Source organism: Coffea arabica, chromosome 10c, assembly GCF_036785885.1.
Source record: "Coffea arabica cultivar ET-39 chromosome 10c, Coffea Arabica ET-39 HiFi, whole genome shotgun sequence".
Classification (NCBI taxonomy): Eukaryota; Viridiplantae; Streptophyta; class Magnoliopsida; order Gentianales; family Rubiaceae; genus Coffea; species Coffea arabica.
In genome coordinates, this window is record NC_092329.1 from 21,427,413 (window position 1) to 21,499,501 (window position 72,089).

At 38.3% G+C, this 72,089-nt stretch overlaps 3 long non-coding RNA genes across 3 annotated transcripts in view; 2 read left to right on the plus strand and 1 right to left on the minus strand.

The window, feature by feature from the left end:
- LOC140016223 (uncharacterized) overlaps positions 1-2,194 on the plus strand; it is a 4,547-nt gene extending 2,353 nt beyond the window's left edge. Inside the window, exons 2-3 of the long non-coding RNA XR_011822565.1 lie at positions 156-236; positions 1,414-2,194. This is a non-coding gene — a long non-coding RNA (uncharacterized lncRNA). The remainder of the gene's footprint in view (positions 1-155; positions 237-1,413) is intronic.
- Positions 2,195-4,377: 2,183 nt separating this feature from the next.
- LOC140015580 (uncharacterized) lies at positions 4,378-8,385 on the plus strand. Its single transcript, XR_011822225.1, has 3 exons — positions 4,378-4,729; positions 6,892-6,972; positions 8,150-8,385. It is a non-coding gene; the product is annotated as an uncharacterized lncRNA (long non-coding RNA).
- A 36,037-nt stretch (positions 8,386-44,422) lies between these two features.
- On the minus strand, positions 44,423-46,962 carry LOC140016263 (uncharacterized). The gene is made up of 3 exons (XR_011822615.1): positions 46,775-46,962; positions 45,355-45,415; positions 44,423-44,630 (listed from the first exon to the last, which is right to left on the minus strand). It is a non-coding gene; the product is annotated as an uncharacterized lncRNA (long non-coding RNA).
- Positions 46,963-72,089: the final 25,127 nt, after the last annotated feature.

Genomic DNA, 72,089 nt, shown 5'->3' on the forward strand with positions numbered 1-72,089 from the left:
TCAGATTTGTCTTGTATTTTAAAACCCACTTTTGAACCTCGAGTTACACGAACTCTTAGACTCGTCTCTGCGTTAATTTCTTAGATTGTACTAGTGTACAATTTTCCTCGATAATTAGAATGATTTTGAGTGGTAGTTGATTATTGTTTGCTCAGGCACTCGAGGGAATCTCCCAGAGGAACTCGGAGCGGACACCTAAGACGCTTGTTTAAGAACTACTCGCTTGTTTTGACTAGGTGAGTGTTCCATATAGGAATACGTAATTGGAATAAGTCTATGACATGCTTAACCCATGGTCATTAAGTATTTACCACACTCATGCACATTTGAATAATGTATACTTGAATTACTCGACATGAAACACCTGAAGTAGGTATATTTGAACTATTCGATATGAAATGCTTAAAGAGCATACTTATGTGATTACTTGAAATACTAGATATGAAATGTTTGGAGAGCATATTTTCATGATGTGTTTAAATGATTAATTATGCTATGACAGCATAAGTCGGTTGGAGTAAATCTCCTCGACTCTTACGTGGTGAAAGTGAAAAACGGCCAATGGCGGCCTATTGAAATGACATATGTCTACCAATTAACCGTAATTACTACCGTTAACCGTTTACCGTTTACCGTTAACCGTGTTTACTTACCGTTTTCTAATCTATTTGGTTACTTGCTTACTTGGTTATCTGCTTACGTGATCACCAACTTACTTGGTTACTTGACCACCTGATTACTTCATTATCATGAATCACATGTTATATGAAGCTGTCCATCATTATTAGGCGAGTGTGTACTTTACCTCACTCGACCTACTCAAATGATGAATTTTACCTTTTGTCGAATTACTTGGTTACCTGTGCATGTTGTAAGCTCTAAGCTGAACTTGGGCCCTGCCCTTGGTTACTGACCTACTCGAGCCAGGACTGGGCTCGGTCGGGTAGGTTGGAACCCTGGGCCACCGTTTCGGTATACTCGAGTATTACCACTGGAGGGATAAGGCGATGGCCAGACCGTACCGTGGGGATCAGAAGTCATAAGGTGCAGATGACCGACAGAATTCCACTGGAACACCGTATCCTACCGTATATGTTTACCTTGTATCATGATAATTGTTTCATGCTAAAATGTCAACATGAAATCCTGAACTATGCCTGTGATACGCTCCATACCTGTTACCTGACCAATGTACTTATATCATGATACCTGTCTCATGATAAATGTCTCATACCATGATAAATGTCTCAAATTACTCGTACAATGATTATCACCTCATGATAACACGCCATTGTGTAACATTGAACCATGCATATGATATGCCCAACTTACTTGATTTATTTGAACTGTTAGAGTGTCTTGGAACCTCACTGGGCTGTGTAGCTCATCCCACGTTGTGGTTTTCTTTTACAGGGTTCGAGACCAAGGGTGCTCGTGAGTAGTACTAGATTGTTTTCTTTTGAAAACTTTAAGTTATATTATAACGGATGGCTATTGTACCCTTTTCCGTTGGGTTGTATTTAAGCTTGGAAGCTGCATAATTGTAAGTGTGAGATATTTGGAGTACTTTAATTATGTATTGAAGTTACTTAAAGTATTTCGAGCTTTTGAATGATGGATTGTAGTGAGTCCTGGCGAGAGCTGGGCAGGCGTCCCGCGGATACCCTTTGGTTCGCCTTAGGGAGAAGTGGGGGCGTTACAATTGGTATCAGAGCTTAGGCTTCAGATTTTGTAGTGTATCCTAGGCTTAAATGTTTAGGATGCCGGACTGTGGGACTATTCTGAAAGTTAAATGATTGCTTGTAGTGATGAAATTTAGAGCCACTTCACGTGGTCTCTACAAAGGAGCAAGATAGGGCCAAGTGGTGTTTGGTCCTTACTATGTGATTAAGTAAAGACTTAAGTGCCCTTCTAGAAATGTAAGTTGTGAATCATGAATGTTATAGGTTGTAAAACCTTTATCTTGATAATTGGAGGGAATTTGATATGTATGTTGGGTAGGAATCTCGAATGTGGTGATTTACTCTTGGGACCGGCCGGCTCGAGATGTGAATTATCCTATTTTGGATTCTTGAACCCGAGTACTTGGGAGTGGAAAGCAACCATAGGGACTTTATATCTCCATTTGTGGGGAATAAGAATGAATCGATATTTCATGTGAATGGTTACAGGAAACCAATAATTGTTTGGTTAAGATGGTACAATAATTAAGAGTGAAAGATGAAAAATATCGTAACCCAAAAGATCCTTGTGTTGGGATTGAAATCGAGCATGTTAGGGAACGAGAATCGTCTAGTTCCAATTAATCTAGTGAATCTCTACTGGTGATCTTTCATAGTGAGACGATGGGAGTAGAACTTAAGAGTTTGCGCCTTGGAGATGAATGTACTTGTGATAATCACTTGTTTATTTTTGTTATTGACTTTGACTTGGCATGAACTTTACTTGGCCATAATTTGTGTTATGATTTAATGAACTCTAGTTTGTGTTTACTTGCATAGTGATAATGTTATTTGTGAAAGTGTCTTCATCCTCTTTAAATGTTGCTACTGGTATATGAGTGTAGTTCAATTTTAACTAAGTGTGAGGGTTATGCATGTGCGTATAGATTAGTTGTGGACATGGAAACTAGAGGACAACGAAAGGGACGTCAACCTAGACAACCCCGAAATGAAAGAGTAGCTAATGGGTCCGATATTGATCAAAACGTTGAGCTAAGTGCTGGGAGAGGAAATGACCAGATAGGACAAGTTTTAACTCGCATGACGGATATCCTAGAGCTCTTGGTAGCTCAACAAGGTCAAGGTGTTGGACAAGGAAACCAACGTGGAAACCAAGAGATAGGGGAGGATCGAGCTTTAGAGCGGTTTCAGAAATTCTCTCCGCCCAAGTTTGCTGGAGGGCCTGATCCAGAGGTGGCTGAGAATTGGTTAGAAAATATAAGAAATATATTCGATGCCTTGGATTACACAGAGGAGAGACAAGTCATATTTGCTGTATTTCAACTTGAAGGAGCAGCCCGAGCATGGTGGAATGTTATAAGAAACAAGTGGGAAAGAGATCAAACTCCGAGAATTTGGATAAACTTCGTGCGTGAATTTAATGAGAAATTTCTTCCTCCACTTGTCCAAGAAAAGAGAGAAGATGATTTTATAAAGCTTCGTCAAGGAACTTTAAGCGTAGCTGAGTATGAAACACGCTTTACGAAGTTATCTACATATGCCCCAGAATTGGTGGCTACTGAACGGAAGAGAATAAGACGGTTTATCCAAGGATTAGATTTGGAAATCCAAGATGCCCTTGCCGCAGCACAGGTTGAAACATTTAGTGACGCTCTTGAAAAAGCGCAAAGGGTAGAAAGCACAAAATCTCAACTGAGAGCTTTTCAAAAAAGGAAAAGAGATACATCTGACAGTACACTAGGAAAAAATGGACCACCACCCAAAGTTAGAAAAGAAGTGGATGAAGTAGGACTGTTACTTCCTGCACCACTCATGATAAAGGAACCAAAAGGAACTATGTCACGAGGGACTTCAGTAGGACAAACACGATCAAAGAAAACCTCGCAAGCAAGTCAGGTCACAACACCTCGTCCGACTTGTGGATATTGTGGAAGGACGAATCACACTGAAGAAAACTGTTGGCTAAAGGGACGAAAGTGTATGGGATGTGGGAGTACCAATCATAAAGTTCATGACTGTCCAAGGAGGTATCCACGAGAAACTACTGCTCAACAAGGAAATGGAACTGTTCCTCGACAAGTCAATGGAAGGAGAAACCGACCAATGGCATCTGAAAGAACGCATGACATGAACACACCACACGGTTCAGAGTTGTCTGAGATTACAGAAGGTATGAATTTCGAGGACGAAATTCTTTTAAGGAGGGGAGGTTGTGAGGACTCACAAAATTTACTTATTTAATCTCCTATTTCTAGCTTATTTAATTATTTATTTGGTCTTTTACTCCGAATATTATTTTCTAAGCTCTTGAGACCTAATTACATGGAAATATAGTTTCATTATATTTTTAAAATGACTTGTTTCAAAAATTAATTTTCGGAAGCTCGTTTTGTAAAAATAGTGAACACGTCTTTGGAAATCTTGATCGATTGAGAGTACAATAGGTTTGAAATATTGGAGACATGTACAATGGACCTAAATTAGGCATTTTAATGTTTAAATACTCAAGTGATAGTTATTAGTACTATCGTTATAAGAATTTCTCGGAAGTTTCGCGTTATTGCGCTTAAATTGGAGATACGCGTTTTCACACGCGCAATTTAAATTGAGGAACTTTAGACCCTTATTTTGGGACAATTAAGAGTGAATAATATTTATATGAATATAAATGCATTAGAAGTTTAGTACACTAGTGAAACAAACGCGAGAGGAATCGAGCACAAAACGCGCGCGTGCGCGCACTTTTTGCGGTTGACTTTTGTGCACCCAATCCTTAGTCATTAAGCTTCCTTTGGAAGCCTCATTTCAGACCACAATTTCTCTCTCTTGCTCCCTCATCTGGCCGAACAACAAAGCAAGAAAAACAGCTCAAGAGTTCTTCCAATTCCTCCATCAAATCTTCACCAAACCTCTTCCAATTCACTCCAAATTCGAACTACACTTAGCTTAACACTTGAGGAGTATTTTGAGCTGCAAAAGGGAGCTGAAAAGCCACGGTTTTCTGGAGCAAAGAGTGACCAAAATTTCTGATCTAATCATCCAAGAAGGTAGCAAATCATCCAACCCATAGATCTTAGTTTTTGTAAGATTTATTGCACATATAAGGTTATATAATCATGTGGGTAGCCTTGTTTATGGTATAAAATGTGAAAGTGGGCTCTATGAACTCCCACTCTTGGGTTGTTGCTGATTTGATGTTGGATGATGAAATTAATGGTGGTTTAGTGCTTATATTAGTAGATTAATGTTGTATTGTTGGTAGAAAATCAAAGGAGGTGCTTGGAGCAAAAGTGACCGTTTTACCCCTGCCTTGTCCGACCATTTTCGTGCCAGATTTTGAGATTCTAATGAATTGATTATGTTGTTTATCTATTATTGTAAGTGTGTACAAAATTTCATTGAAAAATAACATGATTTGGTTGGTCAAATGAGTTGATTTCCAAAGTTAGCAAAACTGGAAAATGAATCCCGTATTGCCCAGGCAGTCATTTTGTAACGGCCATAACTCTTTGTTCCGATGTCGAAATCAAGTGCCGTTTGCGGCATTGGAAACTAGACATTCCTAGCTTTCTATCGGTACCAATTTCACATTCTGGTTCCACTTGAGTGAGCCACACCATTCGATTGAATATCACTGTCCTGTTTCGTTGCTCTCCAGGAGACAGGACAGAAATTGCTACTTGATGCTCAAAAACGAGCTATTTGTGAATGGAATTTGAAAATGGTTTCTTCTGAGAAAATTCAGCTTTAGAAGAGAGCTTTCCAACGCCATCAACCACGCCCAATTCCAAGTTGAATGGAGTGAGTTGTGGCCAAAGTTTGAAACTGCTACAGTGATAGAATTTTCCACTTGGACAGATTTGTAACTAACAATGATTTGGGACTTGTTGTTTTGGAAACTTTGATGTCCGACATCTACCAAACTTTAGATTAGATGTTCCTTGGACTTTGTTTCACAAATAAACCAGATTTGGGTTGGTTGCTTTGGACAAAATGTTTAAAAAGGAAAGAAGAGCTAGAAGACAGTTTTACCTTGGGAAATTTCCTGAACTTTGATGGTTTAGTTAACTACCTTCCCGTGTGAATTTTCAAATGAAATTTGATAGAAGAGTAATCCTCATATGGAGGTTTAATTGTACAAAATTTGGTAATATTCTAAGACCATTTTGATATGCAAATGATGTCACAAAATTCGCTCATCGAATCTGGAAAACTTTTCGTTTTCTCTTAGCCAAATGGTCAAATCTGATTTGGAGAGTTTTATTTCTAGAATTTGGATGTCAATGGTCTTTAAATTGCTCAGTGGATGTTTATGAACTCTTGGTTTCAATAATGGAGAGATTTGGAACTGATTTCATGGTACAAAAAGTTTGTAAACGAAAGAAAAGTGAGAAGGTAGTTTAGCCTTGAAACTCTTCATAAACTTTGGTTGTTTTAATGACTACCTTACCGTGAGAGTTTTTGTACGAAACTTAGTAGAAATGTTGTTCACACATGGAAGATTTAGTGTACCAAGTTTGATGTATTTCTAATGCCAACTTGATGACCAAATGATATTTCGAATCTAGTTTTAAACCTGGAAAATAGCCCAACAGTCTTAACTTTTTCAGCAACTTGGAGGTACTATATCTTGGTGCTCGAAACTCCATTTCTCGTTCCGCTTGTTTTGTTATACTCTTGGATTGCAACACTAATTGATTTCCAAATTTCAAAGGTTAGTTCAAAACAAGTGAATTTTGCCGAATTTCTAAAGTTGGCCAAAAACCAACTTAAATCTGTCTTGGTAATTCAAGTTACCAACTTTGAGCCAAAATTTGAGTGCCTTTCACTTACATTCGTGGAAAAGTGTCTTCTAAGAACTTTTAGTACTTTGAAAGAGGATTCCAACAGTACCAAGTTTTCCAATTTTGGACTTGTGGAGAGTGAAATATGATTTTTCAAATATTGCTTGTTAAATCTGGAATTTTCTAACTTAAAGGAAACTAAGGGTTTCAAACCCTCCATTTTCCTTCAATATCATTTGATCGTTTTACATTTGATTTCAAAGATGGAAATCAGATTTGTCTTGTATTTTAAAACCCACTTTTGAACCTCGAGTTACACGAACTCTTAGACTCGTCTCTGCGTTAATTTCTTAGATTGTACTAGTGTACAATTTTCCTCGATAATTAGAATGATTTTGAGTGGTAGTTGATTATTGTTTGCTCAGGCACTCGAGGGAATCTCCCAGAGGAACTCGGAGCGGACACCTAAGACGCTTGTTTAAGAACTACTCGCTTGTTTTGACTAGGTGAGTGTTCCATATAGGAATACGTAATTGGAATAAGTCTATGACATGCTTAACCCATGGTCATTAAGTATTTACCACACTCATGCACATTTGAATAATGTATACTTGAATTACTCGACATGAAACACCTGAAGTAGGTATATTTGAACTATTCGATATGAAATGCTTAAAGAGCATACTTATGTGATTACTTGAAATACTAGATATGAAATGTTTGGAGAGCATATTTTCATGATGTGTTTAAATGATTAATTATGCTATGACAGCATAAGTCGGTTGGAGTAAATCTCCTCGACTCTTACGTGGTGAAAGTGAAAAACGGCCAATGGCGGCCTATTGAAATGACATATGTCTACCAATTAACCGTAATTACTACCGTTAACCGTTTACCGTTTACCGTTAACCGTGTTTACTTACCATTTTCTAATCTATTTGGTTACTTGCTTACTTGGTTATCTGCTTACGTGATCACCAACTTACTTGGTTACTTGACCACCTGATTACTTCATTATCATGAATCACATGTTATATGAAGCTGTCCATCATTATTAGGCGAGTGTGTACTTTACCTCACTCGACCTACTCAAATGATGAATTTTACCTTTTGTCGAATTACTTGGTTACCTGTGCATGTTGTAAGCTCTAAGCTGAACTTGGGCCCTGCCCTTGGTTACTGACCTACTCGAGCCAGGACTGGGCTCGGTCGGGTAGGTTGGAACCCTGGGCCACCGTTTCGGTATACTCGAGTATTACCACTGGAGGGATAAGGCGATGGCCAGACCGTACCGTGGGGATCAGAAGTCATAAGGTGCAGATGACCGACAGAATTCCACTGGAACACCGTATCCTACCGTATATGTTTACCTTGTATCATGATAATTGTTTCATGCTAAAATGTCAACATGAAATCCTGAACTATGCCTGTGATACGCTCCATACCTGTTACCTGACCAATGTACTTATATAATGATACCTGTCTCATGATAAATGTCTCATACCATGATAAATGTCTCAAATTACTCGTACAATGATTATCACCTCATGATAACACGCCATTGTGTAACATTGAACCATGCATATGATATGCCCAACTTACTTGATTTATTTGAACTGTTAGAGTGTCTTGGAACCTCACTGGGCTGTGTAGCTCATCCCACGTTGTGGTTTTCTTTTACAGGGTTCGAGACCAAGGGTGCTCATGAGTAGTACTAGATTGTTTTCTTTTGAAAACTTTAAGTTATATTATAACGGATGGCTATTGTACCCTTTTCCGTTGGGTTGTATTTAAGCTTGGAAGCTGCATAATTGTAAGTGTGAGATATTTGGAGTACTTTAATTATGTATTGAAGTTACTTAAAGTATTTCGAGCTTTTGAATGATGGATTGTAGTGAGTCCTGGCGAGAGCTGGGCAGGCGTCCCGCGGATACCCTTTGGTTCGCCTTGGGGAGAAGTGGGGGCGTTACACCACTAACTTCTTTGGTACGCCTGCCAAAGAAAAACCGTGAGAGCAGCCTCCTTTCCTAGCTTGAAGTGCTCTCCAAGTGTTTAGCAAGGCGTGGTTAAAATTTGAGGTGATTTGGTGAGGATTAGTGAAGATTTGATGGAGGAAAATTGAAGAACTTTGTGTTCTTCCTCTTGAAGTTATGCACGGCTGTTTAGAGGAAAAAGAAAGAGTTGCACGGCTATTTGAGGTGAGAAAGTGAAGAGTTTTGATATGGTGTGATACTCCCATGAGAAGCCTAAGAATGTGTGGCCCAAAATGCTTCAAAAGTCAACTCTCCTTCGCGCGCGTTTTGTGCTCGATTTCTCTTGCGTTTGTTTCACTAGTGCACTAAACCTCTAATGCACTTGTATCCATATTAATATTATTCACTCTTAATTGTCCCAAAATAAGGGTCTAAATTCCCTCAATTAAATCGCGCATGTGGAACGCGTATTTCCGATTTAAGCGCGATAGAGTGAAACCTCCAAGAAATTTTTATAACGATGGTACTAATAACTATCACTTAAATACTTAAACATAAAAATATCTATTTTAAAACCATTGTACAGGCCTCTAATTTTTCCAAGCTTATTACACCACAAATCAGCTATAATCTCCAAACGTGTATTCATTATTTTCACTTAACGAGCTTCCAAAAATTGAATTTTGAAACAAGTCACTTTAAAAATATAATGAAGCTATAGTTCTATGTATTTAGGTCTAAAGAGGTTAGAAAATAATATTCAGGGTAATTGGCCAAATAAATAATTAAATGAGCTTGAATTAGGAGTTTAAAATAGATGAATTTTGTGAGAGTTTTTACATGAGTCTTGTATTACTTTCTCAAATCTCCAATAAATTTGTATCAGCGCGTCTTTCAGAAAATTATCGACATGCAAGCGGTATACACTTACTTAGAACTTATTCACCTTTAATTCCTCAATTAGTCTTTCTTAATCTACTATTGATCATTCTTAACTCCCCAAGATAAATGCACTCTCGAATAGAATATCACCTTGAAACACATGTACTCATTATTTCTCATTTAAACGAACCTTCGAAAATTAAATTTGCTAACGGGACGTTTTAGAAACATAAGGAAGATATTGTTCCATATGAATGGACTTAGAATGGTTGAAATAAATTATTTGGAGAAAACAGGTGAATAAATATTTAAATAAACCAATAATATTCGATAAAAATAAGAATTTTTTTCGGGTCCTCACAAAAACCTTTTATGATACAACCAATAGTCTTCATTTGAAACTTTAAGGCATTTAAAACTAAAGGAATCAACATTTTCAAGAATAACTACATAGATGTCATTTATTTTTTTTCCTTTGAAGATAATATTAAACTTTGAGTCAAGAACAAGACATTCATGCTTTCTGAACAACACAAACGGATTTTTATCACACAATTAACTAACACTTAGCAAATTATAACTCAAATTTCAACTAGAAAAACATTGTGAACAAAAGTTTGACCATTCTTACCAACATCTCCTACTCCAATTGTTTTGCCTTTGTTATCATCTCCAAATGTCACATTTTCACTTGATTTTGGCTTCAATTTGATGAATTGTGATGGATCACCGGTCATGTGTCTTGAACATCCACTATCTATGAACCATTTTGATTCCTTAATGATGTTTATCAAGTTCACCTATACAAAAGTTTACAAGATAATATTTGGTACCCTTTACTTTTTGGGTCCTTGAGAGTTAGCATTATGTCTAACTATTCATATGCATTTCATGCCATTTCTCATATTTTTTCTTACATAGCAATTACTCTTCATGTAACCAATTTGACAACAAAAAGTACACATAGTCAGCGAATTCAGGTTTAACAAATCTAACTTGTCTTCTCTTATAAATGGTAAATTCGTTTGCACTAGAATTCAACATTTTCTCATGAATGCCAAAATGAGGTTTTGAATCATTCCTTTGAAAACAGTTTTGTTTCTTGTATTGAAGCAACTCATTTAGACAATTCATTCTTCTTTTCAGGTCACTTTGTTCCTTTTTGAACAAATCACAAAGTTTTATTTTTCTATCAAACTCAAAATGTAAAACAGTCTCATTTTTTTTGAAGTAGTTATTTTCAGCTTTTAACTTTTTGTTTCGTTGAAAAAGATTTACATTATCTTGAAGCAAAAAACTAATTTTTTGTTTTAACTCCTTGTTTCTAACATAAGATTCTTTCAAACTATCATGCAGTCTCTCAATGAAAGATTCAATGTCATCGTCAAATTCATCATCACTAACAGGTTGAGAATTGCAAGTAGTTACCTCATCATCGTCGATGGCCGTGAAAGCCATATGCGCTGATTCTTCTTCCTCTTCAACATCACCATCTGAGTTGCAATCATTCCATGTGATTTGAAAGTTGTTGAATTTTTGTTTTTGTTCAGGTTTTCCCTCTTTCTTCTTCTTCATTGGGCACTCGCTCATGTAGTATCCAAGCTGGCCGCATTCAAAGCATTTGTCAGGTTGTTCTTTGTTGGCCTTTTACTTTCCTTTGCTTCTTGCATTGTTGGACTGATTTGGAAATGAATTGCTAGGTCCTCCTTTTATGAATCTCTTTTTGTTGAGGATTCTTTTGAAACTTCTTATGATGAGAGCAAGATCATTGTCATCAACTTTCACATCTTTTCCATCCAAGGAAGCCGAGTCATCTTCATCTTGAGATGCTTTTAAAGCAATACTCCTTCTTGCCTTTGCATCCTATTCCTGTTGTACCTTAGTCTTAACTTTTAGCTCATAAGAGATTAGAGAATTGATAAGAGATTCAATAGGCATAAAATTCAAATATTTAGCCTCCTCAATGGCAGTCACCTTACTTTCCCAATCTTTGGACAAGGCGTTCAAGATTTTTCTGTTTTTCTCACCTAGGGAGTATTTCTTTTCCAGCACCTCTAAATCCTTAATGAGATTATTGAATTTACAATACATCTTGTCAATATTTTTATGAGCTTCCATCTTAAATGATTCATTCTTGGTAACTGGGATAGATTTCTTTTATTCTCTTACATTCTCACTCCCTTCATGAATTTCTCTCAATTTACCCAAATCTCTTTAGCAGACCTACAATTTTTGATCCTAATAAATTCATTTGAATCTAAAGCACTATACAACACATTCATAGTCTTGGCATTCAAGGTAAGGTGGGTTCTATCATCACCAGTCAATTCATTTCTGATTTTTGATCTTGGTCTATGAGTAACTTTATCTATTATGGAGGCATCATATGGACCTTCAATAACAATAAACCATAGTTCAATATCAATAGATTGCAAGAAGATAATCATTCTTTTCTTCTAACTCACATAATTGGATTTATTAAATAATGGGAGTCTACTGACAGATTGTCCTTTAAAAAACATGGCATTATTGGTTGTCATTTTACTCCAAAGCTGTTTGAGTTTAATCTCAAGGAGATCAATCTCTGATAGCAATTGTAAAGATCGAAGACAACCTAAGAAGGTGGTGAATTAGGTAAATTAAAAACTAATCAGGTTAAGAGACACTTTTTGGTTCAAAATGAAATTTACCCTATTTTCTAGATGACCACTCAATGGAACAGTTAATATGAAAGCAAGATTGCTTGTGAATAGAAGAGATGAGCAATTTATGTTTGCAAGATAGTAAGTAATAGGGAAGGAATAGCATGCCAAACTCCAAACTCCTCTTGAGCTTGAATATGTGACACCCCCACTTCTCTCAAGGGTGAACCCAAGGGTATCGACAGGACGCCTACCCAAATCTCACTAGGACCTGATACAATTTCAATTCAAATTTAAGAGAAATAACCGAATAATAAAAGTCGAAAGCATAAAGAAAAGTCGCTTCCTTAATTAGTATTCAATTCTTACATATCTAGATACCAAGTACATCACTTTCTCCAAAATATACAAATTTCAAAAGTCATTTAATCAATTACATTCAAAATCCTAATCAAAAGTGCATCAAATCGGCTGCTCCATAAATCCTTCCATTTCGGCTCCTGTTAAGGAAAACAAATCTAATAGGGTGAGCGAATACTTGTGAGGCCAAGAAACACACATGCAAACACATAGTCCAAGTAGCGACAACATTTTTACACTAAGTAAAGCTATAAAGTTCGAGTAATTAACATTTTAAGTAAGAAAAGTAAACAGAAACAATTCAAGAATACTGTAACTCTCAGGAGCTAAATTTCACGTAGTCGAGTCAATGTCTTGATCAAATTCCATGTTGACACTCCGTCAACCACATAAGTATCAAATCCTATAGATATACCACTTTCTTCGAATCTCGTCACCATTACATCCCCTTTCGGTCCCGCTCATCAAGGTTTTGATATTACTCGAGTATATCATGGCAATACTACGCGAGTATTCCAAACAAGATCTCTCCAATAGATCAAATTTCGTATTTGCTCATGGTTTACTAAGCTCCTCGACCAATCCTATGCTAGCTCGATTCGCAGAGTTAGCCAACGAGTTTGGACGTCCCCCGAATACGAATATAAGTCGAGGAGGTTCACTGCGCTTGACAACACAACATGCACAATGATTACGAGTATAATAGTCGATAAGATTCCCCCAATCGACTTTAAAACCAAGTTTAATACAAGTTGAGTTCGAGTAATCACGTAATAAGTCAAGAAACAAGTTGAGCATAGGAGAGCGTGTAACGCCCCCACTTCTCCCTAAGGCGAACCAAAGGGTATCCGCGGGACGCCTGCCCAGCTCTCGCCAGGACTCACTACAATCCATCATTCAAAAGCTCGAAATACTTTAAGTAACTTCAATACATAATTAAAGTACTCCAAATATCTCACACTTACAATTATGCAGCTTCCAAGCTTAAATACAACCCAACGGAAAAGGGTACAATAGCCATCCGTTATAATATAACTTAAAGTTTTCAAAAGAAAACAATCTAGTACTACTCACGAGCACCCTTGGTCTCGAACCCTGTAAAAGAAAACCACAACGTGGGATGAGCTACACAGCCCAGTGAGGTTCCAAGACACTCTAACAGTTCAAATAAATCAAGTAAGTTGGGCATATCATATGCATGGTTCAATGTTACACAATGGCGTGTTATCATGAGGTGATAATCATTGTACGAGTAATTTGAGACATTTATCATGGTATGAGACATTTATCATGAGACAGGTATCATGATATAAGTACATTGGTCAGGTAACAGGTATGGAGCATATCACAGGCATAGTTCAGGATTTCATGTTGACATTTTAGCATGAAACAATTATCATGATACAAGGTAAACATATACGGTAGGATACGGTGTTCCAGTGGAACTCTGTCGGTCATCTGCACCTTATGACTCCTGATCCCCACGGTACGGTCTGGCCATCGCCTTATCCCTCCAGTGGTAATACTCGAGTATACCGAAACGGTGGCCCAGGGTTCCAACCTACCCGACCGAGCCCAGTCCTGGCTCGAGTAGGTCAGTAACCAAGGGCAGGGCCCAAGTTCAGCTTAGAGCTTACAACATGCACAGGTAACCAAGTAATTCGACAAAAGGTAAAATTCATCATTTGAGTAGGTCGAGTGAGGTAAAGTACACACTCGCCTAATAATGATGGACAGCTTCATATAACATGTGATTCATGATAATGAAGTAATCAGGTGGTCAAGTAACCAAGTAAGTTGGTGATCACGTAAGCAGATAACCAAGTAAGCAAGTAACCAAATAGATTAGAAAACGGTAAGTAAACACGGTTAACGGTAAACGGTAAACGGTTAACGGTAGTAATTACGGTTAATTGGTAGACATATGTCATTTCAATAGGCCGCCATTGGCCGTTTTTCACTTTCACCACGTAAGAGTCGAGGAGATTTACTCCAACCGACTTATGCTGTCATAGCATAATTAATCATTTAAACACATCATGAAAATATGCTCTCCAAACATTTCATATCTAGTATTTCAAGTAATCACATAAGTATGCTCTTTAAGCATTTCATATCGAATAGTTCAAATATACCTACTTCAGGTGTTTCATGTCGAGTAATTCAAGTATACATTATTCAAATGTGCATGAGTGTGGTAAATACTTAATGACCATGGGTTAAGCATGTCATAGACTTATTCCAATTACGTATTCCTATATGGAACACTCACCTAGTCAAAACAAGCGAGTAGTTCTTAAACAAGCGTCTTAGGTGTCCGCTTCGAGTTCCTCTGGGAGATTCCCTCGAGTGCCTGAGCAAACAATAATCAACTACCACTCAAAATCATTCTAATTATCGAGGAAAATTGTACACTAGTACAATCTAAGAAATTAACGCAGAGACGAGTCTAAGAGTTCGTGTAACTCGAGATTCAAAAGTGGGTTTTAAAATACAAGACAAATCTGATTTCCATCTTTGAAATCAAATGTAAAACGATCAAATGATATTGAAGGAAAATGGAGGGTTTGAAACCCTTAGTTTCCTTTAAGTTAGAAAATTCCAGATTTAACAAGCAATATTTGAAAAATCATATTTCACTCTCCACAAGTCCAAAATTGGAAAACTTGGTACTGTTGGAATCCTCTTTCAAAGTACTAAAAGTTCTTAGAAGACACTTTTCCACGAATGTAAGTGAAAGGCACTCAAATTTTGGATCAAAGTTGGTAACTTGAATTACCAAGACAGATTTAAGTTGGTTTTTGGCCAACTTTAGAAATTCGGCAAAATTCACTTGTTTTGAACTAACCTTTGAAATTTGGAAATCAATTAGTGTTGCAATCCAAGAGTATAACAAAACAGGCGGAACGAGAAATGGAGTTTCGAGCACCAAGATATAGTACCTCCAAGTTGCTGAAAAAGTTAAGACTGTTGGGCTATTTTCCAGGTTTAAAACTAGATTCGAAATATCATTTGGTCATCAAGTTGGCATTAGAAATACATCAAACTTGGTACACTAAATCTTCCATGTGTGAACAACATTTCTACTAAGTTTCGTACAAAAACTCTCACGGTAAGGTAGTCATTAAAACAACCAAAGTTTATGAAGAGTTTCAAGGCTAAACTACCTTCTCACTTTTCTTTCATTTACAAACTTTTTGTACCATGAAATCAGTTCCAAATCTCTCCATTATTGAAACCAAGAGTTCATAAACATCCACTGAGCAATTTAAAGACCATTGACATCCAAATTCTAGAAATAAAACTCTCCAAATCAGATTTGACCATTTGGCTAAGAGAAAACGAAAAGTTTTCCAGATTCGATGAGCGAATTTTGTGACATCATTTGCATATCAAAATGGTCTTAGAATATTACCAAATTTTGTACAATTAAACCTCCATATGAGGATTACTCTTCTATCAAATTTCATTTGAAAATTCACACGGGAAGGTAGTTAACTAAACCATCAAAGTTCAGGAAATTTCCCAAGGTAAAACTGTCTTCTAGCTCTTCTTTCCTTTTTAAACATTTTGTCCAAAGCAACCAACCCAAATCTGGTTTATTTGTGAAACAAAGTCCAAGGAACATCTAATCTAAAGTTTGGTAGATGTCGGACATCAAAGTTTCCAAAACAACAAGTCCCAAATCATTGTTAGTTACAAATCTGTCCAAGTGGAAAATTCTATCACTGTAGCAGTTTCAAACTTTGGCCACAACTCACTCCATTCAACTTGGAATTGGACGTGGTTGATGGCGTTGGAAAGCTCTCTTCTAAAGCTGAATTTTCTCAGAAGAAACCATTTTCAAATTCCATTCACAAATAGCTCGTTTTTAAGCATCAAGTAGCAATTTCTGTCCTGTCTCCTGGAGAGCAACGAAACAGGACAGTGATATTCAATCGAATGGTGTGGCTCACTCAAGTGGAACCAGAATGTGAAATTGGTACCGATAGAAATCTAGGAATGTCTAGTTTCCAATGCCGCAAACGGCACTTGATTTCGACATCGGAACAAAGAGTTATGGCCGTTACAAAATGACTGCCTGGGCAATACGGGATTCATTTTCCAGTTTTGCTAACTTTGGAAATCAACTCATTTGACCAACCAAATCATGTTATTTTTCAATGAAATTTTGTACACACTTACAATAATAGATAAACAACATAATCAATTCATTAGAATCTCAAAATCTGGCACGAAAATGGTCGGACAAGGCAGGGGTAAAACGGTCACTTTTGCTCCAAGCACCTCCTTTGATTTTCTACCAACAATACAACATTAATCTACTAATATAAGCACTAAACCACCATTAATTTCATCATCCAACATCAAATCAGCAACAACCCAAGAGTGGGAGTTCATAGAGCCCACACAACACAAATCCACTATAAACAAGACCACCCACATGCATGCAAGAGTTTATACGTGTAATAGAGCTTCCGTAAGCTAAGATTGAAGGAGTTGATCGTCCATTACCTCTCTTGATGAACTAGGACAGAATTTCGGCCCCCTAGATGCTCAAGAAAACCGTGGATAGCAGCCCTCTTTCTTAGCTTGATGTAATCTCCAAGTAATTAGCTAAGAGTGGTTGAAATTTGAAGTGAAATGGAGAAGATTTGGTGAAGAAATTTGGATGGAATTTGAGTTGTTTTTCTCCTTTGTTAGCCGGCCAAATGAGGGAGCAAGAGAGAGAGTGTGGTCAGATTTCTAAGCTTCCAAGAGAAGACAATAACTTGTGGCCACAAATCACCCATTAGTCAACTCACATTAGGGTGCGTTTGGCGCGATTCGGTTCGATTCCTCTTGCGTTTGTTTCACTAGTGTACTAAACTTCTAATGCATTTATATTCATATAAATATTATTCACTCTTAATTGTCCCAAAATAAGGGTCTAAAGTTCCTCAATTTAAATTGCGCGTGTGAAAACGCGTATCTCCAATTTAAGCGCAATAACGCGAAACTTCCGAGAAATTCTTATAACGATAGTACTAATAACTATCACTTGAGTATTTAAACATTAAAATGCCTAATTTAGGTCCATTGTACATGTCTCCAATATTTCAAACCTATTGTACTCTCAATCGATCAAGATTTCCAAAGACGTGTTCACTATTTTTACAAAACGAGCTTCCGAAAATTAATTTTTGAAACAAGTCATTTTAAAAATATAATGAAACTATATTTCCATGTAATTAGGTCTCAAGAGCTTAGAAAATAATATTCGGAGTAAAAGACCAAATAAATAATTAAATAAGCTAGAAATAGGAGATTAAATAAGTAAATTTTGCGAGTCCTCACAGAGCGAGTGCGGTAAAGTACACACTCGTCTCATCAAATGGGATTTGCGTATTTAAGCAAGGTAAATCAAGTATTCACAACGGTTCATGCACTTGACACTCACCAAGTCAAAACAAAAGTAAGTGAGCGAGTAATTAAGCCTTCAGGCGTCGACTTCGAGATTCTCTTGAAGATTTCCTTGAGCGCCTGAACAAATAACAAGTACTTTCACTCACAACCATGTATTAACCAATAACGAAGGTACACTTGTCGCGCCCCATTTTTTGATAAATAAATAAATGGTTTAAAAAATGTATTTTTTGATTCAATTTGAATTTTGATTTAAAAGAAAAGTGGGTCTAAATGGGGGTTTGAGAATGCGACGATTTGACCCAAAATTATAGTTTAAAAAGGGTTTTTGAAAAAATGGGAGTCGCCACTTGGTAATGAGTTAAGGTGTACCAAGTCACCTAAAAATGAATTTTTTAGGAAAAAGTTGTAAGAAACCCCTTTTAAACGACTCCTAGTCCACGTAAACAAAAAAAAGGTTCGGGAGTCCATTTGACAAAGGGGAAGGCAAGGATAAAATCCAAGGCACCCCTTTGACCTAGCCAAGGCTAGTTGCATGATTTAATCAAAGATTTTCTTGTTTTAACCAAATAATTTATTACATTTGGATGCACTACATGAATGCAAACCCTAGACCTAGGGGTATTGGGGGAAATTTCCCTTCAAAGGTTGAGTGGTACCAATCACATTAATTTGTGAAGCCCAATAACGATCCTTTGAAGAAGTCACGAATAATGCGAGTGGGATGCAAATGAATGGAATGCGTGTATGCAATGTGAGGATATGTGAAGTGAGAAAAATAATAGGATGTAAGTGGAGGTGTGCAAATGTATTTACAAGTGTTTGTGTGCAAGTGAAGGGATAAAAAGGTGCATGTGTGCAAATGAGACAAAAGTGAAAGTGTGCAAGTGAAGGGATGAAAGGTGTACGTGTGCAAATGGGAGGAAAAGTGTTCGTGTGCAAGTGAAGGAATAAAAGGTGTACGTGTGCAAATGGGAGGAAAAGTGAAAGTGTAATGATAGAGTGGACTTAGAAATGCATGAGCCTAGGGAATTCATGCATATTGGGTATGGGGAGACCTAAATCGTGACTCAATTTGCCCTTTTATAGAGGGAATACAAGCGTGCTAAGGCTTAGAAAAAGCCACACTCGTCTATATCCCATATTTAAGGGGACTCTCAAGCAAATGAACCCTATAACTAGCATGAAATGCAAAAAATCCTAAAATGGAGTGAAAAGGGGTTCGAGGGGCGTGCAAAATGATAAAACTAAAAAGAATGCATGACATGTAATGAACATGCAAACATGTACTAACGAGGGGAAATCCCTAAGGGTCTAGCGTTGGACAAGCCCATTCTATGAATTCCGACTAGCGTTGGACTAGCGGAAACGTACATTCATCCATCACATTCATTCATGGCTATGAAAAGCGAGTAGACATGCCAAACACTCATAAACACATAGCACATAACATTTAGCATGCTCGACTAGATGCAAGGCCCTAACAACGTAAATTAACACTTAACACGTAGGTATGCAACCAAGCTAATGAACCTATTACATTCACTAACTAAAACAAAAGGGGAAAGGGAAAATGGACCAAATTGCTCGCCACAACCCTATCTATTACAAGCCAAGAGGTGTACACATGCCCCATTAAAAGAATAACTTAATGAAAACCAAAAGTAAATGACATAAGTAAAAGGAATTAAAGAAAAGCTAGGAAAGCAAAGTAGACATGCAATGCACTTAGCACGTTGGGTCACATAGGAAAGACACAAAGAGGGATAAAAGAAATTATACCACCACCTTGAATTGATGCTCTAAATGGAGTGAAATCACTTATTTATCCTCCAAAATAAAAGAAATGGTCAAGGTACCAATTTATTTGAAGAGATTAAAGAAAATAGGCAAACAAGAGCTCATTCGGTCATAAAGCCCCTAAAGTCATGGCTTAAGTGCAATTGACAAAGCATGGTAGTTAATTGAAGCAAAGCAAGCAACGTAATTGCAAAAATTAAAGTTGCCAAGGACCAAATTGAGGACATTATTCAATTGGTTGGGTCATAGTGGCATAAGGGAAAACTTGAGGGGTAACAGGGCAATTAGTTTTTGAGGTTTTCATGCATGCAAACTCAATATTTCGGCCAAATGAAGCTGTTTTGCTTCTACCATTTCTGCTGCAAGCTCGCAGCTTGATAACAAACCAGAAAAATGACCAAAACATTATAAACAGAGCCCAAGCCTCATCCATTTCTCTATAACCATCATTGACATAAATTTTATGCATGCAAACCAGAATTCGAACCAAGACTTCTGCTAAAAAAGAATTCGGCAACTAGGGAAGTTTTCTGCAATAAATTCTGCTGCAAAAATGCAGCTCCAAGAAACTTTCGGCCAGCAAGATTCATGCCAAGCCTTGATTTATTTCCAACCCAACATCATAAATTCAAACTAAGCAACCAATTTCACTCAACCAAACAGAAAACTTAGCAAGACATCATGCAAATCTGCTACACAATAAGAAACCAAAAAGAAACTACAACCTGGATAGGAGTAACAATGTGGGAAAGAAACTAAAAGCACAAGAGACTGGGAGAGCAGCCATGTATGATCGAAGTAAATGTGAAATTAAACCAGAAACAATCCAACATTAACTCAGATTCTTATGGGAACCACCAAGAGTTAAAAAACGCAGCTTTATGCAAAAAACATGAGAAAAGTTCCTGCAGTTTAGAAGATGGAGCCTGCTGCAATTTTCATGGTTGGTTCTTTACCATGACTACATTTAATCCAATGGAAATTTCCATCTCAACATAGCTAATATTCTATCAAGCATCAAGCTTAGATCATAAACAAGGAAACATAACATTCGACACCTAATCATGCAAATTTCAAACCCAGAAATGCCGTTCCTTCTCAGAAGCTTTCTTCTTTATTACCGATTCTTTGATGCAACTCTCTTTCCATTTCAGCATGCAGACAAGTTTACCAATTACCAGGATTTTAACTCTCAAACATCAACTAAATCAAACACAAAAATTCGGTTGCAGGATTCAAACAAAACCTGAATTTGACCGAAAGGAAAGAGGAAAAATGCAGCCAAGTTTTTTGCAACTACACAAATGAAGTATGCTGCCTTTTTTTCCTCAGCTTTTTACTCATTCGGCCGAGGCAAACATTCATGCCAAATGCAACATCCATCCAAACCAAAGTACCAAGACCTTGCAACTCTACTCATTAAAAATTTTACCAAGATGCAAGCAGATGCATAAACAGAAACGTTGAATCAGATATAACTTCAACAACCCAGAGAAAAAGGAAAAACGCTGCAACAAGCCGAGACATTAGGCTAGGAGGGTACCTGACCAAGCTTGTTGGATCAAAATCTGGACATAAAACACCATGAACGATCGGCTAAAGCTGTCCCGTTGCGGTTCCGAAACCGCATAAGTGAAGTCAAGCAGCGATCTTTGAGGGCAAATTCAAAGGTTCATTCGATGTTTTCTGCCAACAATTTCTGAACGAAACCTTCTTCCCTTACTTCCTAGTTAGTGCAGAACTTGAGATTTACTTAAAATAACCGAAGATCAAAGAGAAATTTGATCTGAAAAATGGCTTATAACCAGCCTTTGGTCGGAAAAATTGCAGCTTTTTATTTCTTTTCCAGTTTGTTCGTGTCCTACTTCTCCCTCGCCTAGGTTCCCCCTTCCAACCCTTGTTTCGTCTCTTACGTGAAACCAAGCAACCCCCAAAGCTCTCTCCTTCCTTCCCCAGATTTCTTTTCTCTCGCTGAAATTTTTCTTGTTTTCCTCCAAAAACCCGTAGCTGTCTTTTGCTTCGTTCCTTTCCCTAAACCCTAGCAGTCCCTCTCTGGCTTTTGATTCTCTCCCCACCGTTCACAACTCTCAGCCTTACTCCCTCTTTTGCCGTTACTCTCTGTTTTTCTTAAACCAGCCGTCCTCTTCTATTTCAGCCGTCACCCGTTGCTCTAAACCCTCAGCTCTCGTTTGGTTTCTTTCCGTCACCCTCTCTATTCCCGTCTCCTCCCCTCTCGGCTATTTCTCTTAGCTTTTATATGGGGAACCAAAACCCCTAAACCCTCACCTCAAAGGTGAGGATGAAGGGTTGGTTCCCCCCTCCAAATCTCAGCCCTCAATCTGCCAAAGAATGGCAAATGTTTTACGCCGCTGCATGCGGTTTCTCTTTTTTTTTTTTTTTTTTAAAACGTGATTTAATCAAAAATGATAATAATAATAATAATAAAATTAAGTAAGAAAACAACAATTTAATTAACATCGAATAACGGTAAATAAACTAGAAACAATAAACAACAAAGTTGCAAATTCCATTTTTCATTTTCATCATTTTTCTCTTTTTTCTTCTTTTTTTCCTTTTTTTTTCAAAATAAATTAACAAAAATAAACCAAAATGCCAAAAGATTGAATTTGAACGTATTTTTGTGAACAATTTTCCCCCTTTTTTTCTTTTTTATGATTTTTCTTTTTTTCTCTTTTTTTCAAGAAATTCTATGCTAAAACTTAAAAATAAAAATAAAACTAGAACTAAAAACTAACAATCGAATAAAACTAACATGATAAATAAAAAACTAAAAAATAAACAGTAAATGAAATTACACCAAAAATTTGGTGTCTACAGTTTGCCCCTCTTTGTCTGAGTTTTGAAAAAACTTGAGACAAAGAAGTAGACACCAAATATTTACCTGTGTTATTCGGCTACGAGCGTCTCGAACGATGGACGCTTTAGAAATGGGGACTGACCCCTTTTGACAAAAATTTAAAATGGGATTGACCCAAACAGAAAATTTAAAATCGGGACTGACCCGAACAAAAATTTAAAATTGGGATAGATCCACGGGATAGACCCGAACAGAAATTTAAAATTGGGATAGACCCACGGGATAGACCCGGACAGAAATGTAAAATTGGGATAGACCCACGGCTAGTGGCTATGAAAATGAAATGCTTACTGGCGGGACAAACCCAGCTCCAGTAGCAATGAAAATGAAATGTCTTGACCATCGGACAGTGGGATTTGATTTTTGACTTTGATTTTTTGATGATTGATTTTTTTTTTGATTTTTCCTGACTGAGAGACTTTTGGAAATAATTTGCCCCAGTGTAATGAATTTGGTCAGTGGGATTAAACCCGAGCCTGCCCAATGAAATGTTGGCGGCACGAAATCCAGGCTCAACGGGATGTTGTGAAGTTGGCGGCACGAAGTCCAGGCCCAACGTGATCTAAGCGGTCAGCGGGATAGAACCCGGTCCTGCCGAGGATAGAATAAAACACACGCGTTAGTGAGGTAGACTCGGTGCTAACGGTGGTAGGATGAAACACACACGTTAGTGAGATGGACTCGATGCTAACGGCGGTAGAATGAAAACATGCACGTTAGTGAGATAGACTCGATGCTAACGGCGGTGGGAGGAAAACACGCACGTTAGTGAGATAGACTCGATGCTAACGGCGGTAGGATGAAAACACGCACGTTAGTGAGATGGACTCGATGCTAACGACAGTAGGATGAAAACACGCACGTTAGTGAGATAGACTCGATGCTAACGGCGGTGGGATGAAAACACGCACGTTAGTGAGATAGACTCGATGCTAACGGCGGTAGGATGAAAACACGCACGTTAGTGAGATGGACTCGATGCTAACGGCAGTAGGATGAAAACACGCACGTTAGTGAGATAGACTCGATGCTAACGGCGGTTGAAGTAAAAACGCACACGTTAGTGAGATAGACTCGATGCTAACGGCAGTAGGATGAAAACACGCACGTTAGTGAGATAGACTCGATGCTAACGGCGGTTGAAGTAAAAACGCACACGTTAGTGAGATAGACTCAATGCTAACGGCAGTAGGATGAAAACACGCACGTTAGTGAGATAGACTCGATGCTAACGGCGGTTGAAGTAAAAACGCACACGTTAGTGAGATAGACTCGATGCTAACGGCGGTGGGATGAAAACACGCACGTTAGTGAGATAGACTCGATGCTAACGGCTGTAGGATGAAAACACGCTTGTTTGTGAGATAGACTCGATGCTAACGGCGGTTGAAGTAAAAACGCACACGTTAGTGAGATAGACTCAATGCTAACGGCGGTTGAATGAAAACGCACACGTTAGTGAGATAAACTCGATGCTAACGGTGGTAGAATCAAATGTGGTTGTCAAGAGTGGGGAATGGAAGGGTGCGCGGCGGGCGCTGAAATTTCATTAACAAGAAATTGAAATTTGTCGAGGAATAAGAAATTAAATTCAAGTTTGATTTTTGAGAATTTTTCAAAAATAATTGGCCCCAATTTCCATTAATCAATTGATTTGCATTATGGCAGGGTTGATCCTCCTTAAAACTTTGATTCGCTTCTTCTTTGGTCCGATCCCCTCAGTCATATAAAAATTCTTGGGCGACATTTCTCAATTCAAAAAAGTTGCTCCAGTTTCATCCTTTGAAATGCGTATGAATCTGCAAAAGAAAGAACAAATAATGCCACCACCATTCGATCTATTCCTCCTTCAAGAAATGTGTAAACATGAGTACTTCGATGTTTTCCCCTTGATACTTTGAAAACTCGACTTTGCTCTGTGATCTGATCAAATTCCATTGATTTCCAATGCTAATAAGGCCCTTGGTATCCAGGGATTTTTGATAAATCAGGGAGATTGGCATTGGATAAATCCAAAAGATAGATGAGACCATGTAACAAATGAAAGAGTTGTCTATTTATTGACAAAAATTTCTGTAACATGAAAACAATCATTTATTGAAAGAAAATTAATTTTGAAGAAATGAATCTATAAATTCGACAATGTACACTTGAAAAACCAAAAGTATTCCGACTTCAAACAAATGCCACGCTTGACCCTTTAGATATCATCTGCCCTGAGTTCAATGTCGGCAACAGAAAAACATAATGCGAGAAGGAATCCCAAATGAACCGAATCATCAGCTTTCTAATTCCAACCTCACTTTTCTCATGAAACTCTACCTTAGCACCCTTCTAGGTTTTCACTAAGACCATTCCCACTTCTTTTTCTTTTTTTTTTCTTTTTGCTTTTTTTTTCTCTTTTTTTTTCTTCTTCTCTTTTCTTTTCTTTTTATTTTTAACAAAAGGTCCCCTTTTCGGATTTTCGCCTGATGAACAAATCTCGCCAATAGCCTATATCAACTAAAAACGATGTGTTTTAGGAGATAATGGCATCAGTGCGACAACCCCTTCCCTTACAACGTGAGTGAAGGCGTATTGACATCATTTGCCATGTGACTTAGAAAAATTTCTTTAAAAGAGGTAATACCAAGAACGGAAGCCAGGACTTTTTGGCTTTTGTAATGGGGTCTGGTGGGGTGTTTAGAAAAGTTAAGGTTTGAAGGCAGATTTCAAGAGTGGTTTAAGTAATCTGAGATCGCATTGTTGTGCCAACCCATTTTAGGGCTAAATCAGAATTTGCCCCAGTTTATGCTCAATTGAGGCCTTCTTTCATTTTCTTTCTCCTTTTGATTTTTCGGCCTTCTGCCATTTTTGAACTTTTCAAAAATTTGCCCCAGTTTATTTGTGAACTGAGGTTCTCTTTTCTTCTTTTGTCTTTTGATTTTGTTGCTTTTCACTTTTCCACTTTTTGAAATTTTCCTTTTCAACTCAAACTTGCCCCAGTGTGGGGTTTGCGATTCTCAGGGGTTGCCAAATGAAGTATTTTATTCTGAAGGCTCAAAAGGGATAACTAGGGATATAATGTCTTAATGGAAAAAGAAGAGGGCCTGACTTTCATTCCATTCTTCGCATTAATTCTAAAAGAAAACTTTCATTTATCAGATGAAAATTTCTTACACATCTCCGAATTGATTGGCTGAGAGAACAAGTGCTCCACCCGGCGATACCTTTTTGATGATAAGAGCACCTTACCAATTTGCGGCAAACTCTCCTTTTGGCTTCATTCTGTACTGATAAAAATCACCTTAATGCTTTGCCTTCTTGTCTGAATGGTCATGATTTGACCCTTTAATGGTAATCACAGACCAATCCTCTTGATCATATTGACCACGATAGACTGTGTTTAACTGCTTCTTATTCCTAATCTTGATCACGATTTGGCTTGAACTTCTTTTATTCCATTCGGGCTTCTTTGAAACATTTTCGGATGCCTCTTCCCCATTCCTCTCATTTTTGAAATTCAAATTCACATTTATGAGATCGCTGCCATCAAATTTCTGAACAGTGATATCCAAAGGGTCAGGCGGTTTTATTCTGGGCCATCTGAAAAGAATGTGTAAGTCACAATATATATAAGACTGTACATTTTATTGACTTTCCAGACAAAAACTTAATATCATGAAACGTGTCTTTAGCAGTCACTTGATTGAAAACTATTTACAAAAAACATATTTAAACAAAAGACACATGTATGAACGATTTTCATTGGTTTCAAACCAAAACAACTCCCCAAATTTATCAAAACTTCCCTTCAAGAGGAACCTCACTAATTCAGCCATTTCCAGGATTTTCAAATTTCCTTGCTGGAGGTAAATGCCTCAAAAGTGTCCTTGTGTTCAGGAAAATGATTCGTACTTATGTTCGGTCCTTGTTCTTCCCTTTTCCTTAATCACTATATTTCCTGCTTCGATCATGTCCTGGATCTTATGTTTTAGTACCCAACAGTTACTGGTCGAATGACCGGGCGCTCCAGAATGGTAGGCACACGCGGTTTGAGGGTCGTACCCAGAAGAGAGACCTCGACGAGAGTAGTTTGGAGGAGGTATGTCATCTATTTTACCGACAGCCTTGAGCTGTTCATACAGTTAGTCAATGGGTCGACCTAAGTTGGCAAAAGTTCGAGATCGACCAGGTTTTTGTATTTTATTGGTTTGAGGAAGGTTGTAAGTCTGTTGGTTTGGTGGAGCAGGTCTGGGATTATAAGGTAGACGAGGTTGAATTTGAGGATTGTTTTGAGTCATTGGGAAGGATATTGTAGGTGGGCTTGCATGGTTTGGCTGAGGTCGAGGGTGATTAGTGGTAGTATGGTAAACAGGGCGTGAGTTTGGGTAGCGAAATGAATACGTCTGGTAACGTTGGGATCTGGGTCTTGAAAATGGTCCTTGGCCCCACACAAAAGTAGTTTCCTCCTCTTTCTTCTGGAGTTGAGGCTCCCTTCTGTTATTACTTTGACCTTGCAAGGCGTCCAACTGTGATTTTAAAGCTGATACATTGACAATTTTCCCTGCTTTGACGTATTCGTCATATTCCTCCAACTTATTGATAATTGCTGCAAATGAACACCCGATCATGCGAAAAAATCTCCTCAAAGTAGGGCGGATCATGAGCTTTGATGAACGTACGAACAATCTCATCTTCAATCATAGGGGGTTCCACCTTGGCGGCCAATTTCCTCTATCTTTTCGCATATGTCTTGTGGTCCTCGGAGGGTTTCCTCTTTGTTCCTTCCAACGTGGTTCGTGTTGGAGCCAGCTCGCAATTATACTCGTACTGCTTTACAAAAGTGCTGGACAAGTCAAGCCAGGTCTTCGCTTCTTCGGGTTTCAACTTGGAATACCAGTCTAGTGCATCCCCCTCCAGACTTTCTGGGAATAGCCTCAAAGGCAGATTTACATCATCTATTGGCCTACCCAACTTATTGGCGAACAATCGGAGGTGCGTCTTGGGATTGCCCGTCCCATCATATTTGTTGAACTTCGGGGTCTTGAACCTTTCAGGCAATTGTACATTCGGGAAAAGGCAAAGTTCATCGTAATCCAGGACTCCTTGCTTGTTCAACCCCTGACTCTTCCTTATAAACTCATCGAAACGGTCGAGGCGTTTGAGCAGTTTTATATCAACGGGAGCAGAACATCCTCCTATCTCCGGCTTGTTTTGAATGGTATGGTCTGGCAAGAAAGGCTCAGCAGTAGCGTGGTTAAAAGTGTGTGACTCAGGTGGTATATTTGAGGTGATGTGAGGTTGTGGGCCTTGCATGTAAGTAGGGAAAAATGAAGGATCAGGAGGGTAAGTGTATGGCAAATGTATAGTGGGATATGTGAAAGTTCCTTTGGGTGGAATAGGAAAAGATGGAGTAACGGTGACTTGAGTTGAAGGGATGACAAATGGCTCTGGCTCAGCCTGCTTGACGGGTATAGGTTCTGGTTGAACTCCGCTGCTGATTAGCTTGTCAATCAATTTCCTTTGGGTCGCCATCTCAGATGCCATGTTACCAAACTTAGCGAGTAATTCAGTCAACTGAACCCCGGAACTTGTGGCTTCTGGCTGGGTAGTTGCGGCGGTTTTATTAGACGATTCTGGCCGAGTACTCATGTCTACACGATTCTTTTGGGCTTTACTACGGGATCGCGTTATGATGGGGCTTCGACGAGAAGCTATATTTAAATATTACCTGAGAATTTTTGAAAAGATTGCCTTTAGATTCAACTCTCGCTTAGTTATTCCAATAGAAACAAAGAAAAAGAAAAGAAAAAGGCAAGAGTTAGTAGATATCCAGAAAATTCGGATGCATGTCCTATGGGGGAACCCTTTTTGTGCCAAGGGTAGGCCTAGAATGAGGATGCAATCCTCTAGGGTAGGCACTATACCATACCTGATGGATTCCAATCAGCTTATGGAGTGAAAAATAATTTGAACAAATTTGGCTCATTGGAATGAGAAGAGACGTTTGTCAAAATGAGGATCTCGTCCGAAGGGATTGATCACTTTTGATCGATACAAGAACTTGCAAAAACGCACGGGTTTGACCTTGACGAACTTCCTATCGAAGAGATTGGAATTCGTTTTGACAACTTTTCTCAGTGAAGCACGGGTCAAAACTCCAACTGATCAAATGGCTGGATGCCATGGATGTTTTTCTCAAAATCGACTAGGTTTTCCATTTTGAAATTCGAAATTGAAATCCTAATTGGTCAAATGGGTTGAATGAAATTGACAATTTATTTAAAATCGACCGAATTACCCTAAAAGGGGAAACGGGTCAAATAAATTGAGTGACATTTAATAACTTACTCAAAATTGACCGGATCATCCTAAAAAAGGAACTTGGTCAAATGAATTGAATGAAATTGAGAATTTATTCAAAATTGACCAGATTGCCCTAAAAGGGTAAATTGGTCAAATGAATTGACGATTTATTCAAAATCGACCGGATGACCCTAAAAAAGGGTAAATTGGTCAAATGACCCTAAAAAGGGTAAATTGGTCAAATGAATTGACGATTTATTCAAAATCGACCAGATGATCCTAAAAAGGGTAAATTGGTCAAATGACCCTAAAAAGGGTAAATTGGTCAAATGAATTGACGATTTATTCAAAATTGACCGGATGACCCTAAAAAGGGTAAATTGGTCAAATGACCCTAAAAAGGGTAAATTGGTCAAATGAATTGACGATTTATTCAAAATTGACCGGATGACCCTAAAAAGGGTAAATTGGTCAAATGATGGTTTATTCAAAATTGATTATGAATTGACAAAATGGATCGATTGAATCGGCCGGCCATTGGTGGTTTCAGAAAATTAGCCTATGAGCCTTCTAAAATCACGATTTGGCCTCAATTTATTCATCGTCTCAACAGGAGGAATCATTTGTGAATTTCTTCAAATTAATGTCCTTCACGTAAGGGATTTTTACCAATTTTTGATAAAATGGCCAAAAAGTGATTATTAGATGCTCATATTCCAAAGATCACTCTATGAAAATGATCGGATCCTACCCTATCTTGTGCACTACCCCTTTGGATGGTACAAAATGTAAACGTGCAAGTCTCACTGGATTAAGTATCCGAGACACAAGGTGGCTTATTCCTAAACACGGGATTCCCTATGTGGCATTCCCTTTCTATGGTTTATGCATGATGCCATTTATTAAAGCGATGTAAATATGTGACAAATATGGCCTAAAGGACATAAATAATGCATCGAGGGGAAGAGGTCTAAAATGAAATGTACTTATTAAAAATTAAGCATAATGACTGAAATTTAAACATGTGAGCTATCTAGTGGGTAAGTCACTAAAAGAGTGCCAATGAGGTCTCTTATTGCTAAGGCATATGGATGCAAGCCAAGAAAACAAAAGAATGGTTAGTGCAATTGATAGTACACATAACATATTGGGAGCAAATAAGAAAAGAAATACAATGAAAGCAATAAAAGGGGTGGAACCCCTTCCCTCGTGCCTAATGTGCTTAAAAGAGGGTGAGGCTGACTCTAACCTAGGAAAACGCTAATATGGATGCATGAGGCTGGGGTTCACTAATGCGACTAGACTCGATAAGGCTTCGGCTCCCAAGCCTTCAGACCTAAAGGCAAAGGGTCATCACTCCCAAAGCCTTCGATCGGTGGCTCGAGTGATCCCTTAGGTAGCGCTATGGGCGCAGCGCACACCATCCGCCTATCCAAGGCGATCGATCCTAATCCTACAAGGCGGTGTGGGAAACGCCCACGAAAAATAAAATGGGATAACAATAAATAAACGTGCACGTATGAAGTGCTCCTTATTTTGAGGGAAGGGGTTGAGAACCACGCGAGGCTCTAAAGGTGACATACCCCACCCAAATGCAATGCAAGCGCGAGATAAGTAAGTAAACATCCAATCAACCAATCATACATTCGTGAGCGAGGGAGTAGTTTGGGATGCGAGAAATGCAAAAATCCTAAAAAAGGAAAAAATGCAACCCTAAAACACCCAAATGTGATATATGAAAAGGTTAAAAGAAGAAAAGGTTGATTAAATCAAATTTGCTCGGACTCTCAAAAGTCCCCAGTGGAGTCGCCAACTGTCGCGCCCCATTTTTTGATAAATAAATAAATAGTTTAAAAAATGTATTTTTTGATTCAATTTGAATTTTGATTTAAAAGAAAAGTGGGTCTAAATGGGGGTTTGAGAATGCGACGATTTGACCCAAAATTATAGTTTAAAAAGGATTTTTGAAAAAATGGGAGTCGCCACTTGGTAATGAGTTAAGGTGTACCAAGTCACCTAAAAATGAATTTTTTAGGAAAAAGTTGTAAGAAACCCCTTTTAAACGACTCCTAATCCACGTAAACAAAAAAAAAGGTTCGGGAGTCCATTTGACAAAGGGGAAGGCAAGGATAAAATCCAAGGCACCCCTTTGACCTAGCCAAGGCTAGTTGCATGATTTAATCAAAGATTTTCTTGTTTTAACCAAAGAATTTATTACATTTGGATGCACTACATGAATGCAAACCCTAGACCTAGGGGTATTGGGGGAAATTTCCCTTCAAAGGTTGAGTGGTGCCAATCACATTAATTTGTGAAGCCCAATAACGATCCTTTGAAGAAGTCACGAATAATGCGAGTGGGATGCAAATGAATGGAATGCATGTATGCAATGTGAGGATATGTGAAGTGAGAAAAATAATAAAAATAATAGGATGTAAGTGGAGGTGTGCAAATGTATTTACAAGTGTTTGTGTGCAAGTGAAGGGATAAAAAGGTGCATGTGTGCAAATGAGACAAAAGTGAAAGTGTGCAAGTGAAGGGATGAAAGGTGTACGTGTGCAAATGGGAGGAAAAGTGTTCGTGTGCAAGTGAAGGGATAAAAGGTGTACGTGTGCAAATGGGAGGAAAAGTGAAAGTGTAATGATAGAGTGGACTTAGAAATGCATGAGCCTAGGGAATTCATGCATATTGGGTATGGGGAGACCTAAATCGTGACTCAATTTGCCCTTTTATAGAGGGAATACAAGCGTGCTAAGGCTTAGAAAAAGCCACACTCGTCTATATCCCATATTTAAGGGGACTCTCAAGCAAATGAACCCTATAACTAGCATGAAATGCAAAAAATCCTAAAATGGAGGGAAAAGGGGTTCGAGGGGCGTGCAAAATGATAAAACTAAAAAGAATGCATGACATGTAATGAACATGCAAACATGTACTAACGAGGGGAAATCCCTAAGGGTCTAGCGTTGGACTAACCCATTCTATGAATCCGACTAGCGTTGGACTAGCGGAAACGTACATTCATCCATCACATTCATTCATGGCTATGAAAAGCGAGTAGACATGCCAAACACTCATAAACACATAGCACATAACATTTAGCATGCTCGACTAGATGCAAGGCCCTAACAACGTAAATTAACACTTAACACGTAGGTATGCAACCAAGCTAATGAACCTATTACATTCACTAACTAAAACAAAAGGGGAAAGGGAAAATGGACCAAATTGCTCGCCACAGCCCTATCTATTACAAGCCAAGAGGTGTACACATGCCCCATTAAAAGAATAACTTAATGAAAACCAAAAGTAAATGACATAAGTAAAAGGAATTAAAGAAAAGCTAGGAAAGCAAAGTAGACATGCAATGCACTTAGCACGTTGGGTCACATAGGAAAGACACAAAGAGGGATAAAAGAAATTATACCACCACCTTGAATTGATGCTCTAAATGGAGTGAAATCACTTATTTATCCTCCAAAATAAAAGAAATGGTCAAGGTACCAATTTATTTGAAGAGATTAAAGAAAATAGGCAAACAAGAGCTCATTCGGTCATAAAGCCCCTAAAGTCATGGCTTAAGTGCAATTGACAAAGCATGGTAGTTAATTGAAGCAAAGCAAGCAACGTAATTGCAAAAATTAAAGTTGCCAAGGACCAAATTGAGGACATTATTCAATTGGTTGGGTCATAGTGGCATAAGGGAAAACTTGAGGGGTAACAGGGCAATTAGTTTTTGAGGTTTTCATGCATGCAAACTCAATATTTCGGCCAAATGAAGCTGTTTTGCTTCTACCATTTCTGCTGCAAGCTCGCAGCTTGATAACAAACCAGAAAAATGACCAAAACATTATAAACAGAGCCCAAGCCTCATCCATTTCTCTATAACCATCATTGACATAAATTTTATGCATGCAAACCAGAATTCGAACCAAGACTTCTGCTAAAAAAGAATTCGGCAACTAGGGAAGTTTTCTGCAATAAATTCTGCTGCAAAAATGCAGCTCCAAGAAACTTTCGGCCAGCAAGATTCATGCCAAGCCTTGATTTATTTCCAACCCAACATCATAAATTCAAACTAAGCAACCAATTTCACTCAACCAAACAGAAAACTTAGCAAGACATCATGCAAATCTGCTGCACAATAAGAAACCAAAAAGAAACTACAACCTGGATAGAAGTAACAATGTGGGAAAGAAACTAAAAGCACAAGAGACTGGGAGAGCAGCCATGTATGATCGAAGTAAATGTGAAATTAAACCAGAAACAATCCAACATGAACTCAGATTCTTATGGGAACCACCAAGAGTTAAAAAACGCAGCTTTATGCAAAAAACATGAGAAAAGTTCCTGCAGTTTAGAAGATGGAGCCTGCTGCAATTTTCATGGTTGGTTCTTTACCATGACTACATTTAATCCAATGGAAATTTCCATCTCAACATAGCTAATATTCTATCAAGCATCAAGCTTAGATCATAAACAAGGAAACATAACATTCGACACCTAATCATGCAAATTTCAAACCCAGAAATGCCGTTCCTTCTCAGAAGCTTTCTTCTTTATTACCGATTCTTTGATGCAACTCTCTTTCCATTTCAGCATGCAGACAAGTTTACCAATTACCAGGATTTTAACTCTCAAACATCAACTAAATCAAACACAAAAATTCGGTTGCAGGATTCAAACAAAACCTGAATTTGACCGAAAGGAAAGAGGAAAAATGCAGCCAAGTTTTCTGCAACTACACAAATGAAGTATGCTGCCTTTTGTTTCCTCAGCTTTTTACTCATTCGGCCGAGGCAAACATTCATGCCAAATGCAACATCCATCCAAACCAAAGTACCAAGACCTTGCAACTCTACTCATTAAAAATTTTACCAAGATGCAAGCAGATGCATAAACAGAAACGTTGAATCAGATATAACTTCAACAACCCAGAGAAAAAGGAAAAACGCTGCAACAAGCCGAGACATTAGGCTAGGAGGGTACCTGACCAAGCTTGTTGGATCAAAATCTGGACATAAAACACCATGAACGATCGGCTAAAGCTGTCCCGTTGCGGTTCCGAAACCGCATAAGTGAAGTCAAGCAGCGATCTTTGAGGGCAAATTCAAAGGTTCATTCGATGTTTTCTGCCAACAATTTCTGAACGAAACCTTCTTCCCTTACTTCCTAGTTAGTGCAGAACTTGAGATTTACTTAAAATAACCGAAGATCAAAGAGAAATTTGATCTGAAAAATGGCTTATAACCAGCCTTTGGTCGGAAAAATTGCAGCTTTTTATTTCTTTTCCAGTTTGTTCGTGTCCTACTTCTCCCTCGCCTAGGTTCCCCCTTCCAACCCTTGTTTCGTCTCTTACGTGAAACCTAGCAACCCCCAAAGCTCTCTCCTTCCTTCCCCAGATTTCTTTTCTCTCGCTGAAATTTTTCTTGTTTTCCTCCAAAAACCCGTAGCTGTCTTTTGCTTCGTTCCTTTCCCTAAACCCTAGCAGTCCCTCTCTGGCTTTTGATTCTCTCCCCACCGTTCACAACTCTCAGCCTTACTCCCTCTTTTGCCGTTACTCTCTGTTTTTCTTAAACCAGCCGTCCTCTTCTATTTCAGCCGTCACCCGTTGCTCTAAACCCTCAGCTCTCGTTTGGTTTCTTTCCGTCACCCTCTCTATTCCCGTCTCCTCCCCTCTCGGCTATTTCTCTTAGCTTTTATATGGGGAACCAAAACCCCTAAACCCTCACCTCAAAGGTGAGGATGAAGGGTTGGTTCCCCCCTCCAAATCTCAGCCCTCAATCTGCCAAAGAATGGCAAATGTTTTACGCCGCTGCATGCGGTTTCTTTTTTTTTTTTTTTTTTTAAACGTGATTTAATCAAAAATGATAATAATAATAATAATAATAAAATTAAGTAAGAAAACAACAATTTAATTAACATCGAATAACGGTAAATAAACTAGAAACAATAAACAACAAAGTTGCAAATTCCATTTTTCATTTTCATCATTTTTCTCTTTTTTCTTCTTTTTTTCCTTTTTTTTCAAAATAAATTAACAAAAATAAACCAAAATGCCAAAAGATTGAATTTGAACGTATTTTTGTGAACAATTTTCCCCCTTTTTTTCTTTTTTATGATTTTTCTTTTTTTCTCTTTTTTTCAAGAAATTCTATGCTAAAACTTAAAAATAAAAATAAAACTAGAACTAAAAACTAACAATCGAATAAAACTAACATGATAAATAAAAAACTAAAAAATAAACAGTAAATGAAATTACACCAAAAATTTGGTGTCTACAACACTTATTTAGACTAAGTCCATGTCTCAAAAGAGAACTTTAATCACTCAAAAATTCAGGATCAAAAGTGAGGATTTATTAACACAAAAGAAATTGATTCCTCCATGAAATTGAGTTTAAAACTATCAATCAATTTCAAAGGATAGGAAAAAGTTTCCAAAAACTCACTTCTCATCAAGTCGGAAAATTTCAGTTTTGCACGTTAAATATTGAAAAATCATATCTTGAACTCGGCAGGTCCAAAAATGGAAAAATTTATACCGTTGGAATCTTGGTTCAGAGTACTAAAATTTCCTAGAAGACACTTTTCCAAGATTCTATGCAGAAGGCATTCGTTTTTCAGCTCAAAGTTTCATTTCCTAGAAAACAGGTTTGAACTAGTCTTATTTTTCAGCAATCTTTGGAAATTCAGCATAAGTATTAAGATATAGCAGTTCAAAGTTGGTAAATTTTCACTACTAGAACAGTGAATTTCCAGATTTAAAAAGCTATCTTTGTAGCATCATTTGGATATCGAAAGGTTGTTGAAATTGCACCAAATTTGGTACACTTAACCCTCTATATGTGGACTACCCCTGTATCAAATTTGATGCCAAAACTTGCGTGGGAAGGCAGTTAAAAAATCGACTAAAGTTCATAAAATATTTCAAGGCTAATCTGCCTTCTTGCTTTTATTTCCTTTCCAAACATTTTACATAATGAAATCAGTCCAAATTCGATCTATTTTTGAAACCAAGGTCCTAGAGACCTTAAATAAACACTTGATGTTTGATTGACATCAAAATTTTTGAAATAAAACATCCTACAACAAACTAGACTAGTCGGTCAGCAAGAAGGAAAAGCTTTCCAGTTTTCCAGCTTTATTGCACTTTGGAAATCAAACCACATCTCACTCAATACAAGTTCAAATTATGAATGGTTGGTGGCGTTGAAAATTAGGTTCAAAATGATTCAATTCATCAGAAGAAAATATTTCCAAAATCAGTTCACAAGTAGTTCAAATTCAAGCCACAAGTTTCAGCTTCTCATTTCCTCTCGAACAGATATTCATAACAAGGCAGCAAACTTTGACGAATCACTACGGATGACTCAAAATGAACTAGCAGGTGATTTTCATACCGTTAGAAAGCTACGGATGTCTAGTTTTGAATGCCACTAACAGCACTCAATTTTGACTTTTGTACAAAGAGATATATTCAAACAAAGAAGTACTATTTTTCCTTCACTTTCTAATCGTATTCATCTCAAATAACACATAAACAACCACATTCAACTAATTACACCTTAAGGCAGCTACCTAAAGGTATCATCAAGTCCACTAGCCTAGAGTTAAAAGAAGATAAAATGGTTTTCCTCAAGTCCTCTACCTATTTCATGCTTTGGATTGTTAAACCCATGAAATCTAAGCTTGATTCTTGAAGAAAAATGGAGAGATTGCAAGAGTTGATAGTTACCTCTAAACCCTTGAAGAAACCAGAAATTTTCACCACAAAACTTTCAAGAAATTTTCACTAGATGATGTCCTCCTCCAAGCTAAAGTTAATCTCCAAGTAGTTTTGAAGTTGGATGCAAATTTGGTAGTGAAATGGAAGCAAGAATTGTGCAAGATGAAGAGAACTTTCTTCTCTTCATTTCCCTTTGCTGTTCGGCCGACTCCAGGAGAGAGAAGAGAGAGTGTTTTGTGTGTTGATGGTTGGTGGATGAAGTGTGTTAAGGAAGCCAAGTTAAAAGTGAAAAAAGTCAACTCGCAATAGTGCGTGAACAAGGATAAATCACATTAGGGCAAGTGCGATAAAGTACACTCTTACCCTATTAATTCACTTATGTATCATGTAATCACATTGGTCAAGTGTTAAACACAAATATCAAGTTCAATCAGATATTTGGAAGCACTCACCAAAATGTAGTGCTTCTAGTGATCACGTCTAGGTTGTACTTCTAGTTTGGAGTCCAAATCTACGATAAAACATTGTTTAAGAACTTTGAAAATAGACTAAGATTTGAAACTTAAACGTTTCGTTTAACAAGAATCAAGTAATTGAAATTCATTTAGAGAATAATCGTAAAACTCATGCTCGCTTTTCAAACTGTAAGACTTGGTAGCAATTATATCTGGAAATACCATTTGAGTCGAAAGAACGAGAAAAAATGTATTTCTATTAGTCGTTATTTCCATTTTCCCAAGGGTACAAGGTCGACCAAGTTCTAACTTATATACCTTGATAAAAGAAGATGAAAATATCCTAGATGGTTCAAGTGGTATTCATTCTTAAATCCTTATGTAAATCACGAGTATATCTACCTAGCTCTCGAGCGCAAATTTGGGCAGCACGCCCTTTGTATTTACCTATTTTTCAGCCATTTATGACTTCATTCTTTTCCTCAATTAATCCCAAAATCACACACAAAGAGTCTTATTACAATAGGCGTTCAATAGGCTCAACATCATACAATTACAAAGCCATGCTACAGAAATGACCGGAAATAAGGTTTAAGGCAAAAAGAAAAAAATAGGTTTGACGTCTCTTAGCGTATCGGTCACAACCCAAGCTACACTTATCAGATTAAGGTGAAATTATACCATTTCGAAACAAAGACAAAAGGCTACAACTTCGATGAAGACCACTCAATCCAGTTCATAGTGTATCCAAGTCAAATTCATCATTTACAGAACCAGAATTTCACCGTCAGGCTGGTTAACAGCACTGCGTTCAACTGACAATAACTCAGGCTACAAAAGTCTGATTGAGGCGTTGGAAAGCTAAAAAATTGCATTACAACATTCGTGTTTTGGCCAAATGCTAATTCTATGACTACCCCATCATACCCAGAGGCGTACAAAAGGTCTTAGCGAATCGCCTGCGTAGCTCGCGCCAGGACTCAATACTTAAAGTGAGAAAATCGATTTCACGCTAAAAGAAAGTTCTATTTACTCTATTACATCTTTAAAAATTGTACAAACTATTACATCAAGCCATACCTACCACTAGTACCAGAAAGTAAACCCTAGAAAAGTTGGTGACTATGACCACCACAACCAAAATATATATCTTACTCGTCAGCTTATAACAATTACTAGGGCAAAATCACCTATTCTTTAAACCAAAAGTCTATACACCTTCCCGAGCTTTCCCCGCGTCAGCCCCTGCAAAGGAAAACAAATGGAATGGGGTAAGCTATATGCTTAGTGAATAATCAGGGGTAAAAATGTAAACTCACATCCAAATAAACAAGTAAATCAGAATATTTCACATCAATAACAGAAGGGTAACATCACAATGGTAGGATACGGATGGCTTCAAAACCAGTTCAATTCCCCTAGCTTGAACACTTGTTGACACTCCGTTAACCAAAGTACTCATGGTCTATAGACTCCACTTACTTTCCCCGTTCACCTTATCAACCCCCGCTGGCCAGTCAACAGCACACAGCAGCTCGAGCGAAACAAAATCATTTAGCTTTAATCAAAACTTTAACAAAGAATGAAACCCCAAAGTTAGCATGGAACTAACTTCGACCAAACCCCGGCTGGCTCGAATAGCTCGTCTACCCTTGGATGTATGCCCGTGTGCGCGGAAATGACAATGGTATGAGAACGAGTTACACGATATCAAGGTGTACTAGGTAGCGTCTCGAAGTTAAGACAAAAGGTTACAACTTTCATGACGGCAACTCGACCCAGTTTTCAGTGGATCTAGGTCAAATTTGCAAAATACAGAACTAGGACTCCAAAGGCTAGTTTATTCCTCTAGTGAACATTTGGGCGGCATGCCCCTTGTATTTACCTATTTTTCAGCCATTTATGGCTTCAATATTTTCCTCAAATTAGTTCCAAAGTCACACATATGCAATGGTAACACAACAGCCCTTCAACTAGGCTCAAAATAATCCAATTACAACACAGGTCTTAACACGGCAACCAGAAATCAAGTTTAAAGACGAATAGCCAAATGGCATATTTGACGTCTCATAGCGTATCGGTCACAACTAAAGCTACGCTTAACAGATTAGGGTACAACTTATACCATTTCAAAGGTAAGACAGAGAACTACAAGTCTCATGAAGACATCAACAGAAAATTCATTCATTTCCAAGGTCAAATTTATCGATTACAGAACCAGAATTCCACCGTCAGGCTGGTTGACAGCACTATGTTCAAATGACAATAACTCAGGCTACAAAAGTCTGATCGAGGCATTTTCAGATGCGTTGGAAAGCTACAACATAGCACTACAGCTCTAGTGTTTTGGCTAAATACTAATTCAATACAGATCTAGGTGAAAAACCCCGGCCAGAATGATGAAATGTCAAAACTATCCACAGAACTCTACCTATGGCAGTCGAGGGTATTTTTGTCATTTCATGAGCTACAGTGCTCAGATTGAGCTGAAATTTTGTAGGCAGCTATAAAACATCATTTCCTACAACTTTATTGCTTGGAGCTAAGTCTAATTCGGCCTCCATCATAGCCAAATGGAACTGGTCAGAACAGGGTAGCATGAAGACTCAAATCTGGAATCTAGTGAATTCAAAGTATAAACTTCACATTTCTAGCTTAAACCACTACTATAACTTCCTATACAAGATTATATACACCATATACCATCCAAAAAATAAGAAATATAAGTGAACAATTCAAAACCCTAACTCACAATTTCATCACCACAATCATCGAAACCACTTAAATAGGTATCACAAGGCAAGAATACAAGTTACTACATAACTTAAACAAGCCTAAGGGGAAGGAAGAAGATGAACAGCCATAATACCTCAATAAAAGGCTTGTGAAAGATATCCTTCACCTCTCCTTGTAAAATTTTAGCTCCCCAAGCTTCCTAAACTCTCCAATTAGAAGCTAATCGGTTTAGTTTACTTGATTTCTCACTCAAACAAGCTAAGCTCAAGATGAAATGGAGTTTTCTTCTCTTGCTCTCTCTCTCCTTGAGGTTCAGCCAAGCTAATGGAATGGAGGAGAAAATGAAGCTTCAACAAGGTTAATAAGATGGTAATTAGTTTGGGTCAAAGTTAGGTGGATGGCCGCCAAGTGTTACCACAAGATTCAATCTCAATTTTTTTCAAGTGTCCCTTTTCTTGGTCAATATTTTCGGCCATCTTGAGCTGGATTAAGGGCTGATATTTTGCACTAATATCAATGATATTTTATGGTAAGAAAGTGGTGGTCAAGTGGTGTATTCAATCGGTAACAAACGGCACCCGTCGGGTCAATCCAATTTTCCTTATTTCGCACGTACTAAGGTTTTCACTTACCATTCACTAACTTATTATTACTATTTCTAATCACACACTTTATCTTATGTAAAACTCACTCTTAATCACCAAATTTAGTACACACTCCGTACCGGGTACTCACACTACGAAAAGACATAAAAACCTTAGTTTACAATAACGATGAATGAAAAGGGAAAACTCTTAATTCTATTCTTTATTCCAAACATTGGAGATGTAAATGAGTAGTATAGCTATTATAAGGGAATAAATGCCAAAGAAAAATGAATTTTAAGAAAATATGAGGGATTTTACAATTCCATAGATTAAAAGTAGGGTTTCGATTAAAATGTGAGAGATTTAAGAAAACTGGTTAGTCACAAGTGAAAACTAGGGTTTTGAGTACAAGTAGGGTTTCTATTTTTTAAAACAAAACAATGTTTTAAAATAAAAATAAACTAAAGAAATCGTAATATTCTCTTCGAGACTAAACAAAAATATTATCCTAAAAGTCGGGGTATCAAAAATTCAATACGGATCAAGGTGAAAAAATGCGGCCAGAATGGTGAAATGTCAAAACTGTCCACAAAGCTCTACCTATGGCAGTCAAGGCTATTTTTGTCTTTTCACGTACTACAATGCTCGAATTGAGCTGAAATTTTGTAGGCAGTTATAAAACATCATTTTCTAGAAATTTCATGGTTTGAGCTAAGTCTAATGCAGCCTCCATCATGGCCAAACTGAACTGATCAGAACAGGGTAAGATGAAAACCCAAATCTGGAATTTAGTGATTTTAAAGTGTAAACTTCACCTTTCTAGCTTAAACCACTACTACAACTTCCTATACAAGATTATATACACCATATACCATCCAAACAACAAGAATATAAGTGAACCATTCAAAACCCTAACTCAAAATTTCAGCACCACAAGCATCAAAACCCCTTAACTAGGTATCACAAGGCAAGAATACAAGTTACTACATAACTTCAACAAGACTAAGGGAATGGAGGAAGATGAACAGCTTTAATACCTCAATAAAAGGCTTGCAAGAGATATCCTTCACCTCTCCTTGAAAAATTTAACTCCCCAAGCTTCCTAAACTCTTAATTGAGAAGTTAATCGGTTTAGTTTCCTTGATTTCTCACTCACATGGATTAAGCTCAATATGAAATGGAGTTTTCTTCCTCTTGCTCTCTCCCTCAAAGCTCACGGCTGGAATGCTGAAATGAGGAGCAATGTGAGTGATTTTTGGTGATAAATATGGAAGAAATTGGTTGGTCAACAACCTTTGGATGACCGCTAGTTGTCACCATGAGATTAACTCCCAAATTTTTTTCTTTTCCTTGTGTTTTTCTAGTCAAGAATTTTGGCCACTATGAGCTAAGAAAGGGGCTGATATTTGCACTAATTTCAATGATGTTTCATGGTAAGAAAGTGGTGGTCAAGTGGTGTGTTCAATCGGTAGTGAACGATACCCGTCGGTTCAAGCCGATTTTCCTTAAATCGCGTATACTAGGGTTTTATCTTATAATTCACTAATTTGAAAACGAAAGGGAAAACCCTTAATTCTATGTTTATTTGCACTTATTGTGGGGTGATTGGGTAGTAAGGCTATTATAAAGTAATAATTTTCCAAATAAAAGGGGATTTTTAAGGAAAATATCAGGAATTTTACAAGTCCTCACACTCTCTTCCCCTTAAGAAAATTTCGACCTAGAAATTCATACCTTTAGTCGTAAACAACTCAGAGTACTTCTCTTGCATGTCTTTCTCCAGCTCCCAGGTTGCTTCCTCCATCTCATGATGTCTCCATAGAACCTTAACCAGTGGAATCTGCTTGTTTCTCAAGTCCTTCACCTTCCTATCCAGTATTTGAATGGGTCATTCCTCATAGGTTAAAGACTCATCAAGTTTAATATCCTCTGGTGGCAAAACATGAGTCGGATCTGGATGGTATTTTTTAAGCAAAGAAATATGAAACACATCATGAATCCGAGACAAACTAGCTGGTAACTCTAGTCGATAAGCCCCCTTCCCTATTCGCTGAAGTATGTTATAAGGTCCTATGTATCTCGATTGCAACTCTTTCCCTTTTCTTGCCTTTCAAGGGAGTAATCCTAAGTAACACTTTATCTCCTTTTTCAAATTCCAAATCCTTCCTCCAATGATCGGCATAACTCTTTTGTCGGCTTTGGGCTGTTTGAAACCTCTAACGAATCATCTTTACCCTTTCGTAGGCTTTCTCAACCCATGGTATTGTAGCCGAATCAATAATCTTCCTCTCTCCTACTTTATCCCAATGGATTGACGATCGACACTTTCGTCCATACAATGTTTCATATGGGGCCATTTGTATAGAAGAGTGATAGCTATTGTTATACGTAAATTCAACCAGAGTTAAATACTGGCTCCAACTCCCTCCAAAATCTACAATACAGGCTCTCATCATATCTTCAAGAGTTTGAATGGTCTTCTCAGATTGTCCATCGATTTGAGGATGATACGTTGTACTATAGTTCAACTTAGTTCCTAGAGTCTCTTGCAACTTTTGTCAGAATTGAGACACAAACCTAGGGTCTCTATCGGATACGATACTCACTAGTACCCTGTGTAGTCTCACCACTTCATCCATATAAAATTTGGCAAGTTTCTCCAAGGAATATTTCATATTAACTGGCAGGAAATGTGCGGTCTTAGTCAATCGGTCTACTATCACCCAGATCGCATCATGACCATTTTGAGTTCGTGGTAACCCTGATATGAAATCCATTGTTATATGCTCCCACTTCCATTCAGGGATCTCTAAAGGCTGTAACAGATCCGATGGTCTTTGATGCTCAGTTTTCACTTGTTGGCACGTAAGACATTTTTGTACAAACTGGGCAATCTCTACCTTCATATTATCCCACCAATACAGACTTTTGAGATCCTGGTACATTTTACTATTACTTGGATGCACCGTATACCTAGAACGGTGGGATTCCTCTAAAATCTCCCTCTTTAATTCTTCAACCCTAGAAAAGTTGGTAACTATAACCACCACAACCAAAATATACATCTTACTCGTCAGCTTATAACAATTACAAGGGCAAAATCACCTATTCTTTAAACCAAAAGTCTATACACCTTCCCGAACTTTCCCCGCGTCGGCCCCTGCTAAGGAAAACAAATAGAACGGGGTAAGTTATATGCTTAGTGAATAATTAGGGGTAAAAATATAAACCCACATCCAAATAAACAAGTAAATCAGGATATTTCACATCAATAACAGAAGGGTAACATCACAATGGTAGGATACGGATGGCTCCAAACCCAGTTCAATTCCCTGAGTTTGAACGCCTGTTGACACTCTATCAACCAAAGTACTCATGGTCCGTAGACTCCACTTACTTTCCCCGTTCACCTTATCAACCCCCGCTGGCCAGTCAACAGTACAGAGTAGCTCGAGCGAAACAAAATCACTTAGTTTTAACAAAGAACGAAATCCCAAGGTTAGCATGGAACTAACTTCGACCAAGCCCCGACTGGCTCGAATAGCTCGTCTATCCTTGGAACCGGGTTGGAACCAAGCCCTGAGATATCCAATCTCTCAATAGATGATATATCTCTACAAGGTACACAACAAAGTAATGCCATCATTTCTTCAAAACAAACACAACAGCTGCAAGCTCTAAGTCATGGATTGGATAGTTTTGCTCATAAGGCTTTAACTTCCGAGATGCGTAGGCAATCACATTCCTATCTTGCATCAAAACACACCCTAACCCCTCTCTCAAAGCATCAGTATAAACCGTATAGCTATCTTTCCCACTAAGGCAAAGCTAACACTGGAGCCATGGTCAATTGCTTCTTAAGTTCTTGGAAACCACTGTCGCACTTAGCATTCCAAATATACTTTCCTTGTTTCTTTGTTAAGTTCGTTAGGGGTCCTGTAATTCTCAAGAAATTCTCTATAAATCGGCAGTAGTACCCCACTAGGTCCAAAAAGTTTCGTACTTCAGTAGGATTCTCTGGCCGTTTCCATTTGGCTACAACTTCCACTTTGGCCGGATCCACAGTAAGTCCATCTTTTGAAATTATATGGCCTAGGAATGCCACTTTGTGACGACCCCACCTCCCCCTAAGGCGTACCAGAGGGTTTGGCGGACCGCCTGCCCAGCTCTCGCCAGGACTCACTCACTAAAATCATGTGCACACACCCCAAGCACCATTAATAATATCCGCAATCCCAGCTTATAATTTACATTGATAGAAACCAAAGTACAAAGTCTTGATATACTTAAACTAGTTCAAAATATATACAATCCAAGTACAAATGTTCCATTCGAGGAATAGCGCGAGTACAAAACCAAAATTCAAAACACAGTCTAAAGTAACTAGACTACGCTAGCCTTTACATCTCTTATGCCTCGCTCGTACCCCCTGTAAGGAGAACAAATAACGTGGTATGAGCTAAAAGCCCAGTGAGGTTCCAAATAGCAAATTGACCATTATTTATAAATACAAGTTTTCGATTTAGCAAGGTAACGAGCATGAAGAGTTCATAAAAGTGAGCAATAACACTTCAAGTAGCAATCTCAAAATGAGCGAGTATAAAAAATTTTCATAAGAAACAATCATCCAATAAACAATAATCATTTCAAGCATAAGGATACGGATAGCTCTCAGGAGCCAACTTCCATTCATCATCAGGAGCTTGATCACGTAGTAGTTGACACTCCGTCAACTCTCAAGTAAAGAAACCGATCCAGTAGAACACCACTTAAACGACTCTCCGTCCACCGTTCAACCCCCAGCTGGGCCCAAAATCCTCAAGAACACGGGTGGTAATACTCGAGTATACCGATTAGTCGAGGAGATATCACTCCACTCGACAATACAAGAGACCCAGGGTTCGTTACCCAATCGACCAAGCCCTTGCCGGCTCGACTAGAGTAACTCGCCACAGGGTTTCTGGAATTCCAGGAAGTGCGCGCATCATAAACAAGTATATCAAGTCAATTGCAACAATAAACAAGTATATCACGTAAGGGCAAGTGCGATAAAGTACACTCTTGCCCTAACAATTCACGCATGTGGCATGTAATCATATTGGCACGTATCAAGTACAAGTATCAAGTTCAATTCAGTATTTGAAAGCACTCACCAAAAGATATAGTGCCTTTACTGGTCACTTTCAGGTTATATTCCGAGTTCGGAGTCCAAATCTGCGATAAAACTCAGTTTGAGAACTTTGAAACATGACTAGAGTTCGAAACTTAGACGTTTCGTTCAATAAAATCAAGAATTTGAAATTCACTCGGATAGTAGTCGTGAAACACTTGCTCACTTTTTTTAAACGGTAAAACTTTGTAACATTTATACTTGAAAATGCCATGCGAGTCGAAAGTACAAGAGAAACATATTCCAAATAGTCATTATTTCATTTCTCAAGGGTACAAGCTCGGCCAAGTCCTTCCTTATATACCTCGGAACAAGAATACTCAAGTACCCTAGATGGTTCAAGCAGTAATCACTCTTAACCCTTACTCAAGTTGCAAGTAGTTCTCTAGTTTTCGAGCGTAAATTTGGACAGCATGCCCTTTGTGTTTACCTAATTTTCCAGCCTTTTAGGCTTCATTGTTTTTCTCAAACACAACCCAACATTATACATCTCAGCCATTCATGTCAAGAGCCGTTCCATAGGCTCACAATATCATAATAATAAGATTCACAACAGTAGCAAGTACAGAAGTTCAATGTGGCACAAAACAGATTTGATGTACAAATGCGGAAATAACATATCCGAGGCTACGCTTATCGGATTGAGGCGTAACCTATGCCGTTTCGAAGATAAGACACAGAGCTACAATGTTCATGAAGGTCACTTAGTCCAGTTTCTAATGTAAATTGGTCAAATTCTCCAATTACCAAACCGGAAATCAATTCACCGGCTGTTTAAATGCAGAACACTGTAATGGACATAACTCAGTGTACACAAGTCCGAATCAGGTGTTCTTAGAGGCATTTTAAAGCTATGTCAGAGCACTACAACTTTCATGTTTTGGTCCAGAGCTAAATCAGAATGGATCCTGGTCAAAAATCGTGATAAACTGGACTGAACTGAAGAAACGGACTACTGGGAAATTCTTAAAGCAGTAGGGGTATTTTGGACTTTTCACGTTCTGCGTTGCTCCGATTGAGCTGAAATTTTGTATGCACCTATAAAACACCGTTCTCTACAACTTTACTTCTTTGACCAAAGGCCAATTCGGCCTCTAACATACAGATACAATTTCGGACAGAATGCTTGGGAAATTTTCCAGAAATCTGGAATTTTTAGCTCTATGTGTAGTTTCCTCAAATTTCTGGTTCCAATCACCACTAAACAACCTTATATAACTTTAATTGCAACATTCATGCATCATACATCAACTTGAGCAGAAAATCAGGAACCCTAGTTCATCAAATAAATTGGGGAAAACTACTAAAACATGCTCATCATCCATAATCTCACCATAAAATCAAGTTACTAGGCTTAATATAACAAGATTAGAAGTAAAACTTGGAGAGATAAACTCTCTTACCTTGAATAAAAGTCACCAAGAGTAGCACAAGCTCTCCCCTTCAAGAATCACACCACAACTCACTAGCTAGTCACTCAAGAACAAGTTTAATCGGTTTATTTTGTTTGATTTCTCCCTAAGTTGTTGGATTGAAGATGAAATGAAGGAGTTTTTTTTTTCTTCTTGTTGTTCCTCCCCTCTCTCTCTCTCGGTTCTTATGCAGAAATATGGAGGAAGATGAGGCTTGGTTTGTCTTATATGGAAGTAAGAGGTTAAGGGTAATTGTGTCCACAATTTTTGGCCAACACTTGGCCTATTCTTGTCCACAAAATTTTTCTCTTTCTTTCCTTGTATTTGAGCCACAATTTCGGTCAAGCTATAATCATGAGGGGGAAGATATTTTGTTCAAGTTCAATAAATTTGTTTGGTAAGCAAAAATGGTGGTCAAGCGGTGCGTTCAATCGGTAATGCGCGGGACCCGTCGGTTCGCGCCGTTTTTCTTAAAAACACCCGTACTAGAGTTTTTACTTTCCATTCACTAACCTTACCTCATTGCTACTACTCACATATTATTTCTCACTTAAAAGTCACTTTTAATCATCAAATTGATCCTTGGCCAGTACCGAAAATTCATCCGGCGGAAAAATCACAAAACCCTAATTTTGCTCAAATCTTGAAACCGAAGTGTAAAACCTTATTTTCTAGGTTTATTTACTCTTATAGTTGAACAATTGGATAGTAGAGCTTTAATAAATAATAATTTTCAAATAAAAGGAAATTTTTAAGAAGACGTGAGGAATTTTTCAATTCCAGTAATTAAAATTAGGGTTTCAATTAAAATATGAGAGATTTAGGAAAACCGGTTAGTCACAAGTAAACTAGGGTTTTTGGCTACCATATTAGGGTTTCTAGTCTTTTTTTTTTTAAAACAAAATTAGGTTTTAAATCAAACCCAAAGAAATACACTTTAATATTTTCTTCACAAACAACCTCCTAATATTCGGGATGTTACACACTTTCTCTAACTAAAATTCACACTTGCTAAATTTAGCAAACAACTGGTGCTCTCTTGGGGTTTGTAATACTATCCTCAAGTGTTGCTCATGCTCCTCCCTTGTCTTCGAATACACTAGGATGTCATCAATGAACACCACCACGAACTTATCCAAATAGGGTTTAAACACTTGATGCATTAAATCCATGAACGCCGCTGGGGCATTAGTCAAGCCAAAAGGCATTACTGCAAACTCGAAATGCCCATATCGAGTGTTAAAAGCCGTTTTTGGCACATCCTCCTTTCTAATTTTCAATTAATAATACCCTTGTCGAACATCCAACTTAGAGAACACCACAGCCCCTTGTAATTGGTCAAACAACTCATCGATATGGGGCAGAGGATATTTATTCTTAATGGTTACTGCATTTAATCCTCGATAATCAATGCATAACCTTAAACTCCCATCCTTCTTTTTGACAAATAGCACTGGAGCAACCCATGGTGACTCGCTCTCATGTATGAATCCCCGTTCTAACAGTTCTTGCAGTTGAACTTTTAACTCCTTAAGTTCAGCAGATGCCATTCGATAAGGGGTTTTCGAAATGGGAGTAGTTCCAGGTGCTAGGTCAATCTTAAATTCAATCTCCCTTTCGAGTGGCAATGACACCAACTCCTCCGAAAATACATCCGGATACTCACTGATCATCGGCATGTCCTCCAGTTTAACCTTTTCTCCTGGGGCGTTAACTAGAAAAGCTAAATAACCGCGTGCTCCATGACTAAGCAATTTCCTAGCCCTTATTCCCGAAATGAGTGCAGATGAGGCTAACATACCCCTCACGTCTAGCTTTAGAGTTGCCTCACTCGACATGCAAAACTGGACCACCTTCATCCTACAATCTACCCGAGCATGATAATGAGCTACCCAATCCATGCCTAGAATAACATCGTACCCCTTAATGGCTAGACTTATGAGATCGACTACTAATTTTCGCTTACCAATCCAAATATCGCAATTTCTATACACCTCATTTGCAAGTAAAGTTTGGTTAACTGTAGGTGTTCTTACTTCTAAGTCATAAGGTAGCCTTTCAACTTTCATGTCAATTCCAAGCATAAATGTAGGGCTAACAAAAGAATGTGTGGCACCAGAGTCTATCAAAATTTTGGCTAAATGATTGAGTACAGGAATCGTACCTTCCACTACCTCCGTTGGCTCAGGTACCGATTGCTGGTCCAACGAATACACCCTAGCTGGTACCCTTGACCTGGTCCCTCCTACATTGGTCAGTTTCGGGTTCGATTTGCCAGCCAACTGAGTATCGCTGATTAGTGGGCAATTAGCGATCTGGTGCTCCGTACTTCCACACCTTAGGCACTTCCAAGCCTTTCTCCAGCAATTATCCTCAGTGTGGTTTGATTTCCCATAATATCTACACGTCACTCGGGGAGTGGAGGTCTGGCCCCCCTGTGGACCACCTCTCCCCTGTCCTCTTCCGCTTTGGCCTTCCTTCGGCCTACCTCCCCTCGAAGTACCGGTAAACCTTCCACGTTCAGCTCCATGACCGGCTTTAGGGGGTGGTATGTTTCGATCACTCTGTGCCAGCCTTTGACTTCCACCAGGCCCGCCTTTTCATTTTGTATGAAAATTTCTCACTTGTGCCCTGGCAATCTCGATTCTCTAGGTCTTCTCCAAAACCTCAGTGAAAGTATTGATCTGAGCCGCCGCTAAGGCCTCCTGTATCTCTACATTGAGCTTTTGCACAAACTGTAACGACCCCATTTTCCCCTAAGGCGAACCAGAGGGGTCAACGGGCCGCCTGCCCAGCTCTCGCCAGGACTCAGTCGTTCACTACGGTCCTCAAGTAAATTTCAATATAAATCTCGTAATTACATCAAATCCTTCAAGAATTACATATCACAAACGTAGCGGAAAGTACACGTACATCAAATCAAGTCCAATCATTCATTACAAACTCTGCTACTAAGCTATTACACAAAAGGCAATCCAAATTCAAACCGTACACGGTATAATCCATCCATTCCAATTTCAAACAGTCACCCTAGCTCAACTATTATACAAAACAAATCCAAATCTAAGCTATGCAAGATACATGCCATCCAGGCACACAATTAATGTAATACGAACGCTTCCTTTGCCTCGATCCCTGTGGGGAGAAGAAAAACATTTGGGGGTGAGCTAGAAGCTCAGCGAGTGAACAGTAAAAGCAGTAACTAAATAAACTTAACAGTAGTGTATTTCAATGCTATCATGGAATAACGGTCCAATGTGCAAATAATGCTCTTTGGAGCCAGTGAAAATCCTTGTACTTAAAATCCAACACTCCCTTAGATCAAGTAAGCAAATAAACAGAAACAAGGAGCCATCGTGCTCCAAAGAAAGCATACCCAGTAATGGAGACGTTGGTTCTAAGCACAAGATTTTCCCAAGAACTCAATAAAGCCAAAATGTTATGGCACACACACATACACAATGATATGCAATCGTGTAAGCAATGCAAAAATTATTTCAAAAGTAACTTTTGGAGAAATAGTTAAGGTTCACTCACCAACCATGGCACACGAACCTTTTTCGAGCATACATCCTTGCCTTGATCAAGTCTAGATAACAAATAGCATGTCAAATAAAAGGCATTCTAAAACTAACAAGTTCCTGCCACCTTTTGGCATTTTAATCACAATTGAAAATACGCTTATCCGATTGACACGAATCTTATGGCATTATGAAGCTAAGACATATACCAACATTTTATATGAAGACCTCCAAAGTCAAAACATACAATTTCAGGGTCAAATATCGAAATCTAGGAGAGGACAGAAAACTGTCCGCAAAGCAGGATTTATAGGCAATCAGGGGCAATTCAGTCATTTCTCAAGCTACAGAGGTCCAATAAATCTGAAATTTTGCAGGCAAGTAGTCAACTCATATATCTACAGGTTTCATGTTTTGAGCAAGAGTTGATTCGGTCTTTAACATGGTCAAATGTACAGTACAAAAACAGGGCAGATTGACCCTATGCTGGAATTCATATACTCTTGCTGAAATTCTTTTAAGTAAACCAAACTAGCATACTAAAGCTTCATGTATCCCAATATCAAGCTAGCATGCTATGGACAACCACTAATTATCACATGAGAGCAGAAATAAAGCAACGAAAGCTGCAATTCCACTTTCAATCCAACATTTGCGAATAACCATCATTAATCACGATTAAAGGCTAGAACTTCCACCTTAAGACACTAGAATAGCTTATTACTCATATACATGGCAAATCGAAGATGAAATCACATTACTAAAGTCCGGAAATACCACTAACCTGGGATTTCATCATTCCAACCTCCAAATCACAAGAATTTCCATAAAACTAGTCAAGATCACACAAATTCAAATCAATCATATACCCTCCAAAAATGGGACAGCATTTCCCCTTAATTTTACACATTTCCAACCTACCATTCAATACCAAATATACCTCCATTCAACCCCAATTTTACATACAATTATAGACTAGCAAATATACTCAATTAGAGCCACAATACCCCTTCAATTAAAGCCATATAAACCAATCATAAGAAAATCCCCAAATTAAACCCTAGAAACCGGAAATCACCTCACAAGTGGAAATTTTCCTCTAACAACCGGAATTAACGTATAAAGGCTCCATTTAACACCATTTCAAACCATCAATCCAACACTAATCATGCATTTCATATAAAATCAGAAAAATGCCCAATGAATTAGAAATTCACCATAGTTTCCTTAAACCCATGAAATACTCCACAATATAACACATTCAACCTCTACAAGTTACTAATATAGCATTATCAAAACAAGAAAGAGCTTCCTTAAACATCTTACCTCACAAATTCAAGAAGCTATCAACATGGAGCACCCCATCCAAATCCAATCCATCAAGAGCTTTAGTCCACCATAGTGAGCCCTTGTGTGAAGTATTGTCCAAAATCATTGGTGAAAACTCAAGATTTTGGTAGAAATTAAAACTAGAAAATGGAAGAGTTTTTTCTTCTCTCAAGAGCTCGGTTGAGCTAGGAACAAAAATGAGATATTTTGGGTGCAAAACAAGATAAAAAGGTGCAGAAACAGTCGGTCAAACATGACAGCCGAAGCTGCCACGTCAGAATCCGGCCAGGATCTGGCCGGATTTCCGGCCGGATTCAAGGCAGAAGCAAACTCAAATTTTTTTCAAAATGGCTGGGCAATCCGGCCAGCTATCCGGCCAGAAACTGGCCGGATTTCCGGCCGGATTTGGCCCCCTTCACATTTCAAAATTTTTTCTTCTTTTCCAAGTTTAAAAGCTGCGCTCCTTCGCTCGTCCAACGAAAATATCCGTAAAGTGAAAACCCTAATTTTCGGGGCGTCACACAAACCTCCTTGCAGACACCAAAATTTTAGCTTTTCATTTATTATTATTATTATTATTTTATTTTATTTTATTTTTATTTTGGTGATTTTTGTTTATTTTATTATTGTTATTTTTTTTGTTTTATTTTATTTTCATTTTTGGTTAAGAAAATTACTTTATTATTATTTAATTCATTGGAAAAATCAAATGGACAAAAACAAGACAAATAAGCCTATTTTGAGGTTCGAAATCTGGGTCTTTCATCTTAGGTTTAGTTTTGGGGGTGTTTTAAAGAGGCATGAAATAGCCGCAGCCAAGGGGGGAGTAAAATGGGGAGCTTTGTCTGTGAAAAAGAAAAAAAGAAGGAACAGAGAAAACAAAAGAAAAGAGAGGAAAGATAGGGGCAGCGGAAGGAGGCTTATGGCTGGAAAAAATGGAGTAAAAAGGAAAAAAACCAAACGGGTGGCGGATGAAAAGGAATCGAGGAAATCAGAAAAAGGAAGAAGGAAGAAAGCTGAAGGAGACAAAGGAAAAAGAGAGCTAGAAAATTTGGCGAAAAAGGGAGGAGCGGCGGAAAACTAAGGGATCGAGAGAGAGAGCTGAAGGTTGGCGGCTGAGAAAAAGGAGTGGAGGGAGCAGAGCCGGTTGGAAGGGAAAAGGAAAAAGCCATGAAAAAAACTGGAGAGCTTTCGGGCAGAGGGAGGAAGACAAGAGCGAAGAAAAAACAGAGAGAGGTTTCGGCTAAAAGAAAGACAAGGAAAACAGAGCAACCACCGCAATCCAAGCTCCGTCACACCACATCCACCTTCATCATCGGTCCACCATGGCCACGCTGACGGCCGCCAATCACCCCATCCCAAACCCTCCGATGCTCAGGTCAACGAAGCCACCGCCGTCGGCTGCTACTGATCCTACCATCATCAACCTCATCGTCCAACAGCAGCAGATGATTGTTGCCCACCAGACATTTTCTAGTGCTCCGCCCGCTGCTCCTGCTGCTACCAATCGAAAGCCCCTTCCTAACTCAGGCATTCAGCATCACCCTGACATCAACGGCAATGGATTGCCTAACTTGAATCCACCACCACCGCCTGCAAGCCTTCACCGGAGAAGCACTGTGAGTAAAAAATTTTATCCTTTTTTTTATGTTTACGCATTTATGTGGGGTGATGATTCTTGTTGTTTATAGGAAATTTGATTGATATTGCTGTAATTTTGGGTTTTGCCACCATGCCAATTGATGGATTAGTTCAATTTTATTAATGCCTCCGATCTGTTTGATATAAGGCCTCTTCGCTGCATTGTTGTTTTGTTGTTGATTCTTGTTTTCTTAGACCTGGGCATCTCGGATGGGATGGTTTAGGGGTGAGGCCATCATGCTTAAGCTACATTAAGATTTATGTTTGAAGATGTGTGTGAGTTTGATTGATGAATGATGAGTTTTGTACAATGATTCTCGGCATTTCATCCATGGAAGTATGAAGCTGCAAAAAATTTGCAGCAGAGCAAAGGTTGCTGCGCCTGCTTTACTGTTTTCTTCTCCGTAATCACTCACTAAGTTTTGGCCATCCTAATTTGCTAGTTAGTTTTGTGTGGAAAGAAGAAATTGGATGAGTAAAATTGAGTTTGCATGATAGGGTCTAAAACACTTGAATCATGTTAGAATACTTGTTGGAAAATAAACAACCAGTTTTGCCGAACCATTTTTGCATGTTTTTCCAGATTTTTTTTGCACTATATCTTGCTAAGTTTTCTGTTTGTTTGAATGGTGGGTGACTACGAAGGTGGTTGCTTAGTCTGAATTTGTTGGTTGTGCTTAAGAAATCTGGGTTTGAGGAAAAAGTGCAGTAGATTTTCTTTTCGGTTCCCAGAGCATCTGAAGTAGTTGCAGAAGCTTGATTTCATTCGTATCTTGCATAAACTTGCATGAAAATTTTTTGAAAATTACACTTTGGCCCCCAAGTCTCCCTTTGTTGCACTATGGCCCTATAAACTTTCAATTTATTTCAATTGGGCCATTACTTTAATTACAAATGTTGTCCCTGTTATTCTGTTTGTTCTTATGATTCGGTTCTTAGGCTGTTTTCTTGGGGTTTTAGGTTTGAAGTCAGTAGATGTTCCTATGGTCTTTGCACTGCCGAATCTTGGTTGGAGTTTGATGAACTTGTTTTATGGTCTTGCTGTATTTTTATGACTTCCTAGTTTGTTTTATTTTTTTGTTTTGGCTGATTTTGGCCATTGGGTTTTTGGAAATGGAAAGCATGAATTGCATAATTTGTTGGATGATGGGTTTGGAGCATTGTTTCAAAATTTGTATGTTGCCTGGAAACTAAATGGCAGTAAGTCTCGGGCAAACTTATGTTCTGCTGTCTCCTTCTCCATGACAACCAGTGGTTTCATGACCTTATTTGCTAGCTAATCTGAAATTTGAAAGAGGTAGTTGAAAGATTGATAGTGAGCTCGTTTGTTTTGGTCTAAGCTATAGATGTTTTGGTATGAAAGCTACGTGAGTTGAAGCTGCAAAATTTGCAGCAGAACAAAAAGCTTTTGCATTCTCTTTGCTGTTTTCTTTCCTGCAACTGCTCACCAAAGTTTTGGCCATCCAATTTGCTGGTTGATCTTATGTTGGAAAGAGGAATTGGATAAGTGGTGTTAGAGTTTGCATATTTGGAATCTAAACCACTTGAATCAAGATCACATACCTGTTGGAAAATGAATTTCAGGTTGCCAAACCATTTTTACATGAATGTTTTTCCAGAATTTTGCATCAGTTCCTTCTATGTTTCTTTCTTGTTTGGATGTTGAAGTTACGTGTCTTGTTGTTTAGTTTCAAATTATGATTTTGGTTGAAAAATTTTCAAGCAAAGTTGTGTGTTTAGGTCTGAAATCTAAGTTTGAAAATAAATCTACAACAGGTTTCACTCTCGGTTGCAGAAGCTGGTTTCGTAGTTGTTACTTGCATGAAATGCTTCCATGAATTGCATTTTTAAGAAGTGTTGGCCATGCTTAGTTGGGATTAGCTCAAAAGTGTTGTGTGAAATTTCTTGCCGAAAGTTGTTTGATTGCAGAAAGCTTTCATTAGTAATGGTTTTTTTTTTTGTTGCAGAGAGTGTTTTCGGTGGTTGCATGAAGTTTGCATGGAAAATGTTTCAAAAATTGCACTTTGACCCCTTGATTTGTGTTTAATGTCACTATGGCCCTACAAACTTTCAATGCTTTCAATTGGGTCCCTAATTTAATTGCAAATAGGTCCCTAAACTTTATTTTTCTTTAATTTTGACCCCAAAGCTTCGTTAATTTTTGCAATCAAGTCTTTTCTTCTTTTGACTTCTTAAATGTGGGTTGTCTACATGATTTAATTGATTCAATTTCACAATTCATTTTTATCTTTTATGATTATTTGTTAATTAAAGTGGTGCCTTGACCTTTTTTTATATTTTTGGAGGGTAAATAAGTGACTTCACTTCATTAGAGCCCCAACTCAAGGGAGGTACACCTTATCCCTTATTTTGACTTATTTGATCCTATGTGCACTTATGTGAAATTATGTGTGAAATTGTATGCTTCTTTTTCTTTTTGAATATTCTCATTATATTTGTTCATTTAGTTACTTTATTTGTTTTAATTTTGTATATTTATTTTAATTTAGTTTGTAATTGTTTGGGAGGGCAATTAAATGCCACAATTGTAATAGTTAGGTTATTATATCATTTTATTCCTTCCTTCCCTTTAGATTGTAGTAGGGTTCCCCGAATGTAATAGTTAGAGCTTTATTTGCTTTATTTGCCTTGTGTGTTTTTGCATGCCTATGTGTTATGTGTTACTCGCTTTCCTAGGGTCTTGCATCTAGATATCATGCTTATGTGTTATGTGCTATATGTGATTTATGTGTTTATTTGCTTTATTATGCTTTATCTGATTTCTTAGACTGTAATAAATGCATGTTACCACACTAGTCCAATGCTAGCTGTGATTTCTTTCCCTTCACCACACTAGTCCAATGCTAGTTGTGGTTCTTTGTTCCGATTTCTCACTAGTCCAATGCTAGTGAGGATCCATAGACATGGGCTAGTCCAATGCTAGACCCTTAGGGACCTCCCTCGCTAGATCATGTTTGTATGATTACATTACACATCATGCATATTTTTCCATTTTTTAGGATCTTTGTCATTTTCATATAATATTTCCCCTAATAAAATATCCCTTACCCCTATGTATATATAACATTTAGATTTGCATCTCATTTAGGAAATTAGGGGGTAGATTAGTGCATTTTGCCTGATTAGACTAGAGATAACCCCTTAGATATGGAATATGGACGAGTTTGGCTTTCTAGCCTTAGCACGCTCGTATTCCCTCTATTAAAGAGAAAATTGAGTCACGAACATTAGTCCCCCGTACCTGACCTGATGCATTCCTTTAGGCCACGTATATTTGTATAATTACTTTAGTTTTCTTTTCTTTTCTTAGAGTCTCACACTTTTGCATTATTCGTGACCTCTCCAAAGAACCCACAATGGGCATCACAATTAATGTGATTGTCACCAACTGAACTTTGAAGAGAAATTTCGCCCCCTGATACCCTCTTAAGTCTAGGGTTTGCATTCATATAGTATATCCAAATGTGATAAATCTTTAGGTTAAAATCAGAAAATCTTTGACTAAATTGCACAAATAGCCTTGACTAGGTTGAAAGGGTGCCTTGGATTCTTATCCTTGCCTTCCCTTTCTTCAAATATGACTCCCGAATCTTGTTCTCTGATTTTCGTAGACTTGGAGTCATTTAAAAAGGGTTTTCTACTTTTCCTTTAAAATTCATTTTTGGGTGACTTGATACATCTCAACTCAATACCAAGTGGCGACTCCATTTTTCATTTAAAAAACCCTTTTTAAACTATATTTTGGATCAAATCGTTGCATTTTCAAGTCCCATTTAGACCCATCTTTTTTATTTTCTTTTTTAAAATAAAAAATTCATTTTCCAATCAAAAATTGAATCAAAAGCCATTTTCCTAAACTCGTCTTTTATTTTCTTATTTTAAAAATGGGGCGCGATAACTGGTGACACTCCTTCTTCCTTTGCTCCGTAGCTATCAATTTAGGAGCAAATTTAGACAACTTCGTAAACTGGGTCTCATATTCAGCTACAGTCAAAGTTCCCTGTCGATCTCTCTTCTCCTGGACGATAGGTGGGAGGTATTTTTTGTTAAACTCCCGCACGAAATTCAACTAGGTCCGTGCGATTCCCTCTCTCTCCGACTTAGCTTTAACTATATTCCACCAAACTCTGGCTGGACATTTGAACTGAAAAGCAGCAAGTTGCACTTGCCTATTCTCCGCATAGTTTAAAGCGGCGAATATATTGATCATGATCTCTAACCATCTCTCCGCTCTCTCAGGGTCCAATCCTCCCAGGAACTTAGGAGGAGAGAACTTTTGAAATCTCTCTAGGGCCCTATCTTGCCCCATATCAGGATCCCTAGGTTGGTTCACAGGGGCTTGACCCTGTTGCTCTACAAAACGAGTAAGGATATTAGTCATTTGCTGAATTGCCGTTGCCACCTGGTCCCCCCCTTCTGCTCGGGGTCCAGGTTGCAGCTCAACTGTTCCACTTCTTTCCTCTCTCGGTTCTTGCACTGGTTCTTGGGCCTGTCTACCCTCTCTGTGAAGACCCGAAAAATTTCTTATTTTTTTTTCGAATATTAATGGTTTCATTAAGTATTTATCCACCTGTTTTCCCCAAATAATTTATTACGACCATTTTAAATCCATTCGTATGGAATAATGTCTTCATTGTGTTTTTAAAATGTCCCGTTAACAACTTCCATTTTTCGGAAGGATTGTTTAAGTGCGAGATAGTGAGCACGAGTGTTTCGAGGTGATATTATATTCGAGAGCATGATTATCCTGGGGAAATTAAGAACGGACAATAGCAGATTAAGAAAAGTTAATCGAGAATTAAAGGTGAATAAGTTCTAAGTGAGCATATACTACTCACGCGTGGATAGTTTCCCAAAAGACGCATGGATACAAATTTATTGGAGATTTGAGGAGTTAATACTCGACTCATGTGAGGACTCGTAAAAACTATTATTTTATTTAAACCTAATTTATGGCTTAATAAATTATTTAATTGGATTTTTGCCACGAGGAATATTTTCTAGTCTTATTAGACCTAAATGCATGGTAATATAACTTCGTTATATTTTTAAAATGATTCGTTTCAAAAATTAATTTCCTAGAGCGCGTTTAGTAAAAATAGTGAATAGTACTTGGAGATTTTATCCGCGTAGTAGCACAATAAACTTGGAATATTGGAGATTTGTACTATGGTCCTAAAATAGGTAATCTTATGAATAAATATTCAAGTGATAGTTGTTAGTGCAATCGTTATAAGAATTTTTTTGAAAGTTTCGCGTTATAGCGTTAAATTTGACGATACGCGTTTTCACACGCGCGACTTCATTTGAGGGACTTTAGACCCTTATTCCGGGACAATTAAGAGTGAATAATATTTACATGAATATATATGCCTTGGAGGTTTAGTGCACTAGTGAACCAAACGCGCGAAAAATCGAGCCGTAATCGCACCAAACGGCCCCTAATGAGAGTTGACTTTTGGGTGATTTTGCACCACACATTGCACCTTCTCTTGGAAGCTAACTTAGATCAAACACACTCTCTCTTCTCTCTCCTCATGGCCGGCCAAAGCACTCCCTCTCTCTAACTCCTTGTTCAAAAATTTCTGCACACTAATCTCACCCAAAACCACCCCAAATCACCTCCAAATTTAACCAAACTTGCACCACACCTAGCTTGACACTTGAGGAGCATTTTGAGCTGCAAAAGAGAGCTAAAACTCACGGTTTTTCTGGGGCAAAAAGGACCGAAATTCTGCTTGAACATCAACCCCAAAGTAAGTGATGATCTACCCTTGAAAACTTGAAGATTGGAAGCTATCTTGCCTTGTTAAGTTCATGCATGCATTTGGTTAGCTTTTGTATGGTGTAAAAATGTGATTGTGGGCTCTTGGAATTCCCACACTTGGGTTGTTGTTGCTGATGTGATGATTGATGGTGATTATATTGTTGGTTTAGTGGTTATAATGATGCATTAGTGGTGGGTAATTAGTAGGAACTTCATTGGGTGTAAGAAGCTAAAATTTCCGATTTTGCCCCTGCCATGTTCGGCCATTTCCAGGCCAGTTTTTAATGAACTAATGGCTTGAATTGGATGCTTATATGATGTATTAGAGGTGTGAAAAATTTCATTGAAAAATAATGAGGTTTGAATGGGCAAATGAATTTTTCTTAGAAACCAGCAAATCTGGAAAACTGATTCGCGTATGCTCTGACCAGCAGTAGTATTTTGGCTATAACTCTGTCCTCGGATGTCGAAATCATGTGCCGTCGGTGGCGTTTGAAACTAGACATTCCTAGCTTTAATTTGGTATATAATGCACATTCTGATTCTTTGTGAGCAAGCCGAACCAAATGTTTTAAGTTCGCTGTCCTGTTACTCTGTTCATCTGGAATGAGGTGTTCAGGCAGCAACTTGATGCCCGAATTTGAACCAGATGGGTGCCGAATTTGGAAATGATTTCTTCTGTGATGTTTTAACTCTATGAATGTATTTTCCAACGGCATAAGCCATGCTCGATTTCGAGCTATAATGACTGCGTTGTGACTGAAACAAGTGGACTGCTCTGTTTTGGAAAACCCTAATCTTTGGACTGGTTTGGAACAAAATCTTGGAGTGAACTTGTTAGTTGATGTTCTTGATATTAAACACTTACCAAAGGTATCATGGGTATATCTTAGACCCTTATTTCATAAATGAACCATGGTTGGATAATTTTCTTGGTTAAACGGTTGGAAATTTGGAAAATGAAAGTCAAAGGCAGATTGCCTTAGGATTTTTCTTGAACTTTGGTTGGCTAATTAACGACCTTGCCGAAGGTTTTTTTCCCTGAAATTCGATAGAGAGATACCTTCCATATAGTATTGAAATACTGCCAATTTTGGTGCCGATTCAAGTTCGTTTCGATACCCAATTGAATTACTAAAGTTAGAGGTTCAAATCTGGAAAATTCTCATCCAGTCTTGAATTTGCTCAACTTCGGGCTACCGTATCTCGGTGCTCGAAACTCCGATTCTTGATCCGCTTGTTTTGTTATAAACTTCACTTGCAACACTAATTGAGCTGCAAAATTCAGAGGCCGGTTTGCAACGTACGAATCGTGCCGAATTTTCAAAGTTGGCCAAAATCCAACTTCATTCTGCCTTGTGAACCAACCCTGCATCTTCAAGCTCATTTTTGACCACTTTTCACTTTGATTCATGGAAAAGTGTCTTCTAGGAACTTATAGTACTCTCTAAGAGGTTTCCAACGGTATAAAGTTTTCCAATTCTCGACTTATACCGAGCAAGTTATGATTTTGAAATTTAAGTTGTATTATGAACGCACGACGTGCGGGTGGCAAGCTGATAGGTACCTTGTGATGTAACCATGAGAACTGTCACAGTTGGCATCAGAGCCATATGCTGACAGGTTGGGTAATGGATGGATATTGTTAAGCATGAACGTTTCCGCACTATATGTATTCGTATTAATTTGATTTTGGTATCTAGTATCGTTTTAAGGTTGAACGTTTATTGCTTGAGTCCTAGCGAGAGCTAGGCAGGCGTTCCGCGGATACCCTTTGGTGCACCTTAGGGAGAAGTGGGGGCGTCACACTCTCGCCCATGATTAGAGCCACGCTCTCGAGTAGCTCCCTGATCCTGACTCCTTCTACCTTCCATGTTCCTTGACTAACCAATCATATAAAGATAGACAAAATAAGGTATGGCTCAGATAAAATATTTTCAAATCATAAGCAGGGATAATAAAACACATTCAAAATAAACATGGCCTTTATATACATAGCAAAATAAGGCACATAGCAAGTTAAAAGTACTGTACATGCCAACTATGTACATCAACCTTAACACGTCAAATTCCAAAAACAAAAGCAACGTGTCACCCTACTATGTCCCTAACTACCTCACAAAAATCCCTCAAACCCTACTAAAGGTCTAACTAGATGTTGACCTAACCGACTCCGTTAGCACGGCAGGCTCCTCCTTAAGATCCTTCTCGGGATCACCAGGAACCGTAGGCACTTGACCATCCTCGGCCAAGTCCTGAGCCACATCCTCCACTAGAGCCCCGCACTCAATCAGGATACGGTAGGTCCGGTCTCGGACATCGCCAACTACTCAAACAAGATGACCAGTAGTCGCCTGAACCTGCTCCATGAAGGCATTAGTCCACTCCTGCTCCTCCAGAATCGAAGCCTCAAGCTCTCGGATCCTGGCACTGTGTACTCGGAGGGCTGCCTGGAGACGCTCTATCTTCGTCTGGCACCTACAATTGGTGCTACCCAATCGTCTCCACTCATCGTCCATGGCCAGTACTACCCTATCAGGGTAGGAGTAGGTCTCCCAGCAATCGTAGCGCCGAATCTTACGCGCCGGAAACCACCGACACACGGGCCCACCGGGACTCTCTTGGTAGGTCAGTACACGACATACAAGCCCCTCAAGGTGTACCTCGTCGGTAGGTCCGGGCTGAGATGGCCTGGCACCCCCAGCAGCATCTTTACTGTGAGAACCCATAATTTTGTTAATTTCTAGGTTTTATTTTATTCTAATGGCACGCCTTTTCATATTTCTTTATTTGGAAAATTTTAAAAATAAATTTTATGAGTAAATATGTTTTTAAAATCATTTTTCTAGTATAAGTTAGTTCATGAGATTTTAAGAGTGTATACCGGATGTGGGCCCACTAGTGCGATAAGTTCGATAAAATTCGGCCAATTGGGTTAAGTTTCGTATACAGGGAATAAATTACTAGGTGCTAAGAGATAATTAGGGGTTACCTAAAAGGATTAATATTAGAGAGACAAGAGGATAAGGTTAAGCTTAAAAGGGGGCTAGGTGTCACTTTTTTATTGGAGCTTGGACTTTGACCATTTTATCACCTTTACTAAATCACTAAAAATTGACCCAAAATTCATCTTCTTTACAAGCTTCTTGGCTGAACTCCATCTTGAGAGAAAAGAAAGAAAGCTTCAACCTTCAACTTCCATTTCTTGCACAAATCTTGCAATCCAACCATCCAAGCTTGAAATTATTCCATAAAAACCTCTAGTTAGGTAGGATTGAGGAAGTTGGTGGAGTTGTTTTGGAAGCAAGAGACCTAAGCTACTACTTTTTGTGAGGTATCAAGGTATGGTGTGTAAATATTCATTGTTTGTTTCCAATAATGGTGAATTCATGACTTGTGATGGCTAAAGAGATGTTTTAGTGGAAGATTTGATGATGTTTGATGGAGATTGATGAAAATTTTATTTTATTCATGATTTTTCTATTTTTATATATTTAATAGTGGTTGGCCATGGATGATGGCTTGGAATGGTCTAGAATGAAGCTTTGATGCGTAAATTGTAGTTATTTGCGGAAAATTTCCGCTTTGTACCGAAATTTCCAAATTAGGGTTCCAATTTTCTCTGTTCTGTCCGCCTTTATTTTGAGCATGTTAGAGGCCGAATCAGGTTTAGGTTGAAAAATGAAAGTTGTAACAAATGATGTTAACTAGCTTCCTACAAAATTTCAGCTCAATCGGAGCAGAGTATCTTGTGAAATGATGGAATTGCTCCTGCTGCCCTGTTTCTGTCAAAAATGATAATCAGCCGCTGTAAGTGGTTAGTTTGACCAGGAATATTACCGAATTGGTTGCCAATGTTTTCTTAAGAATTATAGCCTTGTATCTTAGCTTTGAAATGGCTTTGGAATTACCTGAATCAGAGTTGTGTGTGCTGAGATATGATTGAATGAATTAGGACTGCTAGTTGAATTTCACAGTGAGCTTCGAACTGGAAAATCTAGGGTTGTTTTGGTAAATTTGACCTAGTTAGGGTGAGAACTGGACTAAGTAGTCTTCACCAAAGTTATAGCCCTCTGTCTTAGCTTCGAAGTGGTATGACTTGCATTTCAATTCAATAAGCGTAGTTTCAGTTATGTCCGATACGCTAAGTAGCGGTGAATCTACCTTTTCGGTTTCTTAGCTTAAAGTTCATTTCCGGTCATTTTCCTAGCTAAATCTTGTACTTGAATGACTTTGAACCTATTGAAAGGCTGTTGTGATGAATTTATATTGTGTGTAACTTTGGGGTTGATTGAGGAAAATAATGAAGCCATAAGTGGCTGGAAAATAGGTAAACATAGAGGGCATGCTGTCCAAAATTTTAGGGCTATGCGATTCTTTCTAGTTGAGTTGATCTTGGTAAAAATGATGGGTTTTGGGAGTTGTTTGTAACCCTAGAACCAACTATTATCCTTTTTGCTCAAAAGTCATATTTTATTCTTTTGTACTAGTACTTAACCGGGAAAGGCATACGACATGTAGTCGAGCCTCATTTATGCATCCATTTACTGGATTTGTGACTGTGGGAACCATAATTGTTTACCTTGGTTATTCTAGGGTTTCTTGGTGATTAGGGCCCTACCTTGGTTGAAACTTTTGATGTATCCTTGCTTTAACTGGTGAGTGCATCACTCCTCTGAATTATTGCTAAACTGGTTTTCTGTATTTGCAAATTGCTATTTGAATGTCTTTCCTGACTGTTTATCCTATATGAGACGAGGGTGTACTTTATCACACTCGTTCTCTTGCCTGTACTAAACGAACTGAAATCTATTACTTGTACTTGTTATGTACTTGGACTTGTTACTTGCACATGTTATGAGACCGTTTGGAAGTGTGTCCAACGATCTTCCTGTTAAACTTGAGCTCAACCTCATGGGGAGTTAATTAAATTGAGCCAGCAAGGGCTTGCTCGGGATAATTGACAATCCATGGGTACCTGTTCCCAGGGAATCTTTGGGTATTGATACTCTTGATTCCGGTATACTTGAGTATTACCATTCCTGTTCCTGTTTGGCATTCGGACCCGGTAAGGGGTATGTTTGGTGAACGGGGTTTTGGAGTTAAAGTGGTGTTCTACTGGACGGGTTCCTTTATTTGAACGTTGACAGAGGGTCAACGAGGCTGGATCAAGTATAGCAACGGGGATTTGGCTCCTGAGAGCCACCTGTATCCTTTACAATGTGATGTTCATTCATTTCTCGTATTTGATGTGAATATGTGCCTCCAAAGTGCTTTCTCATGAACTCTACTGATTCTACTGTTTATACTGTTGGTACCTCATTGAGCTTTTAGCTCACCCCGTTCCGTTATCCTTGTTTTCCTTACAGGGAACCATCTTTCGGAACTTCAATGTTTGAGGAATAAGTTGAGCTAGCTAGAAATTCTTTTGTTCTTTTGGTATAGCTCCTCGACAATTTGGAAACCCTAAATGTAGCTTAATACAATGTTCCCTTTTGGAGTTGTAAACTTACTAATATGTATATTTTAAATTGTGTCCTCATGTTCATGTAACATATGTATTCGGGAATGTACCTTCTTTCATGGCAAACAAAGTGTATTTGTACTTGGTTGGATCCTGCATGGCGGCGGCCCTTCTGTTTCGTTTTGACTCCTGTAGTTTTATTTCGGTTTTGATGGAGGTATGACTGAGTCCCGGCGAGAGTTGGGCAAGCGGTCCACCGAACCCTTTGGTTCGCCTTAGGGTGAGATGGGGCTGTCACATTTACCCTCCATCACTTACATTACAAGTAACATTGCAAGAAGAGGCAAGTTAGACATATAAATCGAGGCTAAAGGATTATTCTCAAGTGTGAAACCTTAAACTATCATAACCAAGCTATAACCAAGGCATGGCAAGTATAAATCACTCAATCTACCCAGATCAATTCAAACCTAGGCTTTGATACCACCTGTGACAGCCCCACCTCCCCCTAGGGCGTACCCTAGGGTTTAGCGAGTCGCCTGCCAACTCTCGTCAGGACTCACTCACTCGTACTTCAAGAAATTAACTTACACCCATAGAGCAATAAATAATATCACAATTCAAACTTATAATATACATTGATGCTCAACTCAAAATACAAAGCTCATTCACACTAAAATAACAATTCAAGTACAAGGCATCCTAGTCGAGTGATAGCGCGAGTACAATTCAAAATTCAAAACATCTAGACTATGCTAGTTTGTACACGTCTCACTCGTACCCCCTATAAGGAAAACAAAACTAATGGAGTAATGTGACGGCCCCACCTCCCCCTAGGACGTACCAAAGGGTTCGGCGGGTCGCCTGCCCAACTCTCGCCGGGACTCAGTCATTCACTACAATCCTCAAATGCATTACAATATAAATCTCAAATATACATCACATGGTCCACAAACATACATCTAAGTCTCCAATAATTACATGTCATAAGCGAAGCGGAAACGATTCTCAACTATACATAAAATGATTCCAAATCCAAATTATACAAGATATATGCCATCCAGTCACGTGAACAAGTAGTACAAGTCCTTCCTTCGCCACGAGCCCTGTGGAGGGGAATAAAATATTTTTGGGGTGAGCTAGAAGCTCAGCGAGTAACCATTAAAATTAGTAACCAAATCGGTTTCACAATAGTTCATTTCAATGATGTCATAAATCAAATGATAAGTCCAGAAACAATTACAACATTTACAATACATTAAAATGGAGTATCAATAATTCAAGGAACATTTACAATGGAAAGCGATAGTAACATTCATTAAAAGGATACGGGCTCACATGGAGCTATTCGTTTGTTCGTTCGTTCCCCTGACATTTCCCCTTATTCCTCCAATCGTTTGAAAATACATTTTTTGTAAGTAGAATCCCTCGTTCATCCTTTTGTTCGTTCATCCCCTTTTCCGGACATTGACCGGACTCCACCCATCCGACTATTGGCCGGACTCCACCCATCTGGACGTAGCCGGACTACAAGGTAATACTCGAGTATACCAAATTCACCCACGGTCACCATATTGCCCGACCGAGTCCGCTTCTGGCTCGAGTCGATCGGTAACAAAGGGCAGTGGCCAATTCAGCCAAACGGCTTACATTCATGCGCAACTAGCATTTCAATAATTAAATCCTTGAAAATTGCACAGTTATTTAGGTCGAGTGCGATAAAGTACACACTCGCCTAGAAAGCTCGTTTTGGAAATCATTCAAACACTTAACACGTTATCAATCAATAATACAAGTCATGAAGTCAAGAAAATATAGCAAATAAGGAACACTCACATGCAAGCACGCATGATATGCAAGAAAACAGTTCAAAAGTAACTTTGGAAACAGTTTAAAGGTAAATAATGCAGGAAACGGTTCATAAATAACTTCAAAAATAGTTTGAGGTCACTCACTTCCATGGCTCAGAAACCATCCATCATATATCATTGCCTTGCTCAAATCCAAGTCTTAGATCACAAACTCAATGCAAACAAGTCCTTTAAAAGTTCGGACAGCACTTCCCCTAAATTTGCTTACTTTTCCAGCCATCATGGCTTCATTATTTCCTCAGTCAGTCCCAAAGGTACACACACAACAATAAGTTCATCCAATAGTCATTCAGCAAGCTCCAAGTAGTACAAAGACAAGTCAAGCTAGGAAAAGTCTGGAAATGAAAGTTAAGCTCAAAACCAGAAAAATAGGTTTTGACGTCATTTTACGGTAATGGTACCAAAGGCACTACGATTGTCGGATGAAGGTACAAGACCCACCATTTCGAAGCTAAGAGATAGGGCTACAATATTTCAGAAGGTCACTCAACCCAGTTTCGAGTGTAACCAGGTCAAAAATGCAAGATACTACACCGGAATCACAAAAACAGATTCACAGAATGCATTCTAGCGGAAACATCATAAATCAGTCTACCTAAGTCCAAATCCAGAAATTCCAAAACCAGCTGAAAGCTAAGAAACAGGGCTACATTTCATCAGAAGACCTCAACAACCAATTCGGAAGCATTCCTGACCAAAACAACCAATTACAGAAACAATTCCCAAATTCGGGTAAAACCAGGGCAGCAAGGGTAATTCCATCTTTTCTCAAGCTACGCTACTCCGATTGACCTGAAATTTTGCAGGCACCTCTAAAATATCATTCCCTATAACGTTCATGAAGACCACTCAGTCCAGTTCTCACCCTAACTAGGTCAAAATTTCCAAAACAACTCCAGATTTTCTAGTTCGAAATTCACTGCAGAAATCAACTAGCAGTCCTGCTTTATTCACTCATATCTCAGCACACACAACTCCAATTCAGGTAATTCCAAAGCCATTTGAAATCTAAGATACAGGGCTAGAATTCTTAAAAAGACATCAACAACTAAATCAGTAGTATTCCCAGTCAAACTAACCAATTACCAAAGCTGATTATCAGTTTCAGACAGAAACAGGGTAGTAGGGGTAGTTCAGTCTTTTTATAGTCTACGTTGCTCCGATTGAGCTGAAATTTTGTAGCCAACTACAAAACATCATTATCTAGAACTTCCATGTTTTGTACTAAGGCCAATTCGGCCTCTAACTATGGGTAACAGAACCGGGCAGAACTGAACCATAAGAAATCTCAATTCTGGAATTTTCTCAAACCACCATAGAAATCACCAAATCTTCCACACAAACCCACAAAAGTGGTATATAAACCATCATTAACCCTTATTAGCATCTTACAACATCAAAACAACATTTCTACCCAATTGCTATAAGCTTTTACAAGAGTTCAAGGCTGCTTTACCTTCCAAAGGTGGGTTTACAAGGCTGCACTTCAAGAACCAAGTTCATTAGCTTTCTTTTGCTCTAACTCCCAAGCTTATTGGAGGGGTGGCACAAAACCAGAATTTTTTCCTCTTGTTTCTCTCGGTTGTTCCTTTCTTCTTTTCTCCCAAGAGTTGGCCGAAACTCACCTTGTTTCTTTGTCTTTGGTCTTGCTAAGAAGCTTAATACTAAGTCCCTTGGTCAAAGTCCACTACCTTTTTGATTAGCCAATGAAAATTAAGCTTAGGAATATCATGGAACCTTTAGGAAGTCTAGCAACTTGTAATTAACCAAAGTCACACTATGGCCCAAATAAATTCACAATCCTACCAATTTACTCCACAATTTACATACTTGATATATTCCAAAAACCTAATTACACCTCAATTACTCCACTAATCACCCAATCACTATAATTACCTATAATAAAATATGTATTGTCATACATAAACTCAATTACATAACAACCTTTTAGTCACAAGTAAAACTAGGGTTTTCATTTAAATTTAAAGTGCCCAATTAAAAAAAAACAATGTGTTAAAATAAGACAAAAGGAAGAAATCAAAATTTTAAAAACAACGAGGGAAAAATGTTGTCCTAAAATTCGAGGTATCACAAGTAAGCTAAAGCTCAGTGATGTTCCAAATATCAAATTGACCCATCAAATAACGTAGAAGTAGCACAATAGTGAAATAGTGACCAAACAAGTAAAGAAATGAGTAATAATACTTCATATAGCCAAACAATAAATATTCCGCATTTCACATATAAGGATACAGTTGCTCATGTATCGGCTCCACCATAGCTTGATCGATTGGTAGTTGACACTCCGTCAACTTTCAAGTAAGGTAACTAGTCCAGTAGAACACCACTTAACTCCAATCTCCGTCCACCGACCAAACCGCTTACCGGGCATGAACTCCACAATAAACACTGGTGGTAATACTCGAGTATACCGATTAGTCGAGGAGATAACACTCCACTCGACATCACTAACTACCCAGGGTTCGTTATCTAATCGACCAGACCTTTGCCGGCTCGACTCGACTAACTAGCCACAGGGTTTCTAGAATTCCAGGCAAGATACAATTCTTATGCATGTATATCAAGTCAATTGAAAATTGATGAACAAGGATAAATCACATTAGGGCAAGTGCGATAAAGTACACTCTTGCCCTGCCAATTCACTTATGTATCATGTAATCACATTGGTTGTGAGGACTCGCAAATTTCTCATATTTTTCTCAAAAATGCCCTTTTATTTGGAAATTATTATTCATTAAAGCCCTACTAGCCAATTATTCCACAATAAGTGTAAATAAACCTAGAAAGTAGGGTTTCACTTTTGGTTTCAAGATTGGAGCAAAATTAGGGTTTTCGCGATTTTTCGCCGGATGAATTTTCGGTACTGAGCAAGGATCAAATTTGGTGATTAAAAGTGACTTTTAAGTGAGAAATAATATGTGATTAGGAGCAATGATATAGAGTTGGTGAATAGGAAGTAAAAACCCTAGTACATGTGTTTTTAAGAAAAACGGTGCGAATCGACGGGTACTGCGCACCACCGATTGAACGCACCACTTGACCATCATTTTTTATATACTTAATCTCTTTAATATTAGAGCCAAACATCAGCTATAAAGCTGAGCAAGCTGGCCGAATTTTTTGACCAAAAACAACAAGGAAAAGGAAACAAATTAAGAACCAATCTTGAAGCAACAAGTGGTAGTCTTCCCTTGGTTGGTTGACTAATGAATTTACATCATATTTATCCCTAAGACCAACTCCAAAGCTCTTCATTTCTGCACCATCACAGCCGAGAGAGAGAGAGAAAAGGGAGAGCAAGAAAAACAAGAAAAACAACCAATTCATCTTGAGTTTGATCATCCAAGTGAGAAATTAAACTCCTAAACCGATTAAAGAGTGGGTTGTGAGTTGGGAAGCTTGTGGAACAAAAAATTTTTAAAGGAGGTGAAGTATCACTCTTTCAAGCTTTGTTTTTGAGGTATAAAGTCTGATTTATGGCTTTGATTCTTTTATTATGGTTTAAGATGCTATCTAGTTCCTATTTTGGCTTGATTACAAGATATGCAAGTGGTTGTGATGAATTTTGGATGATACAAGCAAGTTAGGGTTTGATTAATTTCTGCCTACACTTGATGTATAATTGCATATGTTGAATATAAGATTATATAAGGGGATTTGGTAGTGATTGGAACAAGGAATTTAAGAAAGTTTCATTGAAGACCAAAAATTCCAGATTTCTGGAAATTTCCTAATTCAGTTCTGTCCGGTTTTAATACTCATAGTTAGAGGCTGAATTAGGCTTGGCCTAAAACATAAAAGTTGTAGATAATGGTATTTTATAAGTTCCTACAATATTTCAGCTCAATCGGAGCAACGTAGATTGTGAAAAGATGAAAATACCCTCTCTGTTCTAGGTTACATTCCAGAGTTCCGCGTGGACAGTTTGGTCTATTTGGTTATATTTATTCACTATAATCCATTTGGATTTATCCATTTGACAAAACATGAAAGTTTTAGTACTCTGTCTTAGCTTTTAAAGGCCTCCAAGAGCACCTTAAACGGACCTTGGTAGCCTGAGATATGGCCATTCTAGTTCAGTGCAGTTAATTAGCCGCATAGTGGGAAGTTGGCTCCATAATTTGGGAATTTGACCAGGTTACGCTGGAAATTGGATTAAGTGATCTTCATGAACATTGTATCCCTATGTCTTAGCTTCGAACGGTATAAGTTGCATCTCAAGCTGATAAGCATAGTATCAGTTGTGTCATTTCCACAAAAACACGTCAAACCTGTCTTTTGCTAGGTTACATTTCCGCACTTGTTATCACTTTGATTGTTGGTCTTATGTTGTTATGAGCCTATGGAGCAGCTATTTACTTGAATCTATGATATGTATGACTTTGGGTTTTAATGAGAAAAATAATGAAGCCAAATGGCTGGAAAATTAGGTAAACACAAAGGGCATGCTGCCCAAATTCACGTTCGAAGACTAGAGAGATACACTTACGACTTGGGTAAGGTTGACAAACGAATATCACTTGAACCATCTAGGACTTTTGCTACTTTGGTTATCGAGGGTTATACGTTAGAACCTAGCCGAACTTGTACCCCTAGGGAAGGCGGTATTAATCACTATAAATCTGTTTTCCTTGCACTTTCGACTTAAAAGCTATTTTAGGTATAATTGATACCAAAGTTTACCATTTGAAAAGCGAGCGAGTGATCTACGGATATTTTCCAAACAAATTTAAATTTCTTAATTATTATTGAACGAAACGTCTAAGTTTCAACCTTACATGATTTTCCAAGTTCTTAAGCAACTTTTATCGCAGATCTGAACTCCAAGCTAGGAGTATCATCCGGACGAGACCACTAAAAACACTATACTTGTTTTGGTGAGTGCTTTCAAATATCGAATTGCACTTAATACTTGTATTTGATACGTGACCAATGTGATTACAAGTTATATACATGAAATTTTAGGGCAAGAGTGTACTTTATCGCACTTGCCCTAATCAAAATTGCTATTGTTCCATGATTTCACTTGAAATGCTATACTTGCATACAAATTTCATCTTGTCTGGAATTCCAGAAACCCTGAGGCTAGTTAATCGAGTCGAGCCGGCAAGGGCCTGGTCGATTAGATAACGAACCCTGGGTAACTAGTAATGTCGAGTGGAGTGTATCTCTTCGGCAGAACGGTATACTCGAGTAGTACCACCCGTGTCTCGTTTGGCGTGCGGGCCCGGAAAAGGGGGTTGATTGGTGGACGGAGACTGGCGTGAAGTGGGGTATTATTTTTGGACTAGTTATTACTTGAAAGTTGACAGAGTGTCAACTACCAACCGATCAAGCTGGAATGGAACCGAGAGATAAGATACTGTATCCTTATATGTGAACGTGAACTTGATATTTCTTGACTAGCTGAAGTAATATTTCTCTGATTTGACTTGTTTGCTTGATATTTTACTATTACTCTGCTATCACTTGGGTTGTTGACCAATTTGATATTTGGAAATTCACTGAGCTTTGGCTCACCCGGTTAGTTTTGTTTTTCCTTACAGGAGTACGAACGAGGCGTGAGACATGTAAAGGCTAGCGTAGTCTAGTTGTTTGTGACTTTTGACTTTTGACTTGTACTCGCGATATTCCTCGAATAGATTGTTTTGTACTTGGATTGTACATATTT